The sequence below is a fragment of the Hibiscus syriacus genome, unplaced genomic scaffold, assembly GCF_006381635.1.
Source record: "Hibiscus syriacus cultivar Baekdansim isolate YM2019G1 unplaced genomic scaffold, ASM638163v2 tig00110383_pilon, whole genome shotgun sequence".
Lineage (NCBI taxonomy): Eukaryota > Viridiplantae > Streptophyta > Magnoliopsida > Malvales > Malvaceae > Hibiscus > Hibiscus syriacus.
Genome location: NW_024062714.1, coordinates 2627380 through 2699468, shown reverse-complemented (window position 1 = coordinate 2699468; position 72089 = coordinate 2627380). Strand labels below are relative to the sequence as shown.

The 72089-nt window shown below is 34.1% G+C and overlaps 2 protein-coding genes and 1 pseudogene across 2 annotated transcripts; 2 read left to right on the top strand and 1 right to left on the bottom strand.

Moving 5' to 3' along the window:
* Window positions 1-15089: 15089 nt before the first annotated feature.
* LOC120121870 (upstream activation factor subunit UAF30-like) lies at window positions 15090-29429 on the bottom strand. The gene is made up of 4 exons (XM_039141163.1): window positions 29088-29429; window positions 27480-27627; window positions 21412-21414; window positions 15090-15099 (listed from the first exon to the last, which is right to left on the bottom strand). The coding sequence occupies exons 1-2, from the start codon at window positions 29376-29378 to the stop codon at window positions 27508-27510; spliced, it is 411 nt and encodes a 136-aa protein (XP_038997094.1). The 5' UTR covers window positions 29379-29429; the 3' UTR covers window positions 15090-15099; window positions 21412-21414; window positions 27480-27507.
* LOC120121871 lies at window positions 21131-26490 on the top strand (annotated as a pseudogene).
* Window positions 29430-48505: 19076 nt separating the features above from the next.
* LOC120121928 lies at window positions 48506-49673 on the top strand. The gene is made up of 3 exons (XM_039141197.1): window positions 48506-48590; window positions 48711-49137; window positions 49508-49673. Exons 1-3 carry the CDS (start codon window positions 48506-48508, stop codon window positions 49671-49673), a joined length of 678 nt encoding a protein of 225 aa, XP_038997128.1.
* The last annotated feature ends 22416 nt before the right edge of the window (window positions 49674-72089 follow it).

Genomic DNA, 72089 nt, shown 5'->3' with positions numbered 1-72089 from the left:
TGACATTTTGAGTGAATATCTTATCATTTTCTACTGTTAATCTCAGTCTTTAATTTTTCTCATCCAATGGTCCTAAAAAAGTGTAAAACTAAAAGAGTTTTACACATAGTAATTGGATCATGCCCCATATAGAGAGAGAGAGAGAGGGAGAGACAGAGGGAAAGTAGGAAGATGAAAAGTTGGAGAAAAAAAAGTAAGGGATGAACTTTTTTTTTTTTCAATGAAGATACTTGGTTGGGAGGTTTAAAGATGAAAGTAAAATAGGTTTAATTCCTTTCTATTTATAGGCACAATGGGAGGAAAATGTAAAAGGGTAAACTATAAATTTCACAACTCAACTTTAATCATATTTTTATTTTGGTTATTGAACTTTAAAAAACTAATTTAATCATTGAATATTTGAATTGCTCTATTTTTGTTACTCGAACGTTAAATTAGGAAAGCAAGAGTGATGTGGTTGATTTTATGCTGACATAGACTGCATTTTTTTAATGTTAAGGCGAGAATTTGATGATGAAAATGCAGTGAAGTGGTGCTTAACCAGTTGTTATATCTTAATTAGTTTAATCACCAAACATAATGGAGTATTACTTGCTCTCGATTATGCTTTGTTTCCCCCATTTTTATTATTTTTTTCTTTGTAGTTGCAGTGTCAGTGTGCCTTACTCGTCCTTTGATTGGTTAAATCAGTAAAAGTGCAGTGTCCAAATAAAGACAAACAAATCTGTGATTTTTCAGAGTTTGGTGTTACTTCTTCTAACTACTATTGTTTTGTTGAAGTTTATGTTTTGCTTTAACTGCCACTACTTTTGTGCTGTAATCATTAGAAGTGTGAAAGGACTGAATATACGACCCTTCACCTCTCCGGTTCCAATCATTTTCTTCATTTTTCTTACTAATCTTTTACATTAAACAAATCTGTAAACCGCCATTTCAGGGATAAAATGGATGATTATTAATATTATTTGAGATCTCATATTTAAACATGATATTTGCAAGGATATGAATGTTTATTATTGTCGTAATATCCTAAAAAATAAGAAATTAATTTTAAGGGGTTCGTTTCGACTAAAATCATATTTTTCTTTTAGGTTTGCATTCCATAAAAACAAGTTCTGGAGTCGATTACGTGTGGGGAAGAATCAACACCCCACAAAACCCGAAAATCGGTATCTAATCGATTAATTATTGTTTTGCAATGGAATTAATGAATTCAAATTTAATTTAATTATTAATCCCCTTTTAGTCAAACAAATACAATGTTATTTAACCTATTAAAATTTTAGAGAGGAAATTAACAATTCGTGCATTTATCTGGAGAAAGTCAACCATCTAATATAAGGTAGAGTGACATCTCTCTCATTTCCAACTAAAGCGATGAATCACCAATCTTCTTTTCAAAAATTTTAAGTTAAATTGTTGACATTTTATCGCTTCAAACCAAAAGGAAACACCACCTAATGTGAGGTAAAGCAACGATTTCCCTTATTCGGAAGGAAATAAGAAATGTCATAATCATTATATTTGTTTATCTAAAGTTGTGCAACAAACAAAAGGCTTATTACTGGAAATTATCATGCCATTAAAATAGATAGGGATGTTCGAATATTTATAAGTACCGGAACTAAACCTCCAAATAGTGTCAAGAGACTCATTTTCGATAAATCTAAATCTGAGAACATTTCTCTTTCTACCCTCGTGATCAATTTTAAAAGTTATATTTTTATCGTTTCACTATAGGATACTCATTCATTTTAAATTACTGAATTAAATTATCTAAATGAATTAAGATAACTCTCTTCGATAATTTTAAATAAATGTGCATAGCCTTTTAATTATTTATAAAAAAATATCGAATGATATGAATGAGGCTACATACTATTAATTAAAAATGTCATGAAACCAATCAACATACTTCAATAAAAATTATTTAAAGAATCAAATCAAAAAATTAATTTAATCAAAAAGCTAGAGTCATAAGGAAAAGAATCAAAACTTAAGGCATACATAGAATAGACAAATAATTAAAAGCATGAAATGTGAATCTAAAATAAATAAATATTAAAAAAAATAAGGATATTTTAGAAGGAGATTGAAGAGAAACATTGCATTATATTGAACCAACAACTCTTTTACCTAAAGTCGCTTGGTTCGTGTAAAAATTAAGGATATTTTAGAAGGAGATTGAAGAGAGACATTGCATTATATTGAACCAACTAATTAACAAAAGGGTTTGATAAATTTGCTTGAAATAATCACAAGCTTAATAATATTTCATTAATACATCCACTTTCTCCTTTCATACCCATCAACAGCTTCCAAGCCCTTTACATGGAGGTTAAGCACAATTTTCTTAAACCCTAATGAAAATCAAGGCAAAAGTCTACGGAATTTAAATCCAATTAATTCATGGACTAGACTTTTAAAAGATTGAAATTTTATATTCATATTGTGGAAATGTTTATATGGTAAATGCGAGTAGGGATGTTACTGTGTGTTACTCTACAATTTGGAAGTCAATCTAAATCTTATATTACTGAGATGGAATAACTAATTGTCCCCCATAATCAAAAGAGTGATATAAACTTATGGTAACTATAAATTGTTCTTCTTTTTTTTAATTCGAGTGGAGAGTCACACCCAATTATAAAACAATATATATTATTAATGAACGTATAGGCCAAATAATGAATTTTACTAGTGAATAAATTTGGTAAGTTACCTATTTCTAGACTTTATCTACCATACGCTATACTATTTAATTCGAAATTAAAAAAGAAGTGGTAGTTTGAAGTTTTTAACGAGTGGGGGACAGACAGCCTAAAATAGTTATGAACATGACTTTTATGAACACAACATGGGAAATTAACTAAAGCAACATCAATGCTTAATGATTATTCTTAATTAATTAGTTAACGTTTAATACAAAAATAAGTGTATAAAGAATACCTCGAAAAATATTTTAGTGTCTAAATAATTTTTTTTGTTAAAAATAAGTGTCGTAACCGGTTTTCGCCCGGGCACGAATTTTTTTACTTGGTGGGAAAATAATGTGGATAAAAAATAATTTTGATTTAATAAATGTTTTGGGAGTCGCCATCGGCCTTTTGGGTTAGGTAAGTCGAATACCTAAAAATTATCTTTTAAAAGAATTTTTAAGAAAACATCAGTTAAAAGATGAACTGGTCTGCGTTTATAACCAAAAATTCATTCTTTTTATTAATAAAAAGGGATTCTTGGTCGGTTACGTTTGGGGAATGATTAACACCCCCACAACGCCCAAAATTGATACTTATTAATTATAAATTGTCTCTATTATTGGAAATTTAAAAATTCAAAAATATATTTAATTCATAATCATATTATTTCAAAGTTATAATTATATAAAAAATATATTTATATATAAAAATATAAAAAATATTTATTTATTTAGAAATATCAGAAAAGGACTTCTAGGTGCCTTAAGACAGCTCTTTTCTTTGATATTAAAAAATAAATAAATAATTAAAACATTTTTCTAAAAATAATATATAATTTAAAAAATAGGATATTTATTTATTTACAAATATTAGAAAATGGACATCCAGTTGTTTTAAGACTGCCCTTTCTTAATATTGAAAAATAAATAAATATTAAAACATGATTAAAATAATTTATATTAAAAATAAAATAATAATAATTAATATTTAAATTAAAATATAACTAAATAATGACTAAAATAAATAAAATAAACTATAATTTTAAAATATAAAAAGTAATAAAACTTGTAGTTAAAATAAATGAAGATATTAAAATTAATGACTAAATTAAAATATATTAAAATTAAATACCCTAATTTGTAATATTATGAAATATAATAACTAATAGTGTAATTTAACCTTAATTATTTATTCAGGGCTAAAATATAATTAATTAAAATTATAGGGGACTAAAATGAGTATTTACCCTAATATATATAAACACTAGAAATGACTAAAACATAATAAAATAATGTTGGAAGACAAAATTAAAATATCCAGAAAAACAATTCTGGTGACTAAATTGAAAAGGTTATAAACTGGGATGACTGCGCGTATGGTTTGGCCATGCACGAAATTACAGATATACCCCTCCCAAAACGGCGTCGTTTGGGAAGGGGTATAAATACCCTGAAATGGCCGGCCCTTCGGGCCATTATCTCATTTTCTTCTTTCTCTCTTCTCTATCTAACTGAGAGAGAATTATAAATGCTCTGACCTCTCTCTTCAATTCCTTCATCGGAGGGAATTGAAGTCCGGCCGGCAGTCGCGCTTCGGCGCCGACCACAACCGCCGGCCACCATTATCGGTGGTCGGAAAATTCTAAAATCTCTCAAAACATAGATCGAGACGACCTAAAACCGAATCTGACCCCCCTTTCCCACAAAGCATCTCCTATTTACATAGATCTACAAAAAAAATACCTTCGATATTTTGCTTCTACGGCGTGCTATGAACTCCGGTGGCGTCGCAGCTTCTTCGGTAAGGCTTCTCTCAATTTTTGTTTCGATCTTTTGATGGTTTGGTCGTTGTGTTCTCTGGCTTGCCTCTTCTCTCCTTTGTAGGGGACTCGGTCGATGGTTTTATAACCATCGCCGAAGCTTATCTTGGACCTTGTAAAAGAGTGGTAGTTTGGTGAGTCACCGGACTTTTGGTGACTCACCGAGGAATGGCGACGCGTGTGCGACTGGAGTAGCTCTTCTGGAAGCTTTCGACGGGACGTGGCAGCGGCGGAGCGACGTGGATATTGTGGAAGCTCTTCTGGAAGGTTTCTTGCTGGAGCGTCTAGGGACCGTTGGATCTTGCCAGATCCAATGGTTGATTATGAGGCGGCTAGGGCACAGAGATGATAGAAAACCCTAAATGAGTTTAAGGTTTATTACTGTTGGACTGATCTGGGTTGGTCTCTTGTAACTGGGTCGGTCCAGTTTTGGGTATGTAATAATAACTTAATTAATAATAATAATATAATAGTAAAAATAAAATAATATTAATAATAATATAATAATATTATTATTTATAATAAAAACAAATGTATATAAAAAATTAGTATCTTTAGCTGCCCCTCTTTGTTCATTCTTGTGTTAACAAGAATAGAGCAAAGACGAAAAGATAAAAAAAAATTTATACATTTGACTTCACTTGATTATGATAGCAATATTGAACAAGTTCTTCTCTGGGATTAGTTCTTCTCATTATGAACTCTTACACTGGGGATGATGATTTATCTCCTTCTGTGATATAATCTAGCAAAAAGTTGAACAACTTCTTCTCTTTCAGATGAGTTCTTCTCATTATGAACTCCTTCTAGAAATGCTGATCTTTAAAAGAAGTATTGTTGATTTGGCTTCATATGTGATGAATTAAGGCAAGACTGAACAAATTCTTCTCATTATGAACTTCTTCTTCATCTTCAGATGAGTTCTTCTCATTGTGAACACTTCTGGAAATGTTAATCCTCAAGTAAGGTTCTTCTTTCATTTAACTCCATAGGAGATGAATCAAGGCAAGGTTGAACAAGTTCTTCCTCTTCAGATGAGTTCTTCTCATTATGAACTTCTTCTGGAAATGTTGATGAGCTGATCTATCTCCTTCTGTGATAGAATCATACAAAAAGTTGAACAAGTTCTTCTCATTATGAACTTCTTCTTCCTCTTCAGATAAGTTCTTCTCATTATGAACCTTCTAAAAATATTGATGCTAATCTATCTCCTTCTGTGATAGAATCGAGCAAAAGGTTGAACAAATTATTCTCATTATGAACTTCTTCTTCCTCTTCAGATAAGTTCTTCTCATTATGAACTTTCTGGAAATGTTGAACCCTAGAATGATGAATTCGAGCAAAAAGTTGAACAAGCTCTTCTCATTATGAACTTCTTCTTCTTTCTTCAGATGGGTTCTTCTCATTATGAACTCCTTCTGGAAATGTTGATGTTGATCTATCTCCTTCTGTGATAGAATCGAGCAAAAGGTTGAACAAATTCTTCTCATTATGAACTTCTTCTTCATCTTCAGATGAGTTATTCTCATTATGAACTTTCTGGAAAATTTGATCCATTGAATGATGGATTTGAATTTTTGCTAATCTTTAAAATTCCTGTCAAATATTTAACACGGATAAAATGAATGAAAATGTTCCTGTTTTGCAAATGTCTAAATATTATGCATGAATGTTAAGTTCATCTCAGTTTTTTTTAATTGTGTAGAAATCCCATAAATATTTCTTCTTTGAAAAGAAAATCTATCATCTTTGAAGAGTGTAGATGTAGATATGCCTGAATTTTTGTATGATGTCACAAAACCACTTGAGAACAAAACTCAATGGGATAGGCTATTGAAAAGTCTGCACTCATGCAACATGTTGATACTGATAACTACTCATCTGATTATGAAGTGATTTTTCAGGATGATTTCACAGATATTGATAGTTCTTCTAATACCTAGGAAATCCTGAATTCTGATTCTGACGAGGAGAGTAAACTATTATACTTGACGAAAATGGGATACTCAGATGCTGAGTCTTCAATAGTCATAAAGAGATGGTGTCCGAGTTCATCAATTGCAGAGTTGACGGATTTTATATGTGCTGCTCAAATGGCTAAGGTTACTGATGCACTTCTTCCGATAAAAGATAGGAAGCCATTATGCAATGATCTCAATTACAAGAAAAGGCGAAACTCGGGCTATGATTTAGAAAAAGAAGAAGCAGAAGTAGCTTGAAAATAAACTTCTTAATGAATACGATAATGTAGTTCATCTTCCTAATCCAATGATTGGTTTTGGAGTTCCTACTGAACCAGATCAGATAACTCAAAGAACACTTCCAGAAGATGCTATTGGACCTCTTTATTTCTACTATGATAACGTGATATTTGCTCCAGTTGTATTTGGGCTGAAATGTCACGGTACTTATATAATGTAGAGCCAGATTTTGTAAATTCGAAGCATTTTTGTACTGCTGCATGGAAAAGGGCTATATTCATAATCTGCCAATTGAGAACAGATTTCCTCTTGTTCCGCTTCCAAATGACTCTATAATGAATATATCTTGTTTGCTTTTAAACAGTGATTGCAAATGTCGATACGACTTACTTTAGATTCCATGTACTTAAAAGTATTAACATGAAGTAATAGCCAGAAATATTTTGTTTGTTTTTTTTTAAGATTATATTAATCTATTTACAAGATGTTTATATGAAACAAATTGAATTTCAAAAATAAATTGAATTTCAAAAAGATAAACTTGGAATAAATGATAAATATATAAAGATATATTTAAAGTCATGACAATCATAGGAATGATAAAAAGTTAAATGACTCAACAAATTATTAGCACAAGTATTTCTAAATTAATCAACTTGATATAATTTAGAGCACTGAAGTAAGCTTTTGTCTGGAAGATCTCAAACGTTGTCAGAATGCTTGTAGATGTGAAGTTCCTCCCAAACTATTAAAATCTTAATAAGGTTTAAATGCCAGATGACTAATACCAACATGCATTTGAGCAGCCTTTTTTAGGTTTTCAACTCAAATCCTTCCTTTGGTTGCAAGACGCCCTTTGCGGGTTTTCATCCTGACCCTCCTTTTCTATATTTTTTTAACATTTTTTCTTTCTTTTTTCTTTTTTTTTTCTTTCTTTTTTCTTCTTTTTTTCCTTTTTTTTCTTCAAGCATAATATTTCTTAACAGAATCTGAATTTATTGGATTTCTCAGAACTTTTCCATCCATTTCTGCCAAGATCAACGCTCATCCGGAAAAGGCCTTTTTTACAACGTATGACCCTTCCTAATTAGGCATCCATTTCCCACGGAAATCTTTATGTATAGGCAAGATCTTTTTCAGCACTAGATCACCCTCTTGGAATTCTCTTGGTTTTACTTTCTTGTCATGAGACTTCATCATCCGTTTTTGATACATCTGTCCATTGCAAATAGCTTTCAATCTCTTCTCCTCAATAAGGTTCAATTGATCAAATCGAGATTGGATCCATTCAGATTCATCCAATTTTACTTCTCTCAAAATTCGAAGTGATGGAATCTCAACTTCAATCGGTAAGACTGCTTCCATCCCATAGACTAAAGAAAAAGGCGTTGCCCCAGTAGATGTTCGAACAGTAGTTCGGTATGCATATAAAGCAAAAGGTAACTTCTTGTGCCAATATTTGTAAGTTTCAGTGGTCTTTGTAATGATTCTCTTGATGTTCTTATTTGCCGCTTCAACTGCCCATTCATCTTTAGACGATATGCCACTAAGTTTGCATGTTTGATCTTAAACTGTGCACAAAGTTCGGTCATCATTTTGTTGTTCAGGTTCAGAGCATTATCTGTAATGATCCTTTCTGGTAGCCCATACCGGCAAATTATTTCTTTCTTTATGAATTTGCAGACTGTAGACCTCTTAATATTGGCATATGAAGTAGCTTCAACCCACTTGGTAAAATAATCAATTGCCACAAGGATAAAACAATGTCCATTCGATGCTTTTGGTGTGATAGCCCCAATGACGTCTATTCCCCACATAGAAAATGGTTAGGGTGTTGTCATTACATGTAAAGGAGATTGGGGTACATGAATCTTATATGCATATATCTAGCATTTATGATATATCCTTGCATAATCAATGCAATTTGTGTGCATGGTAGCCCAATAATATCCATATCTCATTATTTTTCTAGCCATGGAAAGACCATTTGCATGTGTTCCACATATCCCACTATGTACTTCCTCAATGATGCTTCTGGCTTTGCTATTATTTACACATCTTAATAGCATTTGATCATTGCTTCTTCTATACAAAATCTCACCATCAAGAAAGTATCCAGCAGCCATTCTTCTCAATGTTCTTTTATCAATCTCAGATGCATTTTGTGGATAACTTTGATATTTGATATATTGCATGATATCATAATACCATGGTTTGCGATCTTCCTCTTCTTCCACACTGTAACAATGTGCAGGAATTTCATATACTTGCATTTTGATCGGCATCATATCCACTTTCTTAGTTGCCTAAAACATAGCAGCTAATGTAGCCAAAGCATCTGCCATTTGATTTTCCTCTCGAGGGAGATAATTGAAGGTAACACTTTCAAATTCTTTTAGTAATTCGAGGGTAAAATTTTGGTATTCCAGTAATTTGGGATCTTTTATTTCTCATTCTCCTCGTAATTGATACACCACTAATGATAAATCTCCATATATTGTGAGAAATTTAATCTTCCTTTCTATGGCTGCCTTTAATCCCATGACACAAGCTTCATATTCTGCCATATTATTGGTGCAAAAGAACTCCAGTCTGCTTGTAAAAGGATAATAAATATTTTATGGAGAAATTAACACTGCCCCTATTCCTCGTCCCAAGGCGTTGGATGCTCCATCAAAGTAAAGCTTCCAAGATCCATCCTTTGTTTTGACTTCTTCATTCATGGATATGCACAACAAATCTTCATCTGGAAAATTAAAACTCAAAGGTTGATAATCATCTGATACACGACTGGCCAGAAAATCAACTATGACACTTCTTTTTATCGCTTTTTGGTTGACATATACAATATCAAACTCGGATAATAACATCTACCATCTAGTCATTCTGTTTGTCAAAGCTGGTGATTCCATTAAGAATTTCAAATGATCAAGTTTGGATATCAACCAAGTAGTATGATATAACATGTATTGTCTGAGTCTTCGAGTAGCCCACACCAAGGCACAACATAATTTTTGTATTGGTGGGTATCGAATTTCACAATCAGTAAATTTCTTGCTCAGATAATAAATGGCTTTTTCCTTTCTTCCAGATTCATCATGTTGTCCCAGTACACATCCCATCGAATTTTCAAAGACTATCAAGTAGAGAATTAACGGTCTATAAGGCATTGGTGATACTAAAATGGGGGCATTGGATAAATATTTCTTAATAATATCCAAAGTTTCTTGACATTCATCATTCCAGACTTCAGGATTGTTCTTTCGAAGCAACTTGAACACTGGATCATATTTATCAGTTAATTGAGAAATGAAACGAGATATATAATTTAATCTTCCCAAAAAGACTCGGACTTCTTTCTTAGTATTGGGTGGTGGAAGATCTTGAATTGCTTTTACTTTATCTGGATCAATCTCGATTCCTTTTTTGCTGACTACAAATCCCAAAAGCTTCCCGGAAGTTACCCCAAAAGTGCATTTAGCGAGGTTGAGCTTTAATTGATACTTTCTCAATCTCTGGAAAAGCTTTCTCAAATTTTGAATATGTTCTTTTTCGGTTCGGGACTTGGCAATCATGTCATCCACATATACTTCAATCTCTTTGTGCATCATGTCATGAAATAAAGTAACTATTGCTCTTTGATACGTTTCCCCTGCATTTTTTAATCCAAATGGCATTACTTTGTAACAGAAAGTGCCCATATGGTTACAAATGTTGTTTTTTCCATGTCCTCATGATTCATTTTTATCTGATTATATCCTGAAAAGCCATCCATGAATAAAAACCATGCATGTCCTGCAGTATTGTCCACCAATGTGTCTATGTGAGGTAATGGAAAGCTATCTTTCGGACTAGCTTTGTTGAGATCTCTGTAATCCACACACATTCAAACTTTCCCATTTTTCTTTGGTACTGGAACAATGTTGGCTACCCATTCTGGGTATTTGGCTGCCTATAGGAAACCTGCATTAATCTGCTTCATCACTTCCTCTTTGATCTGCAACAACATTTATGGCCTTATTCACCTGAGATTTTGTTGAACCGGTTTATATTCTGGACTGATTGGAAGTTTGTGCATCACTATATCTATATTCAACCCAGGCATATCTTGATAAGACCAGGCGAAGATATCTTTGAACTCTTGAAGGAGATTTATCAATTCTTGTTTTATCTGGATTGTCAGAGTAGTACCAATTTTCACCTTTTTCATTTCTTCATCTGTTCCCAGATTTATAGTCTTAATCTCTTCTTTGTGAGGTAAAATTTTTTTATCTTCTTTTTCTACCAGTCTTAATAATTCAGTAGGAACATCACATTCTAGTTCATCCTCACATTCATTGATTTCCTCCAGACATATGGGCTGCTCTAAATTTATCTCTTGATTAAATTTAGGAATAAACATGTTATTAACATTGTAACACCTGCAAATTTAAGTCGGACATATTTTCGAAAGGATATAGTAAATTTATGAAATAAATGAAAAATAATGAATGTAAAAATGTAAAGAATGTAAAGAATGATTGCCATTTGAGAATTTTAAAGAAAATTTATTATATTTGTATTAGGTGAACTTAACATAATTTCCTTTACAAGATAACAAAAAGTTTTAATATTCTTGGGCTAAACATAAAGATCAGTTCTGAATATTACTCTGTGTTAATACTAAAAACTATAGGGAGGTCTTCAGTAGTCCAATTGTTGAGTGTTTCACCAGGAAGACAAGGGCGAATTCCAGCCAAGTACTTGCCAGTCTTGTTGTCATTCGTGATCATGTTGATAACTAATCTTCCCATAGCTTCTTCAACCATGCTTTGATCTTTTGTCGAATTTTCTTCTTTGAGAGCATCAACAAGCTGTTGTTCTACATTAACCATTCCTCCGGATTTAAATGTGGACTTCAAAGGAGAGAAAATATATATGTTCCTAAGGAATTTCTTCTCCCTTCAATTTTGCCCTTCTATTTTCACCTCTTCTTTTCATCTCTTTGTTCCTTTGCTGAAAATTGGGCTTAAATCCCAGCCCAAAGCGATCTTTCTTCATCTTCATACTTACAAGAACTGAACTCCCTTGAAGATTCTTTCCCAAACCTTTTCCAATTTTAGCTCCAATGCCTAAATTCTGTCGTACAGTCATCTTGATGCAATCAGACAAATGTGGAATTTTGCTTCCCTCAGCAATAAAGGTTGCATTAACAAATTCCAAAGCTCGGAAAGAGCATTCGAAGGCATCATCATTGGTTTCAATATACGGAACATCACTTGTTACAGACGCAATGATTTCTTCCTCAGCTCCTACACATATTAGTTGACCATCAACAACGAATTTTAGTTTTTGATGTAATGAAGAAGGAACAGCTCATGTAGAATGAATCCACGGCCTCCCCAATAAACAATTATATGTAGGGTGGATGTCCATCACCACAAAGTCAATATTGTACACAACTAGTCCTATCAGCAGTGGTATTTCCATTTTTCCAAGCACCTCTTTTTGAGTGCCATCAAAAGCTCGTACTACATTTTGATAACTTTTCATGTGTGATTTATCAACCGGCATTCTTTGAAGTGTGACCAGAGGCATCAAGTTAAGGGCGGATCCATTGTCAATCAATACTCCTGGAAAAACATGACCATGACAATGTGTGGTAATATTCAAAGCTTTTACTGACCCCATTCCGCCTTCAGGTATTTCATCATCCGTGAACGTTATGTAATTGTCACCGGCTATATGTCCCATAATTCTGTCAAGCTTGTTGAGGGATATATCTTCAGGGATAAAGGTTTGATTAAGCATTTTCATCAAGGCATTTCTGTGTGCTTCTGAATTCATCAATAGATCAAGAATAGAAATCCTCGCCTGCTGTTTATGTAGCTGTTCAACCACACTATATTCGTTGTGCTTCAGAAACTTCAAAAATTCTTGTGCTTGTTTTTCTGTTACGGGCTCATTGACTGCTAGCGGGGATTTATCATCAAATACCTTTTGGGGTATCATCGTAGCTTTTCCTTTTGCTTTTACCTGTTCTGATGCATTTGATGTTTTGGGAGAGTAACATCTCCCACTTCTTGTAAAGAATCCAACTTCACTCACTGTTTCAGACGTCGAATCCTCACTCTGTATTTTCTCTTCTGCTTTTTCCAGAGAAACAGATCCTCTTACCATTAAAACATTGGTAGTATAATTCCAAGGTACCCTGCGGGTATCCTTATATGGAAAAGGTAAAGGAGTAGTGATAACCACTTTCGGCTTTGTTGGTGCAGGATTCATTGTAGATGATTTCACATTAATAATCATGGGATCACTTGTTCTCTGCTTAGGTTTAGAATCTTCTGATGAGCAAACATCATCTTCTCTTTTTCATGGTTCTTCTTCAAAGAACTCTATCTCTTTATTATTCATCAATTTTTGCACTAAATCCCTAAATTCAGGGCATAGTTAAATTTCGTGTCCCTTCTCTTGATGATATTCACAATAATTCTTGCATTCATTATGCTTTGGCCTGAATTCTTGTGGAATCATACCAGATAAGGAGAGTTGTTGAAATATCCAGCTAAAGGGGGATTTAATCTCAGAAACATCTCTTTTGTCTTTCCTTCTGCTTTCTTCCTGAATCATGTTCACATTTTTGTCTCCATGATTTGGCAGCGGATGATTTGATGTAGCTGGTGAATTGAATTCCAACTTTCCAGTGATGATCAAATTTTGGACCACCCTTTTGAATGCCAAACAGTTTTCAATAGAATGACCCGTGATTCCTTCATGGTAAACACAGTGCGCTTTTACATCATAGCATGGAGGGAATGGTGGTTGCATGGGAACCAACGGATAGGGCCGTATGACATCTACTTTTAACAGCGAATCATAGATCTCAGCATAGGGTACCGGTAAAGGTGTAAAAGATAACCTTTCACTTTCCCTTTGAGATCCTCTGGACTCTACTCGATTAGTGTTTGTTTCTTCTTTCTTAACCCTTGGTTGGGTTATTGTAACACTTTTCGAAGTATCCTTGTTGTAAGAGTTTGCATTGTTGACTTCGTTCTCTTTTTTCCGGTACATAGGTCTTTTAGAACTAGTCCCCTCGTTTGATTCAATTTTGCCACTTTTCAATACATTTTCAATGAGTTCTCCAGCAATGACCAAATCTGCAACATTTCTGGTTGCATTCCCCATTATATGACTTAAATAAGGAGACTTTAAAGTATGGACAAACATTATTGTGGCCTCTTTTTTTGATAGAGGTGGTTGAATTTGGGTTGTTGTATCACGCCATCTCTGAGCATAATGTCTGAATGTTTCGTTATTCTTTTTCTCCAAATTTTGGAGAGTCCATCTATCAGGGACCATATCTGTCACGTGGCGGTATTTCTCTAGGAATGCATTTTCCATATCTTTCCAGGATCTAATGTTGGCTTTGGTCAGTTGAGTATACCATTTTAAGGCTGGTCCTGTCAAGCTATCTTGAAAGTAGTGAATTAACAATTTCTCGTTTTTCACATGTCCTGCCATTCTGTGACAAAACATAGTAATGTGGGATGAAGGGCATGTGGTACCCTCATATCTCTCAAATTCAAGAACTTTGAATTTGATTGGGAGGATTAGGTCTGGAACCAAACTCAACTCACTAGCGTCAAACCCATAGAATGACTCAGTTATTTCTACGGATTTCATTCATTCTTCTAAGCTCCTGATATGTCTGGTCAATTCTTCATTTACTTTTTCTTTCTCATTCAGCTCATTCAAATCTGGGATTAGTTGCTCAATATTAAAATCCCCTATTTTCACATCTGATATAAGTGGATTTTTGCTTGAAGATGCAGGATCCACTTGTTGATTTTCATGTGGTTTGGCCTCTTGAAGTGCTGATGTGCGGGCATGAATTTGTATAGGTATAGTACCAAAGTGATAAATTGGTTCTGGTGGGAAACCTAGAGGATACATAGGTTCTTGGTCGAAATATACAGGATTTTCATGAATTTTTCCAATGATAGCCTACTTTTTGAGCATGTCTTCTATTTTCTGCATCATGTTGTCTTGTGAGTTTGCAATACTGGCTTCAATTTTCTCTAGCTTCATTCTCATATATGCTTGTTCTTTGTTATGTTGTTCCTCAATACGTTGTATTTTATCCTCCATAATTTTCTTAGTAGCTTGTCTAGTACCGTAGTGATGTTGTATTTCTCGTTTGGCCAGAATAACTGCAATTGAAAATTCTTTTGATATTATTTTTTCAAATTTTAATTATTGAATGTTATCTTAATAAAAATTATACATAAATAAAATAATGCAATGAATAATGAATGTATGAAAAATGCATGTATGCAAAAGGTATTGATCCCAAAAAGTTAACTGTCATAGAACAACTTCCATCGGCATACAAAAGTTTCTTTATAATAGTTCATAACTACAGATAAGGCGTAGCTTTCCTATTAAGCTCTATAATTTCTTTCATCAGTCATGACATCTTCTTTCCGAACATAGAAACTGGATCAACGTGGTGCTCAATTATTTTTACTTCAACAGCTAGCTCCCCAACATATCTGGCAACTTCGCTCATTTGTACCATGGCCTCGAATACCATATTGCTTCTTTCTTCACTTCTTTCTATATAGAAATCAGTTAATTTTTGCCATTGTTCATTAGTTCCCTCGAGAGTCTGCTCTAACTCAAAGATTCTGACTTGACAACTGTACAGAGTTTTTTCAAGATCTCTAATGCGTCTTTGCAGTAAAGCACTCTCCTCATTACTTTCTTTAAGATCACTAGGTCCTAGACGAACATTTTCTTGAAATAATGACTCTTCAAGTTGCAAAATGTAAGCATTAAACTCTGAGCTTTTGTTTCTAGATTGATCCAGACCTTCTTCAAGTTTTGTTCGTGCTTCTTGCGTTCTTTGACTAAGCTTCTGGATTTGAACATTCTTGTTTCTGCATCGTTGCATCCAAGTGCAAGCCACTTCTTGCTCTACCTCAAGTCTGGTGTTGAAATTCTTCCTTTTCCAGCTCCTATTTTTCTTTTTCAACATCAAACTCTTCAATATTTTGGCCCCTGGCTTCAAGTTCGGCAATCAGATTGTTCATTTCATATTCAAATCCCTTAAACATGGTATTCTTCTCACCTTCAAATTTATCAAGCATGTCGTTCTCCATCTCTTCTAATTCTTTAGCTCGATCCCTTTCTCTCTGTATTTCATTCATGATCTCATGGCTTTCAGCTTTGTGCTTTATAATTCGCTCCCTTCTATCGACCTCAAAATCCTCCATTTTTTGCTTTCGTTTCTCAAGGCTTTTGAGTAGACGTATATTCTTTCCTTTCAAATCTTCAACTCGACTTTTCTCGATGTTCAATTCTTTGGCCATCTGTACTGTTGATCGGCTCGGTCCTGATGCTTTCCGGGATTTGTATAGCTCATGGTAATTCTTCTTTAACGTTCTGAATTCACCATCAACTCTTTCTTTGTTTTCCCTTAGCATTGCACATTGTGCTGAATGAAAGTCAACGTCAACACCCAACATAGCTTTATCTCGTCTCATTTGCTCTAATTCTTTCGACCAATCTTCTCTTTCTCTTCAAACTCAGCTCTTAGGATTTCAATTTTTGATGGAACCACCTTAATGCGATCTTCCATAGAGATATCCTCATTTTGGTCTGGTAGAGGAATATTTTCATTTTTCCTGATAGATCTCCATTCCTCATAATCGGGAGTTAACATTTCTTTTGCTACTTTAGCTCGAATACAAAAAAGTTGTTTTCCAAGCTGTAAAGGCCTCCATGATATTTCTTTTATAATTTTAGCTGTGGAATGCGAACTCAGGCGAATGTAATCCAGCAGTGACAGGAACAAATTGACGACCTTCATACTGCCTTATGACTAGAAGTGGTGCATATCCAATTCCTCCCCACAATCCGAGCAACATCACCCAGTTGTAATCACCACATTTGTAAAAGAATTCCCTTTGTATTTGCCACGAGGCTCGCCAAACAATGTCATCGCTTTGCAGATTTCGAAAGGCATTAATCCACATATCTTTCGTAATTTCTTTCGGTCATTCTTGCTCCAAAAATTCTTTCAATGGTGAGTAGTCCGTATTAAAGCGCCGATATAAAACCTTTTCTGTCCTCCAAAAATGGCTACGGATCCAGACATATAACAATTGGGCACATCCTGAGAATCGTCCACCTCCTAGCTTTCTACAAGCGTTTAACGATCTGAAAGTCTCTGCTAGAATTGCAGAAGCGAATTAACCCTTTTTGGTAGCTTCTCAAACAAATCTACTACTGCAGCTTCAATATATCCCAATACTTTCGAGAAAATGACCATACCATACATACCCAGAGCAAAGAGATCGAATCGTACTTTATCATCTGGATGACTCTGAATAAGTTCTTTAATGTTGGTCCAAGCAATGCCTTCGCTTTCGCCCTTTTGTTTTGTACGGGATACCACCCATTCCTCTCGTACTCCGGCAATCTTTGCTAATTTAACTCGAAATGGTTGAGTTTTAATTGACTTTGAATAAATTCGATTCTCCAAAGCCCCTTCTATATGTAGCAAAGTTGTGTACTCTTCAATATTAGGAACCAAGTCCTCATTATTGAAAGTGAAGCAATTGTACCCTGGATTCCAGAATTGAATTAGGGCTCGAAGTAAGTCATCATAAACTTCGACATAGAGCAAATATGGGATGTCCCCGTAAGTCTGATAAAACTGCAACTTTTTGTTTGAGTCCTAACTCTCCCAAATGCTTCGCAAATCTTGCATATCATTTCTTTTTAGAGAAAATGGAGCATAACTGGCTAACTCAGATACATAGTCATCTTGCAGACTATCTCCCCCTTCTCTTTGTAAGTCCTCAGCCCACTGTCTTACTTCTGAGTTTAGAACTATTTGATTTGAACACTTTTTATCCATGGATGAAGGTTTTCCAATGAGACGATTAACACGAGGATCAATGCCTTTTATCCTGTATGATGTTATGCAAACAGAAGAAATAAATAACACACAAAAAGAAATGAATTAGTATACATAATAAAGGAAAAAATTAATTTAATAATAATGTCTACCTAAATATCTTTATTTAAACATGCTTTCTTCATACTTTAAATAATTTAAATTCACATGCAATTTATTTAGTAAGAAAATAAATAAATAAATAAATTAAAATGAAAAGTTAGAATTCATTTCTCCTGTGTGTACACCTATTTTGGACAAAATTTTGTCATGGCTTCAAATCGGAAGAGTTTCTAGGGTTTATTATATACAGGGTTTCAGATCTAAGAATAAAGGTACCCGAATTGTCCTTGTTAGTGCCCCCTTGGGCTGCTAACCCTCAATCCTAGTCCATCACAGACTAAACTGGATCGAGTTCAATTCGAGAGGATACACTTCTCTATGCCTGACACGGAGAATAAATTCTCACGAAGACGTAGAGCATATAAACCCCGAAAGTTACTTGCTAGGTCTGACACGGAGAATAAATTCTCACGAAGATGTCGCTTTCACTCCCACTTAAAAGGGACAAGCTTGATTAAAAAGCTTATGTTATGCAATGCATGTGTTGTGTGTGAGGAGAAATGTTCATACCTCTGACAAAAAAATAAATAATGAAATTTACTACTTGAAAAATAAAGCATTAATAATATAAATATTATGAAAATAATAAGTAATAAAAATTTTGAAAGAAAAGAATTAAAAATATGAATTTTTAATTGATAGAGACAATCTATAATTGATTTTAAAGTTTGACCGTCCCCAGTGGAGTCGTCAAGTTGTCGTAACCGGTTTTCGCCTGGGCACGAATTTTTTTACTTGGTGGGAAAATAATGTGGATAAAAAATAATTTTGATTTAATAAATGTTTTGGGAGTCGCCATCGGCCTTTTGGGTTAGGTAGGTCTAATACCTAAAAATTATCTTTTAAAAGAGTTTTTAAGAAAACATCAGCTAAAATATGAACTGATCTGCGTTTATAACCAAAAATTCATTCTTTTTATTAATCAAAAGGGATTAGTGGTCGGTTACGTTTGGGGAAGGATTAGCACCCCCACAACGCCCAAAATTGGTACTTATTAATTATAAATTGTCTCTATTATTGGAAATTTAAAAATTCAAAAATATATTTAATTCATAATCTATTATTTCAAAGTTATAATTATATAAAAAATATATTTATATATAAAATATAAAAAAAATATTTATTTATTTATTTAGAAATATCAGAAAAGGACTTCTAGGTGCCTTAAGACAACTCTTTTCTTTGATATTAAAAAATAAATAATAATTAAAACATTTTTCTAAAAATAATATATAATTTAAAAAATATGATATTTATTTATTTAAAAATATTAGAAAATGGACATCCAGTTATTTTAAGACTGCCCTTTCTTAATATTGAAAAATAAATAAATATTAAAACATGATTAAAATAATTTATATTAAAAATAAAATAATAATAATTAATATTTAAATTAAAATTAAAATATAACTAAATAATGACTAAAATAAATAAAAATAAAACTATAATGTTAAAATATAAAAAGTAATAAAACTTGTAGTTAAAATAAATGAAGATATTAAAATTAATGACTAAATTAAAATATATTAAAATTAAATACCCTAATTTGTAATATTATGAAATATAATAACTAATAGTGTAATTTAACCTTAATTATTTATTCAGGGCTAAAATATAATTAATTAAAATTATAGGGGACTAAAATGAGTATTTACCCTAATATATATAAACACTGGAAAGGACTAAAACATAATAAAATAATATTGGAAGACAAAATTAAAATATCCAGAAAAATAATTCTGGTGACTAAATTGAAAAGGTTACAAACTGGGATGACTGCGCGTATGGTTTGGCCATGCACGAAATTATAGATATACCCCTCCCAAAACGACGTCGTTTGGGAAGGGGTATAAATACCCTGAAATGGCCGGCCCTTCGGGCCATTATCTCATTTTCTTCTTTCTCTCTTCTCTCTCTAATTGAGAGAGAATTATAAATGCTCTGACCTCTCTCTTCAATTCCTTCATCGGAGGGAATTGAAGTTCGGCCGACAGCCACGCTCCAACGCCGACCACAACCGCCGACCACCGTTATCGGTGGTCGAAAAATTCTAAAATCTCTCAAAACATAGATCGGGACGACCTAAAATCGAATCTGACCCCCTTTTCCCACAAAGCATCTCCTATTTACATAGATCTACAAAAAATACCTTCGGTATTTTGCTTCTACGGCGGCCTATGAACTCCGGTGGTGTCGCAGCTTCTTCGGTAAGGCTTATCTCAATTTTTGTTTCGATCTTTTGATGGTTTGGTTGCTGTGTTCTCTGGCTTGCCTCTTCTCTCCTTTGTAGGGGACTCGGTCGATGGTTTTATAACCATCACCGGAGCTTATCTTGGACCGTGTAAAAGAGTGGTAGTTTGGTGAGTCACCGGACTTGTGGTGACTCACCGAGGAATGGCGACGCGTGTGCGGCTGGAGTAGCTCTTCTGGAAGCTTTCGACGGGACGTGGCAGCGGCGAAGCAACGTGAATATTGTGGAAGCAACAGCGGCGGCCACGTGTTCCCTAGGGTATCATAACCCTAGGATTTCTTGCTGGAGCGTCTAGGGACCGTTGGATCATGCCAGATCCAACGGTTGATGATGAGGCAGCTAGGGCACAGAGATGATAGAAAACCCTAAATGGGTTTAAGGTTTATTACTATTGGACCGGTCTGGGTTGGTCTCTTATAATTGGGCCGGTCCAGTTTTGGGTCTGTAATAATAACTTAATTAATAATAATAATAAATAATAATAATAATATAATAGTAAAAATAAAATAATATTAATAATAATATAATAATATTATTATTTATAATAAAAAAAATGTATATAAAAAAATTAGTATCTTCAATAAGTGTTTAAAGTTTTTTCCATTACATTTTTAGGTGTCTACCATTAAATAAATTCGTTAAGTGGCATATGTCAGTTAACAATTTTTTTAATAAAATATTATTTAAAAATATTTTTAAAAAAATAGATGTAACACGTGTTACTTGACGTTTTTTTAACAGTAAACACTGAAAAATATAAGAGAAAAAACTTTAAATATTTATCTTTAATAAAAAAATCTTTAGACAATAAAATTTAATTTTAGGTATAGTTTAATCACTATTAAGTGATTAGTTAATAATATCACAGTTCCCGGGGGTAAAAAAACAGAAGCTCAATCAGTCTCCAATGATGAAAAAAAGGTTTATTCTGACTAAAAGGAAAGGATTATCAAAAATTTTCAATATATGTCTATTAAAGATCAAACTTTAAAGAAATTTGTAATTATAAACTCATTGAAACTAAAAAAGAAAAGTAGTACTAATAATCAACTAACCTACCATATGAAAACCCAAATCCAAGTGCCCGGCTGAATCTGGTCCTTTTGCCTTCCTTTCTCTTTCTTCCAAGTTTTAATCTCCCCTCTGAGAACCCAGAGAATCTGTGTGGGTTTCACTGCCGTTGGAGTAAATCCTGAATCCTTCAGAGACCCTTTATGGGTTCTTTTCCATTACCTTCAAAATTGTATAAATTCATGTTTTTTTCCAAGTTCTCAGTTCCATTGACAAAGACGAATTTCTTTTAGAGGCAATGTAGAAGACAGAGTAGATTGCTTTTGCAGTGTAGATGATGGTGGCTGCATTTCCTCATCCACCTACTCCTTCGCAGTCCCCTGTTGAAGAACCAAATACCCATCAAGAAGAAACCTCAACCTCAACAATAAAAAGGCCTCCTTTCAAAGATAATGGCTTTAATGTCACGAGAAAACCCAGAGGTAGACAAGTTTCTTCGAGGTATATGTCTCCTTCTCCTTCCACTTCTTCTTCTTCTTGTTCAGCAGCAGCAGCAACAACAATGGCAGCCAAAACGAACGCAAGATTTGCTTCACCACTTATATCTCGTTCCACTAATGCGAGATACCCTTCTCCGCTTGTTTCTCGTTCAACAAATGCTACTTCCACTTCGACAGCGACTTCAACTATGTTGCCTTCGGTTCCTAAACGGTCTCAATCTGTGGACCGGAGGCGGTCCGGGGGTCAAGTGTCACATGGAAACAGTGGTGATGCCACGGAATTGTCAGCTACTTCCAAGATGTTGATTACTTCTACGAGAAGTTTGTCGGTTTCGTTTCAAGGTGAGGTCTTTTCACTTCCGATTAGCAGGACAGAGGCTCAAGTTGGTCCTTGTTTGATTAGGAAAGCAACGCCTGAAAGGCGTAGAGCCACTCAAGTGAGAGATCATGGGATAACTCAAAGCCAGTGGATCAGCTCCGGTGGCCTGGGAGAACCCGGCAACTGAATCCGGGTTTGGGTTCGAATCCGTTGTATACAAACTTAGATTCTAGTGGTGAAAGGAGAATGGTTGGATCTGGTGCAATGCTGGCCAAAACATTGCAACAATCAATTGTGCTTGATGACAGTATTAGGAGGGCTTCTTTAGATGGTGCTAGTAGGTTGAGTTTGGATTTGGGAAGTGCTGCAGAGTTGCTAGAAGAGCCTAACAAGCAAAATCCAGATTCTAATTCCATAAACGAGGCTTCTTGTGTCTCTTGTGATCTCACTGCTTCTGACACCGATAGTTTGTCTTCTGGAAGCACTAATTCTGGCAAGCATTACAACGGAGGAAGTGGGATTTCGAAAGGGAGGATCCGTCCCCGTAATATTGCAGTGTCTGCAAAGCTTTGGCACGAAACTAATTGTTGGTTGAGGCGGTTACACGATCCGGGTTCGCCTTTATCTACAAGCCCTGGCTCTAGAATTGGTGCTTCAGCTAAGTCCAGCCAGTCGAAAAGTTTTTCTAGTAGTGATGGTTCCGTGTTGTCTCCGCGGACAATGGCTTCTCCTATTAGAAGAGGTACAAGGCCTGCTTCTCCTAATAAGCTTTGGACATATTCAGCTTCTTCTCCATTGAGGGGGCTAAGTCCTGCTCGTGTGAGAAATGCTGTTGGCATTCAGATGATTGGTAGTACTTCCGTTAAGTCCCCTTCGATTCTTAGCTTTTCTGCTGATATTTGGAGAGGAAAGATGGGGGAGGATCAGATTGTTGATGCACACATGTTGAAGCTTCTTTATAATCGATATTTGCAATGGAGATTTGCAAATGCAAAGGCAGATGCTACTTTCATGGTGCAGAAACTGAGTGCAGAGGTATGTTAAATAGGTCCTCTCTGTCTCGATTGTTTTCAGTATGATCAATATACATGTCTACTTGATTTTTGTTTGTGATATTTGGCGAATCCTCCAATTTAGTTCATGCTAATAGTTTCCAGTCAAACTGAAAGCTGGCTTCTAATGCTATTTGCAACTTACATTTGGCTCGATTATAGTGAACATCATGTATTCTTGTCAAATATGGCATTATAAAACTTATGTATGTGCTATTTTGCTGAATTTATATACTAAGAAGGTTCCATTTTTTTTATGTGAGTGTTTTTTGTCTATTTTACGTTCTAAGAGATAAGATTTAGAGACGTAAGGATCTTGAGGCTATTTATTTTCTCGTTTTGAATGGTTAAATGCTAGAAATGATCAACGATTTGCTGCTAACTAAAAATATAGGTAGTACACGAGGCAGCTTTGGCTTAATACTTATCAACACAGAATGATGTAAAATCACTGAAAGATGTAATACCAAATGAATGTTCATGAGCCTCTTTTTCCCTCTACTACGATTGTATGAGAGTACTTATAAGTAGCTTTATTTGCTTAAACTTGAGTAGAATTTTGCTCAAACTTGTGTATCTTGCTTGTCATAACTATGAATTGTAAAGAGCTTTTCACGCTCTCTTTCTGCCGGCTGTTATAAAATTTGCACAATGGAAGGTTTAGTGGACTTAGTGGGAAAAGGTGGAGATTATTGATAGTCTACAGAATTATTAAACCATAGATTTGAGTCAGCATTTGTCATCAACTGCCCCTTGATACTCTTATTCTATTATCAACTTGAGAGAAGCAAATGATACCAACTATACATCAGTTGAAAGGGCCTACTAAAAAATTAGAATACTGGTAGAATTAGAAAGATTGCTTGGATTCTAATAACCTTTAATATGTAAGCACTTCTCCGGTAATTGAGAATTATTGTTAGGAAAGTTGGCCTACTGGGGTTTTCTGTATGATAAACAGGAATAGTTCAGTTTTGTTTATTGATAATAGTGATTTGAGTTAACATGATGAGGTGTAATAAGTCTGGTATGTAAATCTCTAATGTTCCTGCTTGTATACCAGAAAAATCTGTGGAGTGCATGGCTAACAACTTCAGAATTGCGGCATTCTGTTACCCTTAAGAGAACCAAGCTGCTTTTGCTGAGGCAAAAATTGAAATTGACTTCCATCCTGAACGGACAAGTAAGATTCAAAGCTTCACATTTTTAAAGTATCGAATCGAATCCCTGTTGACCTTTCCTTAGGCACAACCACCTCAGCTATCTTATTATGTTTTTACCTTCATATTATTGTGTTGTACTTGTAATTCATGTCTGTGGATATGCTTTCATACCTGAGAACAAAATTGCTTCGGTGTTAATTGACTTCCATATATATGAAAATGAAAAAGGCAACATTTTTAGGAATACTGTTTATTATAACGAGATTATCAAAAGCAGGACTTGGGTGTTGTAATGAGCAATTTATTAGTTTTTAGCAATGGTCCAAGGGAGCTTCCTGGCCTTTCCAGTCACGTCACACCGTGAGTAGTTACTGAATTTTAGTTCTAATTAAGACAACTAAAAGATTGAATAAAGGAAAGTTGGATTATTTTTTCTTGTATGTAGTAGTGAATGGTTCAGTTGTAAGATTATGTTGGAATTTCATTCACTTTTGTAATCAGAGGAGACATAGAATCAATCAAATAAGAAATTAAGGGAAGTCGGGAAGAGAAAAAAATTCTATTTTATTTTCAACCTCAGAAGGAAAATAGCTGTTTCCTTCAGTTTGGTGTTGTCCATTCTCAACTGAATGCGTCTCTTAGAACAGTTCTATTCCTTTTTGTTCTCAATATGCTATATGCTGGCTTCTGTAGCATGAGTTTTCTTTTCCTCATGACTAAAATTTCATTATAATTGGTGAGTGTAGATAGGTTTTTTAGAAGCATGGGGACTCCATGACAGAGACCTCTCTACTTCTTTGCTAGGAGCAACTGAAGCTTTAAAGGCCAGTGTTCTTCGCCTTCCGGTTGTTGGAAAAACAATAGTAAGTTTCTTCCTATCTCTGTTTTCCCAGCTTTTCAATATCCCATCTATTAACAATTCAGCTCATGACTATCAGTGTGGTTTAAAATATCACTTTTTTTTCTCTTCCCTTTCACCGTGTTTTCTCACAATAGACAGATATCCAAAATCTGAAGGATGCTGTCAGCTCTGCGGATGATGTGATGCAAGCAATGGCATCCTCAATATACTTGCTATCATCAAAGGTGAATTTCATTAACTAAATCTTGTAGGCATTGGTGTTACAAAAACAAATCATTAAATTCTTGAGCTATGTTCTTGTTGTTGCCTATTAGTTCATTCTTGATTTACTAGTTTTCTTTGATACTTATAGTTATCTGATTGTGCCAAATGTAATTTGTAAAGGCTTGACCACAGCTTTATAACAAAGCTTAAGATGTTTAGGCTTTGATTGATAGAGTTGATAAAAAAATGGAAAGGTTCAAAATTGGGAGCAAAAACATGTGAATATTTATGTGTACACACACTTTCCATACATTCTTGATAGAGAAAATGGAAAAGTGGATATGTAAATCTAATTGTTTTTTTGTTTGGTAGAGTTTAAAAGTTAGAGGAAAAAATGAAAATCATAATATTTTACCATTGTCTTTTTTTGTTTTTTAATAGTCAGGCGTGATTACAAGGTAGTATCTGTTTAGAACTTTCTTAACCTATTGACAAAGCACATACACCCTGCAGACGTAGTTGCTCGAATCCAAGACCTCTAGGGAGAACAACATGCTGATAAAAAATTATAAAATGATAGATAATCTCTTTTTTCTCCTCTTATAATCTGAATTTGGAATGATTTGTGCTTCCGGGTAAGGATAGAAGTTGGTTGTCTTTTGCGTTTTCATTAACTTGATGCTATTGAAAATGTGGTGTGACAAGAAAGTGGTTGAAGTCCTAATGAAGTCTTCATACCTCGAAAAGGGATGAAAGATAAGGAAATCATGTAGTTCGGTCAAGCCTGCTTATTTTATTTTACCCGAACTTGAATTTTTAGAGGCAAATCTACCCAGTTATCTAAATATCATTTGTCCTTTGCAGGTGGAGGAATTGAATTCATTAGTGGATGAACTTGGAACTGTGACTGGAAAGGAAAGGGTTTTGCTTGAACAATGTAAAGATTTGTTGTCAGCGTTAGCAGCCATTCAGGTTTGTATATTTTTTTGTTTTATGTTTCAAGCTATTCTCTGCATCATGTGATACAATAGCTCCTTGTTTAAGGAGGGTTCTTAAACTTCTTTTCCATAGGTTAAGGACCGTAGTTTGAGGACACATATAATACAACATCATGTACCGACAACACACGTGTAGAACTGATCCTATTTGACCAATCACCATAAACACTAACAGTACCCCCAAGCTCATGTTTTTCCGACTGGGGTGGTCGGTGGAGGCGGCACCAAACAAGACAATAGTGGATCGGATATATCTAGGTTTAGCATCTTTTATTGACAGTTTTGGAACCACTTGTCTTCTATTTATGGTCGTGCATGTAATATTTTGCATCTGAAAGGTTAGGGGAAGTTGGTTTTTCCTCTCAACTGATTTCTGTATACAAGAAATCTTTCAATGTTTTACTTTTCTAGCCATTTTAGGTAAAAGAAAGCAATGTATATGTAAATATGTTGTTCATGAGATAACCAATGTATTTCAATGCCGATATTAATTGATCATCTGAGTACGAACAGCTATGCTGGAATTTCTTTCAGCGTTTCATTGCAAGTAAGCTGACATAACAGTTACCAGGAACATGGTGAAGATTTCATGGTTAGGTAAATCATGCTCCCTTTAACTCGTATGCATGTTTTGAAGTTGCAGAGCGAGCACCAGACTCGGATGATAGCTGGCAAATGCTGTCGTGTATTAACAGATGCTCTATGCTTCGCTCCTTACACGAAGGGAATAAGATACATTAGCTTTTAATGTTACAGCAGACATGGATTTAGAAAATGATGTTATAGAAAACTCTGATCTGGGCATCTCTATTTTCTTATTTCAGGCGTCAAGATCAATTGGTGATGCTTACCCGAGTTTTAGAGATCCAATTCGGAAACCCTGTTCCTCTTAAAACACCTGTTATTACATCTGAACCCTCCATCAATATTCGAAACTTAATATTGGAACCTATTCCTGATCTTTGCATCGGTGACGGTATACGATTAAGCTGCAGTAAACATTGTTTTCCAGAACCCTTATGAAATTTGTAGTCTCATTTATATCCCTCAAAGCAAACTAAACCTATATATAGCACTTGGGTAATGGTTTTTGAAACTAGATCAATAAAAAGATAAAAGATTTAGAAGTGACCCGGACTTATATAAGCCATTTATATACAGCTTTTGTAGAATCAAAAGATCCGAGAATGATAACAATGCATACACTTTGAAGGCACTAGAAATATTGCATTAACCGTACGAAACAAAACTCTTAAGAAAGTACCTCTGAACGCAAGTAGCAGTGCTAAAAAACAGTATTAATCTAAGGCAAAAAAACATGGTTTTCTGAACCCTATTTTCTGAACCCTCTCTCTTGAATTCATCGGAGAAAGTGAGGACTAATCAACCCAGCAATTTCAAGAAATCCGATGCGATCTTTCCCTCCGAATATCTTCTTCAGCTTCTCATCACAATTTATAATCTTCTTGTTTTCAGGGTCCTAAAGAAATGTCACAAGGATCCAGGAAAGAACCAAGTCAATTACTTTATCGGTATGATTCAGAGCATGAGTACATATTCAATTTCTACAACCACAACACCGAGGACAAAGGAAAGTGAAGATCAAACCCTGATGACTACATTTCACAAGCTCTTTAATTGCATTAAAAACCAAAATTTCATGCATCACTCACAAAGTAGTCAGTTGAGATTAGCTCAATTACATATTCAAATGTCACACAAATATACGTACCCTAAACATCTCTCAATCAGAAAGATTTCTGAGACATCAGCTTCCCACAAACAATTCTTAGTAGTAGTAGTAGTCAGCAGCATTTCATAAATCCGAACAATATAAAAGAAATTGCATAACTTTAACTAGTCATTATGATGAATGTCACTAGGATGATCGCTCGATGGAGTCGAGTTAAGTCAAAAAATTTCGAGTTATTCGAGTTAACAGTCTTATATTACAACTCGAAGTTGACTTGAAATTTTTTCGAATTGAGTCGAATTTAAAAATTCGAGTCGAGCCGCATTTTCGAGTTTCTATTTAAATTTGATTGTAAAAATTTATAATATTATGATATTATTTTATTCCAATTTAAGTGGTTTTCTATAAATATATACAATACATATATATTTCTTCATATTTTCTTTTTCATATGTGATATACATATATTATACATAGTTGAGGGACTCGACGCAAACTTGAAAATCAATCTACTAATTACCAAAAAATTCGAGTTATTATTCGAGTTGTATTTTACAACACGATTTGAGCTTCAATTTTTTTGAGTCGAGTCAAGTTTATAAAATTACAAATCGAAGTTAATTCAAGTCAAGTTTTCTCGAGTTGAGTCAACTCGAAAAAATCGGTTTTTTGAGTCGAGCTTTTCTTACCCCTAAATGTCACAGGGGTAGGCAACAGGTCGAGGCATTAAATTCTAGGATTCAAAGCTTCCCTTTGATAAATATCCCAAACATAAAGCCTACTAACCAGAAATGATACTCTTAGACAAAGGAAACCAACTTAAGCTAAGTCATGACACAAAAAGCCCACATTGCACAGTAATCAAAGAAATTGCACATAGTTATCTTCGTTAAACTTCACTTGCATAAACTCATCTAGAAAAACCAAGTTTCAAATTCCTAAATGTTCAAGGCAGATAGATAAAACATTGAAATGCAAGCAAGAACCCAATAGAACTACCCTAATTTCAAACCAATATATGAATAAAACAGAATTCATAAACAGAAAAATTTTATTCAGGATATTGTAAACAAACATACTCAACAATTGGAAAATTATATATTCAAAGCAACTAGAAATAACAGAGACAATGGACCTTAAGATTATATATATTCACACTCACGACAATCAAACACAAAATCCATTTTAGGATATAATAAATGTTTTAAAGAGGAGGAGAAAAAGTGAAAATAATAAAGAAAATGGACCTGGAGATTGTGCTCTTTAATGTAAGCCCAAATCAGCTTAAGAGCTTGAGTTCGAGAAATTTCGGGAACTCCGACGACAGCCTGCATCTCAGGCGTAACACTACGCGGCTTCGTGATGCCGCGTGGCGTACGGGTTCCGGTGGCAGCCTTTGAAGCGGTGGCTAGAGTCACAGTTCGTACCATGCGCACATTAGTGGGAAGGGGGAGACGCGTAGAGGAGGGGGATTTGGGAGAGAAGGAGAGGGTTTGGGGCGAAACAAAAGTGGAAAGAAAAGCCGAAGAGGCAGCCATTGTTTTTTCCCTCTTTGATTGTTTGGACGAAGAAGGTGAAGGCAAGAGGGCTTTGCGTTATCCTCTTGTTTTTGAATTTTAAGGGTTTGTACATATTTATAGCAAGGACAAAAGTTTTTCGGTGTTAATTTATTCAGAAATACCTATGTTTAATCAAAATTATGATGAGCCCAAACTCCATGTAAATGGCCGGCATCATTGTTCATATAACTCCCCCCCTTCCAACCCAACCCAACACACAAAAAATTATCCCGCTAACTTGAAAATAGATGATACTAATAACGTAATTATATTGAGGCTTAAACGTTAAAAAGGTGTCTAATGTATGTCTTTTTTTAGTTTGATGTCTTTTAATTTGGTGTTTAATATTTTATTTCGTAATTCACTTTAGGTTAGGTTGTAACATACTGTTAATTTATGCGTTAAATATCACTTCACATTTGTTTAATATTAAAAAAATAATTTTTTTAATTAAAATAATAATTAATTAATCAATGAAAATTGAAAAAATTAAAAACATGTTGCCTCCACCCACCTCCTCCTCTGACTCCCTTCTTCTTCCACCACCATCTCTATCTTCCTCTTCACTCTCTTCTCCCTACTTCCCTTGTTACATCAAAACGAATTTCTAATAACCAAACAAGAAAAACAAACTCTCTCCGTTTGTTTCTTTTACTTTGAATCTTTGAACAAAAGTGGATTTTCGTTGCCTTACAAGGAAAGAGCTCTAGTTTCTTTGCAAGGGAAACAAAATCTCCATGGTTGAAGCTCTCAAAGTGCTTAAGCTGGTAAGCATTTTTCGCTCTTTTGGATTTGCATCACTATTCTTTGTTTCAAGCTTTGAAATACTTGTTTATTTTAAGCCTATCTTGCTCTCTTCTTCTTCTTCTTCTTCTTCTTCTTCTTCTTCTTCTTCTTCTTCTTCTTCTTCTTCTTCTTCTTTTCTTAATTTGTGTATTGGAATATCATATCTGGAATTGTGAATTTTTATTTGATTGATGTTATAAAATATCTTATGTCAATCAATTTCGTGGGTCTTAAGTTTCTGCAACTTCCAATGAGTCCTTTTTTTTTCTAATGAAATTTTAAACATTTTTTGGAGTCCATGCGATTATGCATAGATAATTGAAAGTTGAACAAAGTGACAATAAAGAACAAGTATCCTCTTCCGAGGATTGATGATTTGTTTGATCAATTGAAAGGTGCAACAATGTTCTCTAAGATTAATCTTCGATCTGGGTACCATCAATTGAAGATTAAATAGGTAGATATTCATAAGACAACTTTTTGGACTCGGTATGGACTTTATGAGTTTGTGATGATGCCATTCAGTTTGCTAATACTCCTGCAGCATATATGGATTTGATGAACTGAGTATTTCAGCCATATTTGGATCAAGTTTTGGTGGTTTTTATTGATGATATTTTCGGTGTACTCAAAAACAAAAGAGGAGCATGATGATCATCTTCACATTATTCTTCAGACTCTTCGAGAGAAAAAGTTGTACGTCAAGTTGTTAAAGTGTGAATTCTGGTTGATAGAAGTTGTTTTTCTTGACCATGTTGTCTCGGCAGAAAGCATAAGAAAAAACCCCAAGAAAATTTAGGCCATAATCGAATGGAAACCCCAAAGAAAGTCTCAAAAGTTAAGAGTTTCTTAGGTCTTGTCGGTTACTATTGAAAGTTCGTGAAGAACTTTTCGATGATAGCGTCACCGCTAACCCAGTTTTTAAGGAAAGATGTGTCTTTTGTTTGGACAGAGAATTGCAAGAGAGTTTTGAAATGCTAAAAAATATCTTAACAGAGGCACCCATACTAGTACAACCAGAATCTAGTAAAGATTATATGGATTTTAGTGATGCATCTCATAATGGTTTGGGATGTGTGCTTATGCAAGATTCTAAAGTTATGGCCTATGCTTCAAGACAATTAAAGAATCATTAGAGAAATTATCTAACACATGACCTTGAATTGGCAGCGGCCATGTTCACTCTTAAGATTTGGCGTCATTATCTTTATGGAGAGCGGTGCTACATTTAACAGATCACAAAAGTCTAAAGTACTTGTTGACGCAAAAAGAGTTGAACTTGAGACAGAGAATATGGATAGAACTCTTAAAGGATTATGATTTGATCATCGACTATCATCCAGGAAAGGTTTATGTGGTAGTTGATGCACTTAGCCTAAAGATTTTTGTAGCCTTGTGAGCTTTGGATACGCGTTTATCCCTAAAGAAAGATGGCGCCTTCACTGCAGAAATAAAGTTAAAGCCGACGTTCTTGGATAAAATAAAAGAACTACAAGAGAAAGATGAAAAGTGTTTAGCAAGATTTAGGCAAACAAAAAAAGGCGAGACTAAGGATTTTGAGGTTAGGTCTGATGGATGTTGTACTATCGAGGGAGACTTTGCATCCCCGACGAAAAAAATGCTTAAAATTAGATACAATACACGGACTTAAAACCCATTGGAAGCAAACGAAGACTTGGAACTGAATCATGGGGGAGTGGAACACAGACTTGAGAGATTTTTTGGAGGAGAAGATATGGAAAATGGAGGCAAGAGGATGGATGAGGCGGAAGTAAGGGTGGTGGCGGAAGAAGAAGGGAGCCAGAGGAGACGATGGGTGGTGAGGATGAGGATACATGATTTTAAGGTGGGGGTAGAAGCAACAGGTTTTTAACTTTTAATTTTTTTAATTTCCATTAATTAATTTTTTATTATTTTAATTAGAGAATTCATTTTTTAATATTAAACAAATGTCATGTGGTATTTAATAACCGAAATTAATGATCCATCACGACGGTCGTAATGACAATGGGTCGGGTCGGGTCAGGTTTTTGGGCCACCAGACCCAACCCGAGAAGAAAGGGTTCTCCACCCGTGACCCGACCCGACCCGACAAAATTAATGTTTCACCCGACCCGACCCGACCCGAATATATGACTTAGAAACCCGACCCGACCCGAAATAAAAAAAAATTTAATTCAATGAAAACAGTGACTTAATTGAAAAAAATTATATATGGAGGGATATTATTGTAATTATCCCTAAATATATAAGATAAAATTATATATATTTTTTGGGTCGAGTCGGGTCGGATTTTTTTACCCTAAACCCGACCCGACCCGAACAGTGCATTTAAAAAAGACCCGACCCGAACCCGAAATTTTTTTAAAAAAATCCGACCCGATCGGGTCGGGTCGGGTCGGAACCCATCAGATTCGGGTTGAGTTGCCATCCCTATCACGACCTAACCCAAACTGAGATACGGAACAAAACTGTAGGCACCAAACTGAAACGAAAAAAATATTATACACTAAACTAAAAAAAAAGCATATGTTGAGCACCTTTTTGACGTTTAAGCCCTATATTTATCACATGCATATAATAAATTTAAGAATAAAGTGTGTATATATTATTGAGTATTTTTAGGCTTAAATATAAAAAGGTGTACACCGTATGCTATTTTTTTAGTTCAGTACCGAACGTTTATTTCGTTCCAGTTTGGTACCTAATGTTTCATTCCGTAACTCAAATTGAGTCATGCCGTGACAGACCACTAAGTTTGATTGTTAACCCATTAAAAATACCACGTGGTATTTTTTTAATATTAAAAAGTGAATTTTGTAATTAAAATAATAACAAAAACTAATTCCAAATGAAAAATTAAAAAATTAAATCCTTTTAATTTAACTTTTTACCCTTTAACCCTAAATCATTTTCCCTCTCTTCCCCATCACTCTCTTCTCAATCCTTCTCCACCATTTTTCTTAAATTGAATTCAAGAACTGATTCCCTGTGAAGCTTCAGTTCAGCTTCTTTCAAGAACTTCAACCTCGGCGAAGATGATGGACTTAACCTGTCGAAATCTTCATCACTCCGTGATTAAAACAAAAGGTTGAATCAGAATTGATGAGCGAAACAATCATCGATTGGAGTTAGCAGGGGAGTTAAAACGGTGGAGAAGCAAAAGGGGTTAAATATGGGGTTTTAAGACACTCCAAATCCTCCATTGTTTCTTCAACAATTGTGAAGAGAAACTCAGGTTGCTGCTCATCATTTCCATTCCTATGGTCCCCATCCAAAGGCTTCAACTTTATATCTTTGTTTGGTTGCTTATGATGATGGTATTGTTGTTCTTCTGCAAATCTAATCTCTTGAGGAGTGTTAGGCTATAGCAAGACTTACTATGCTCTTGCTAGCATTATAGTATAACCATCAAACAGTTATCATTGGGCGCCAAAGTTAGTTAGTTTGTTATAATTGGTTAAGCTTGATAGTCTTGCATTGTTCACTATTAAAGTGATGTATCAGAAAGTGTACAAACCACGTATTCAATATATCCCTTTCATATACAGTCTCATATTCAGTTTCTTAATATGGTATATTTCGCCATTGGTCTTGGGGTTTCTTGAAAAACTCTTGCTGCGCGATTCTTGCTTGGTGTTTCAATGGAGTCGTCCATAAGTACGAGCTCTCTCATTTCATATACAGTCTCATATTCAGTTTCTTAATAGGTATATTTCGCCATTGGTCTTGGGGTTTCTTGAAAAACTCTTGCGCGATTCTTGCTTGGTGTTTCAATGGAGTCGTCCATAAGTACGAGCTTCTCTCATAAGAAAATCAGCGTTGTTCTTGATGAGATGAACTACCTTCTGTGGAAGCAGCAGATTCTGCTCACCGTAAGGAGTCACCGTCTTGAGCGCTTGTTGACCGGAGCTCTACAATTACCACCGGAGACGATTCTTGATGATACCGGTGCGATTCGTCAACGATGCATTGAGGATTTTATGCGCAGAGATGCGCTTGCTTCGTGGCTCCTGTCACCATTAGCTCTCATCTTCTTCCTCATTTTGTTGGTGCCGAATCTGCAGCTGCAGTATGGAGTGTTGTGCAACAACTATTTGCGAGCAGATCCACGACGGCTGCTATGAGTTTACACTGCAAGTTACAGTCGCTTAGGAAGGGAAATGATAACATGCGAGTGTATCTCACTCGTGTAAAAGAGGTATGTGATGCACTTGCCTCGTGTGTAGTGCAGTTTCGCATGTTGGACATGTTGCCAGCATCTTGAAAGGATTGCCCAGGGAGTATCAAACCGTTTATGGCAGTTATCACTACGATGAAGGAACATTGTCCTTGGACAGCCTTTACACCGTCCTTCTAGATGCGGAAGCACAGTTGGCCGGGTTCGATGAGCAGTTTGATTATGCTCCTATGACAGCCAATGTTGCTGAAAGAGTAGAAGGTCATGACTCCTCTGATAGACGGCGTGATTCTAAATCTTCACGCTCATCGTTTACAACAGGCGGACGAGGCCGAGGACGAACTAAGATTCAATGCCAGCTATGTGAAAATTCGGTCATTTGGTTGATCGATTTGGCTCGTTATGATGAGTTTATGTGTGTTACATCTGAGTCGCAAACTCATAAAGGGCAGTCTGCCATGCACACTACTCTGCTACTGAAACTTCAAACCTGGGATGTGAACGCTGTAAAGGCCATTATCAGACAGCAGGTAATTTGCAAGCTAATACGGCCTCCAGATCCAGTGATCATTGGGTGGTGGATTCTGGAGCTACGCATCATATCACACCAGATGCTGCGAATGTCTCGAATCCTGCTGAGTTTAGAGGTCCAAGTAAACTTACTGTTGGCAATGGAGTCTCTGTTGATATTCATAATGTTGGTACAATTTTTCTGCTTCTTCAAGAACTTTAGTCTTGACAGAATTATTGCATGTGCCTCAATAACCAAGAATTTGCTTTCGGTCTAAAGCTTTCTAGGGATAACAAGGTTTATCTTGAATTTCATGCTGAGAAGTGCTTTGTTCGTGATGAATTCTCTAAGGCGCTTCTGCAAGGTGAAGAGAAAGGACTTTATACTTTTTCGCTTAGTGATCTGACTTCACAAGGCTGTGGTGCTGCAGTTCATCTTGCAACTACAGATGTGACTCAGTCTGTGCTTTGGCATCAACGGGGGGACATCCACTAGTTTTTCTTTAAGTAAATTGCAAAAGAACTTGATGTAATACTGGATATTGATGTTAATAAACATGTGTGGCTTGCTTTATGGGCAAAGTCATAAACTCCCTTTTTCTGCATCAAATACGGAGTATACTGCACCCTTTGAACTTGTATTTTCAGACTTGTGGGGACCTCCTCACATTGCTTCCAAGGCTTTCGCTATTATGTAACCTTTGTGGATGCGTTTACCCCCGATTTACTTGGCTTTACCTACTGAAAGATAAAGCGCAAGCTGTTGATGCGTTTCACCTGTTCAAAAATTGGTAGCAATCAATTCGACAGTACAATCAAAGCTTTTCAGTCAGATTGGGGGTGGTGAGTACCGAGTGTTTTCTGCGTTGCTTGCCAGATCAGGGATAGTGCATCGACTGACCTGCCCTCACACGTCTGAGCAGAACGGAGTCGTTGAGCGTAAACATCGCCATATTGTTGAGTTAGGACTTGTTCTGCTAGCTCAAGCATCCATACCTATGCAGTACTGGTCATGCATTTGTGACTGCTGTTCATTTGATCAATCGTCTTCCCACGGTGGTGCTTGGAGGAATGACTCCATACGAGAAGTTGTACCAGAAGAAACCAGAGTATGCTTCACTGAAGGTCTTTGGATGCCAGTGTTTCCCGCACCTAAGACCCTTTCAGAATCACAAGTTGTGCTTTCGGTCTCAGCCTTGTACATACCTTGGGCTTAGTCCTCAGCACAAGGGCTATCAATGTCTGGCAGGAAATGGCAGAGTTTATATCTCTAGACATGTTGTTTTTAATGAAAAAGCTTTTCCTTTTTCAGATAAATCTACAGCTTGCTCCCCACATGCAAAAGTTGATCGTTCACGTGATATTCCAGTTGTTGCAGATGTGAGGAAGTGGATTAGTGATGTTACACCAACCGTTATACAAGACAATGCGCAAAATGTGGTGGGACAAGAAGATGTGTCTAGTCTCATACATGCTGTTATCGAGGCCACTCCACATTCCACTTCGACCGACTACCGAGATAATGCACATGATATTACGCATGGGACCAATGTGCACGTTAATCGTGGAGTCACACCGGTTGGAATAATTTCTGCTCACGATACTGCACATGGGGACAGTGCACGTGATGACAACCATGGAGCAATTCCATTTGGAATATTACACGCTCATGATGCGCATAATAATGCACATGGGTCCAATGGCCATTATAATAATCAAGGTGCCCTGCCGCTTGGAACAATTCACGCCCACAATGATATGCATGAGGATGGGACCACGGGTGATGACGCGCATGGTGGTGTGCATAACCCAAGGAATGAAATTGTTGAAGCTTCACGTGATAATGCTTTGGATGGCTCCACGCGTGAAATGATGTAGTTGGGGCCATAGGTGCACATAATCCAAGCAATGAAATTGTTGAAAGTGCGCATGATAGTGCGCATGATAGTGCGCCTGAAAGTGGAGCCCGTGATAGTGCCATTGGGACTCATAGTCAAAGCAATAAGGTTATTGAAGCCATGCATTATAATAATATACTAGGAGTCATACCACTTGGACTTGGAACAGTCACACCGTTTGAATTGGAAGCAATGTCCACTTCACAAGGCGACAATGATGTTGGGGTCGCACCGCTCGGCGTGATGAACACTACTGGGGCCGCACATGATGACTCCACATTGCATCCGTTGGAGAACAATGACAATTATAATATTGTTGGGGCCACAAATTCTGGTGCAAACAATTTTAATAATGGGAGTACTAGTCAGGTTGTTGAAGAATTAGAATTGCTCAATAATGCACCGACTGCATCTACTACTCTATCAACTAGAGGAAATCATCACCCAATGAAGACACGCAGCAAATGTGGAGTCTTTAAGCCTAAAGCGTACTCCACTCATTTCAACAATGATACTCCTTCCACAATTCAAGAGGCGCTGCAATCACCTAATTGGAAGGAGGCAGTTCAAGATGAGGTAGATGCGCTTCAAAGGAACGGCACGTGGAGATTGGTGAAATTACCAGAAGGGCGTACTCCGATTGGGTGTAAGTGGCTGTTTAAATTGAAACGAAATCCAGATGGCTCCATACATCGCTATAAGGCTCGACTGGTTGCAAAAGGTTACTCGCAAGTTCCAGGGTATGATTTCCTTGATACGTTCAGCCCAGTTGTTAAGTTTTCTTCGCTTAATGCTGTGTTGACACTAGCGGTTTCAAATGACTGGGAGTTGAGGCACGTTGACATTAATAATGCGTTCCTTAATGGAGACCTCTCTGAAGATGTGTTCATGCAACAACCGCCAGGGTTTGTGCAACTTGCTGAAGATGGATCTGTCCTCGTCTGCAAGCTTCAGAAGGCGTTATATGGATTGCGTCAGGCACCTAGGAACTGGCATGCCAAGCTCCGAGATAGCCTTGTGCAGATTGGATTTACAGTATCTCGAGCTGATTCGTCTCTTTTTGTAGGTAAACGAGGCGCTGGTGACATATATGTATTGGTCTATGTTGATGACATAGTCATCACTGGACACTCATCTTGTGAGATTCAAGAAGTGGTGAGGCTGCTTAGTGAAAAATTTTCTCTCAAATATCTTGGTGCGCTTCATTTTTTCTTGGGGATTGAAGTGCATCGCTCTCGTGGCTCTCTGTTTTTTAAATCAGAAAAAAATTTTGTTGGAACTACTTGAGAAAACTGGTATAGCAGGTGCAGCTGCATGTTCCACACCGATGATACTAGCATCAAAATTGTCAAAAGATGCTGGGGAGCTTCTGTCAAATGAAAGTGAGTATCGCAGCATAGTTGGCTCCTTGCTCTATTTGTGCCATACACGTCCTGATTTAGCCTACAGTGTTGGCAAGGTGGCACAATTCATGCATGCACCACGTGAACCACATTGGCTTGCAGTCAAGCGTATACTTCGCTCAAAGAAACAGAAAACGTGTCCCGTTCTACTATGGAGGCGAATACAATGTCTTGCTGATGCTGTTGCTAAAGTTACATGGACAAGTTCTTTGCTGGCAGACCTAGGGATTCACAACGGAGGGAGCCGGTGATTTGTGTGACACACCGGAGCAGTGGCTATGAGTGCTAATCCTGTGTACCATGCACAGTCAAGCATATAGACCTGGACATTCACTTTGTCCGAGAGAAGTGGCTGCAGGCTTCTAAAAATCAACTACATACCAGCTGCACATCAGACAGCAGATGGTTTTACTAAGCCCCTCTCAAATCTCGTTTGAAGAGTTTCGCGCAGTATATGTGTAATGCCAGGAGTGTAGTTTTGCTCGAAAAAATGAGAGAGTAGGGAGAATGTTAGGCTATAGCAAGACTTACTATGCTCTTGCTAGCATTATAGTATAACCATCAAACAGTTATCATTGGGCGCCAAAGTTAGTTAGTTTGTTATAATTGGTTAAGCTTATCTTGCATTGTTCACTATAAAAGTGATGTATCAGAAAGTGTACAAACCACGTATTCAATATATCCCTTTCATATACAGTCTCATATTCAGTTTCTTAATAAGGAGTGAAAGCAGAGTTAGAAACGAAAACTTTATGGAATTTTCATAATTTTTATATATAAAATAACTATTATATTTATCAAATTACTATAATTATTTTATAAATTTAATGATCATTTATAATATTTTGTTAAAATTTAATGATTAATTCAAAATAAATTGATAAGATTTCATAATCATTTTATAAATTCGATAAAATCATTATTATTTTATTTTTAAAAATTTAATATCATCATTTGATCATAATTCAATAGTCTTGCAATGTACTGCCATTGAAATGATAAAGTTAACCTTAAAATATGATTTAATAAAAATTTGATTTTTATTTAAATTCAATTCAGTTGAGGTATGATTCATTTGTGGCGACAATTTAGTGAGGATATAATTTATTATATTTATTATATATATATATAATATATATATATATCTATAATATATATATATATAGATATATATATATATATATATATATAATATATATATATATATATATATATATATATCATACAAAGAGACAAGATTCGTTCGCATTGTAATTTTTTTTAGTTTTATACATTTTTAGGATCATTGGATGTGTAACCCCCAACCCGTATCCGACCCGAATACGAGTCCGAGGTGTCACATTGACTTTTCAAAACCTTTACAATTATAAATATAAAAGAAATTATGAAATATTTAAACCTTTATTAACATAAAGTTAACAATTTACATAAGTAAGTTCAAACATTATAAAAATGATCAGAGCATCCGTACTTTACGACTGTGTTTACATGCCAACATATCTATTACATAAACAAAACATACTGTGCAAAGTACTTCTGATTTGATCTTCGAGTGGAGATATGTTGCTATGCATATCCTAAGTCTGATCCTCTTGTTTCTCTGAACCTGCGTATAAAACACTTACACGCTAAGTCATAGACTTAGTGAGGCATAAAACCACATAATAATGCATTTCCTATAAGATTGAACATGCAATGTAATTATTCAAACAACATCATAACTATCATATCATTATTCCATCAAATCATATGTGAATTATTGTAAATAATAATAAAATGATAGCATATAATAATGTAAACACTTTTTATATCTTTTATAGGCCCATGTACATTACTGAGAACTTATGGTATGCAGGTACAATGAGGTTGTGCACATATGATGTCACCACAGCTCGTATAAGGATCCACTGAGTGGCATGTGAAATATGTCCCGAAGGACCCATGCATATGTCCCGAAGGACCTATATAACCCTCGACTCTTGGCATGCCAACTATACATATATCTCTCATATCACATAACATGGGCATTATTGTTATACTTTATATACTCATGTACTCATGTCATTTCTCTTTTAACCACATATGTCTTTTCTTCTATCACATATCACATATACATATAACCATAATTCTCATATCATATAATATATGCCATTTGAGTATGTTCTCATGAATCATATAGCATATATTAAATCATATCAACATATATATAACTTATGCATGTGACTTAGTTATAATAACATATGCATGTTCATAACTATTGGACTATGAAAATTAACATAGGAAATAGACTTATCACAAGTCTTATTTCCATTGAACTACATCTATAATATGCACTCACCTAAGCCTCGCTTAATACCAAATCCACTTCTATGATTTTTCTCTCTTTGGATCGATCCTAACTCTGTGGTCGCTCCGGAACTTGCTTGTTCTCGATATCTACACAATCATACATATTATATACATATCAGTATCCCACATATAATAATTCGGTCCCTAATTTCTTAGACCAAAAGAAAGGCTTAATTCCATTTTCTACTTGAAGTAGTATCGGTACCCCCTGTAGGGTATTGATACTTCCCTAGTTGTAGTATCGATACCAAGCCTGGTATCGATACCCATTTTGCATTCGAAATTCTTATTTCAAAAATTGGTACCGATACTGACCTTATGGTATCGGTACCCTTGGTATCGATACTACCCTCCAGGTATCGATACCCGATGAATGTCTTTGTCAAATTCAGACTTATGGTATCAACATTGTTCAACCAGTATCGATACCCCTATACCAATTTTCACTCTTTTACTCTTGAAGTATCGGTACTGGATGAAGCAGTACGGATACTCAAAGCCTAGATTTCACTTTTGAACCTGAAAATTCACTCTTATCAGCTCAAACACTTCATGTATTAATCTCTTTCATACTCTTAACTCAAATGCACATTCTTAAATCAATTTATATTCTTTCAACACATCTTTATCCTCAAAATCCCATCCTCTATATGGAAATCAATAATCATACCAAATTTTCAACATGTTCTAATTTCAATTTTATTACTTCATATTTCTTAATTCACCTGATGACAAGTCAAATTTAGTTTCAAATTCCACTTATCAACTCTTTGCTAATATTTCATTTAAAGACTCCTTATCTTTAATCCCTCCTAATTCCATCATCTTATAGTTTTAAAATAACTTAAGCTTTCCTTAAGCTTAAGTATCACAAGGATCATAAACCAAACTTAAATTCAATGAATAATCAGCTAACAAGAAAAATCACCTTTCTAATGGCTTTCACGTATGAAGAAGGAAGAAGAAAAAAAAGCTCTATGGATATTTCGTTTCCCTTTTCTTTCCATCTCCACGTGTATATATCTCTCCCATATCTAATTTTTAATTCAATAATTAGTCAAATAACCGTTTTTCCCTTCTATTCATCATTCTTTGTTATATCTTCCTGCACAAAATTTTTCATATAAGTCTATGAACTTTTCAATTTATCTACTTTATCCAATCAATTATGAAGTTTTACAATTTGGTCACTAACTCGGTATTGAGGATGTTACAAATCTCTCCCTTAAGAAAATTCATCCTCGAATTTTCACTGCATAAATAGATGGGGGTACTAATTCCTCATATCCTCTTCACGCTCCCACGTTGCTTCCTCTACCTTGTGATTCCTCCATAGTACCTTAACCAATGGAATTGTCTTCTTCCTTAATTGTTTCACCTCGTAAGCTAATATTTGGATCGGTTCTTCCTCATAAGTCAAGTCAGGCTGAACTTCTATCTCTTTTGCTGTCACAATATGGGAGGGTCGGATCTATATCTCCGAAGCATTAAAACATAAAAAACATCATGAATCTTTTCAATTTCACGTGGAAAAGCTAATTAGTATGCCACTAGTCCCACTTTCTTAACGATCTCATAGGGTCCAATAAATCAAGGACTAAGCTTTCCTTTTCGTCCAAACCTTAACACCTTCTTTCATGGAGACACCTTTAAGAATACTTTATCTCTGACTTGAAACTCAATTTCTTTCCTCTTCAGATCAGTATATGATTTTTGTCTATCAGCTATCGCTTTCAGATTATTTTGAATCACTTGAACTTTCTCTTCCACTTCCTGAATCAATTCAGGACCAAGAACTTCTTGATCCTTAAGCTCATACCAGTTCAAGGGCGTACGACATTTCCTCCCATATAGAGCCTCAAATGGAGCCATTTTGATACTTGACTGGTAGTTATTGTTGTAAGCAAATTCGGCAAGTATTTTTCCCACTATCCCTTAAACTCTATTACGTAGGCTCTCAACATATCTTCCATAATTTGGATAGTCTGCTCAGATTGTCCATCGGTCTAAGGATGAAACGCTGTGCTAAAGTTCAATCGAGTTCCCAACTCTCCATGCAAAGTCTTCTAAAACCTCAATGTAAATCTAGGATCTCTATCAGAAATAATTGAAATCGGTACACTATGCAATCTGATAATCTCCTTGGTGTACAATTCAGCATACTTGTCCATGGAGAAATCAGTTCTTACTGGAAGGAAATGAGTTGATTTAGTCAATCTATCCACTATCACCCAGATTGAATCTCTTTTGTTTGGAGTCAAAGGCAACCCCGTCACAAAATCCATAGTCACATTCTCCCAATTCCATTGAGGAATAGACATTGGTTGTGACAATCATGATGGAACCTGATGCTCATCTTTGACTTGTTGACAAGTCAAGCACTTGGACACAAATTCCATAATATTTATTTTCATTCTCGGCCACTAATATCAACTTTTGAGATCCATATACATCTTGTTTCCACCCGGGTGCATCATCAATGGACTACAGTGAGCTTCTGTTAATAGTTCATTCTTCACCTCATCATCATCCGGAATCACTAATCTTCCTCGGTAATCCAGATTCCCATCACCTTTAATTTCATAATCATTAAGCTCTCCATTCTTTACTTGATGTAACCTTTTCAAACACTTTTCATCTTTGGTTTGCAATTCCTTAATTCTATCTAGCCATGTTGGCTTAATGTTCAATTCTGCACATATTGCACCATCTCCTTCTAATGACAACTGGCATCTAAAGCTCGAAATGATGTAAACGTCTTCCGACTTAAGGCATCCGCCACCACATTTACTTTTCTAAGGTGGAAATTGATTACCAGATCATAATCTTTTAAAAAATCCACCCATCTCCTCTTCCCTAAATTCAATTCTTTCTGAGTCATCAAATACTTCAAGCTCTTATGATCTGTATATAAATAGCAACGTTCACCATATAAGTAGTGATGTAAAATTTTAAGAGCAAACACTACTGCAGCCAACTCTAGATCGTGCGTTGGGTAATTATTCTCATGCAATTTCAATTGTCTCGATGCATAAGCCACCACCTTGCCCTCTTGTATCAACACAAATCCCAAGCCATTATTTGACACGTCGCTATAAACGACGTAGTTTTTGCCAGACTCAGGTTGAACCAATACTGGAGCTTCTGTCAAAATCTTTTTAAACATTTCAAAACTTTCTTGACATTCAAGAGTCCAAGAAAATGCCACACCTTTCCTCATTAACTTGGTTAAAGGTAAAGCTATCATCGAAAAGTTCTTAACGAACCTTCGATAATAACCTGCAAGTCCTAGAAAACTTTGAACTTCATATACATTCTTTAGAACCTCCCATTCTAGAATGGCTTTTATTTTCTGAGGATCAACCTGAATTCCTTCTACAGAAATCACATATCAAAGGAATGTCACTTTATTCAACTAGAACTCGCATTTAGATAATTTGGCATATAACTTTTTTTCTCTTAGAATCTGCAAAAATATCCTCAAGTGAACATTATGTTCTTCATTCATTTTCTAATACACCAATATGTCATCAATGAAAACAACTATGAATTGATCCAAATAAGCTTGAAATATTCTATTCATTAAGTCTATAAAGATAATTGGGGCATTCGTAACTCCAAAAGGCATAACAATGAACTCGTAGTGACCATACCTCGTTATAAATACCATCTTTGGAATGTCTTTCTCCTGAATCTTCAATTGATGATATCCATATCGCAAATCAATCTTAGAGAAAACTGAAGCTCTTTTCAACTGATCAAACAAATCATCAATTCTAGGGAGAGAATACTTATTCTTGATAGGTATCTTGTTGAGTTTCCTATAGTCAATGCAGAGACGCATCGACCCATCATTATTTCGAACAAACAACACTGGAGCTCCCAAGGCGATACACTTGGTCTAATGAATCCTTTATCCAACAATTCCTATAACTAAATCTTTAAATCCTGTAATTCTTTTGGAGTCATTCTATATGGTGCCATTGTAATGGGCATAGTTCTAGGCATTATCTCAATCTGAAATTCCACTTGTCGATCTAGAGGTAACCCCGGTAACTCTGCAGGAAAAGCATAAGGAAATTCTCTGACTATAGGGATTTCTTCTAACATTTTTTCCTTGGTTCTAACATCCAGTACATTAGCCACGAAACCCTAGCATCCTTGTAGTAATAACTTCCTTGGTGAAAACACTGAAATAACGTTTGCCAATGGATTTCATCTTTCACTAAACACTATTACTTTCAATCCTTATGAACTAGTTAATGTTACTCTCTTCAGTCTACAATCTACATTTGAATGATAGCGAAATAATCAGTCCATTCCTAGTATCACCTCAAATTCGTCAAAGGGTAATTCCATCAGATTAGTAGGGAATTCAATTCTCTGAATCCGTATGGGACATCCTCGACATACTCTATTTACTCGAGCATTGTGCCCTAAAGGATTTATCACTATCACATCATTACTAGTAGTTTCTAATTGAATTCCCAATTCTCTCACCAATTTACTACTAATATATGAATATGTAGACCCCGGATCAATCAATATCATAATACATTTATCATACAGTAGAAAGGTACATGCAATTATCTCTGGATCATCACAATCTTCATTAGTCTTAATGTTATACACTCGAGAAGTGGAGTTTACTTCCTGTTGAGTAGAGGACTTTGGCTGAATTTTTTCTCTACCTCTACCTCGTCCTCTTTGAGACATCAAAGCAGATCGCTCTGACTTTGCAGACTCTCCAGCCCTCAATAGACAATCCCTTATATAATGTCATGTTTCCCCACATTGGAAACAAGCTCCGAATTTTACTCTACATAACTCACTGTGGTATCTTTCACAAGTCTGACATTATCTCTATTGTGCTCTTCCATCACCAGACCCTACTGATTGAGTCTGTCTTGCTCTCATCTAATTTTATCCTCTAGCGGAGGAGGCCACCGACTCTGACCTCGCCTGAGACTGAAAACCATAATATCTACTTCTCTTGGGTAGTGCAAAACTTGATGAAGCCCTAGTTCTTTTAGACTGTTGGGCTCTTTACTCCCCAAACCGTTCATTCTAAGCTCTCTCTAGATCTTTAGCACGATTTACTACCTCTTGAAACGAGGACAAATTCAACATGATCAACATCTCCTTTAACCTTGGGCGCAACCCTCAACAAACCACTCCTATGCACCTTTCTCTATAGGAACCAACTCAGCCACAAAATGACTTAACTTGTTGAATTCGCACTCGTATTCATACACAGTGTGTAATATCCTAAAGATAGGGTTAGTGACTAAAATGAGAATTTTTAAAATATGGGGATCAATATAGGAAAAATCAAAAAGTTCAAGGACTTAAATATGAATATTTCAGTATTGGATTAAATGTAAATTATGGAAAGTTTAAAGGGGTATTATGGTCTTTTTTATTTAAAAGATATTTATCTCTTTATTAAGAGATAAACAAATTGGGGAAAAGATTTATCTGGAAGCTTTTCTTGTTTTCTTCTTCTTCTTCCCGTTGGTTTACTTCACAAAGGTAAGTTAATTTCAGGTGTTTAATTATTGGATTTAGAAGTTGATTTTGATTATTTGGGTGTTATATAAGCTTAAGAAAAGCTTATATAAGCTTAAGAAAAGCTTATATAAGCTTAAGGAAAACTTAAGAAAAGCTTATATAAGCTTAAGGAAAACTTATATAAGCTTAAATCATTAAGTAGAGAGAATTTGAAAGGAAAATTCATTAAGGGTTAAGAAATGAATTCTTGATATAAAGAGGTTTTTGAAGTTTTATTGATGATTTTGACTTGTCATTAGAAGGATTAAGAATATTGAAGCATTAGAAATGAATTTAGAACACACAGAAAATTTGATGAAATTCTTTGATTCAAGAATTATGGTTAGTTTTGAAAGTTTATGAAGTGTTATAATGTTCTAAGAGGGTTTACATATATATAGATAAGTTATAAGGAATAAGTAAAAGTTAATAAGTAGAATTTGGGGGCAAAGGGTTAAATTTTTTGGTTTAAAAATGGAAATCTGGGTAAGGGGTATCAGTACCTGTTAAGTGGGTATCGATACTACAAGGCCATTTAAAAAGATTTGTTACAAGGAGTATCGATACCTCTATAAATAGTATCGATACCATATGGTAGAGGTATCGATACCTATATGGAGGGTATCGATACCCGGGGAACTTTGAAGTTAATTTTGGTATCAGTACCTGGATACAGTATCGATACCCTAGCTTAGAGGTATTGGTACCCTAAGGGTGGTACCGATACTACTTTAGTTTGAAAAGTTAGACTTGGAGTTTTATTGGTTTGAACTAATAGGAATCGTATCAAGTAATTTGAATCTTGACATTCATTAAATTTCGTGATCGTGTAGATATCGATCGGAAGCAAAGTTCAGATAGTCTATTAGAGTAAGATTAGAGAGAGAGAACGAGAGCTTGATATTGGTAAAAAACCAAGGTGAGTACATGATATGAAGTGTAGTTATGTTAGGGAATTATGACTTGCTAGAAGTCTAATTCTGAAATTAGATTATATGAGTAACCAGATGTAAGCATGTAGTTATATATGATGTTTAGAGATATATGAGCCCATGTATATGTCTAGATGTAAGTGCATCTCTATGCTTGTGATATATGTGAATACATGTATGTGTGTTAATTATGTGAATATGTGTAAATTGATATAAGATATATGAATACAAGAAAATATGAACATGTGACATAAGTTATGAGCTAAAGAGATAAATGATATGAGATAGGACATATGTGGTTACATGAGACATGATATGAAAAAGAGTATAAGTATATGTGATAAGATATGTGAAAGTGAATCATATGAAAATGTGATATGTGTAAGTGAACCATGTGCTTATATAAATATGCGAAATGACATAATTAAAATGCCCATGTTATGTGTTATGAGAGCTAGGGGTATAGTTGGCATGCCAAGAGTCGAGGGTTCTACGTGGTCCTTCGGGACATATATGTAATTTTGTGGGACATATATGTAATTTTGTGGAACATATATGTGGTACTTCGGTACACTTATTTGGTCTATTGTATTATGTATATGGTTCTTAAGGAGTGGTCTTCGGGACATAATGGCCATTCGGGGACAAATTTTCAATGCCCCTAGTGAGAATTATACGAGCTGTGGTGACAGCATATGTGCACAACCTCTATGTACTCACATACATTACGTTCTCAGAAGTATACATGGGCTTTAAAGTATTGATATAAATAAGCTTGACTTGATACTATGTGTGTTTTATTATGAAAGGAGCTATTTGTGTTATGATATGTATAGAAATGATAAGTACAGGTTTACATGCTAAAAAGGAATTAGTGAGAATAATATAATTAATGTTTAACATGTAAATGATGATCTATGTATGTATATGAACATTGTGTTCCATGATATGTACATGCATTTGTTAAGTAACATAGTTTCATTATTTATTTATATGTCTCACTAAGTCTATGACTTAGCGTGTTAGTGTTTCACATGTAGGATCCAAGAAGTGCTAAGAGAATATAGGCAGTGGAGACAGCATAACTTCAACGAAGATCAAATAAGAAAATGTACAGTAGCTTTCCCTTTTATATTATATAGTGTTGGCATGTATATCAAGGATTGAATTTGTTTAAGCTCTGAATAATTGTGTAAACGTTTTCAATTGATATATGTAAATTATTTAGTATATTTGCAACTTCTTAAATTTTTATCTATTTTATAAAAGAAAATGAGTCAAAAAGTTGATGTGATATCTCAGACTCGTATTCGGGTTGAATATGGGTTGGGGGTGTTACATTTAATGTTATCAGAGCTAAGATTTAACCGATTCTAGGATTAAATCGGGGTCAAAAGTATTTTAAAAATGTATACATGCTAACAAAAAATGAAAGTTTCTGATCTAATAGAGTTAAGAGTAAGTTGTCTTCTAATAGAGTTATACGGTTATGTCTTAGATGTCGGATCGTGAGAGTTCTCGAAATGAAAGGAGAAGTAATAGACCTGGAGGTAGTAGTAATTCACCTGCCCTGGCCAGGCAAGGTTAAGAGTGAACACCTCCAGAAGTACCAGTACGAGATCAAGGGTTGTTATTCGGGACGTTAAACACTATTTTTTTGCATTTTCAACCTTCTTCTCCCTCAACTCCTTGAATGAATATAGCTAAGGAATTGAAAGGTTTAGGAGCGCCTGAGTTCAAGGGTAAAGCTGAGAAAGATCTTGTTGTCGCGGATCTTTGGTTGACTAATGTTAAGATAATGTCAGAGGGACTGAACTGCTCTAAAGTAGAGAAATTGGATGGAATAGTTTCGTTATTGCGGGGTCAAGCAAGAATATGGTGGAAAAATGTCACCATGAGATTAAGAAGTGATCAAGTGACCTGGATATTTTTCTTAGAAGAATTCAAGCGTAAGTACATTGGTGATCAGTTTATTAGACAGATAAAGCAAGAATTTCTAAATTTGAGACAAGAGGATTATACAGTGTTTGAATATGAATGTGAATTTAATAAGTTAAGTCGTTTTACTGTTGAGCTTATTCCGACTCAAAAAGATACATGTGATTGGTTCGTAGAAGACTTGCGCCCTAGGTTAAAAGAGTTGTTGCTAGCTCTGAATTTGTCCTCGTTTCAAGAAGTAGTCAATCGAGCTAAAGCTCTAAAAAGAGCTCAGAATGAGAGATTCAAAGAGTGGAAGGTTCAGAAGTCTAAGAGAATTGGTACTTCGTCAAGTTCATCACCATCAAAGAAAAGTATAGATTTGGATTCTCTAACTCAGGATATGTTGGAATCAGCTACTTCTACAACTAAAAGGTCAAATATAAGTCAATCCAGGCAATGTTCATATTGTGAAATAAATCATACAGAAGTCTGTAGAGTTATTTGAAAAGCCTGTTTTAAATGTGGTGATGTTGAACATTTTATATGAGACTGTCATTTTCTGATTGATGAGACTGTACAGAGAGAAATCTGTTATGGTATCTCAGAGAAATAAATGTAGAGGTCATGGAAGGAATTATTATGAATCATCCACTGAACAGGATATGCATCCAAGTGCACGCGTTTATAATTTGGGTGAAAATGAAGATTTTGAGGATCCAGAGATTATGGAAGGTAAATTTCAATAATGTTGTTAAGTAGTTTGATTTTAATAAATTTGGAATCAACATAGTATATGCTAGTGATAATTATATGGATAATCGAAAAATAATTTAGAAGTGATAGCTAATGAACTGGTAGAGATTGATTAGTAGAGTATGGCTTTCAAGTGAATAAATTGTGTTGAGCTTTTATATAGTATGAGTATAAGGTTAATAGTAAGAGTAAATCAAGATTTATTGAGGATTATAAATGATTGCTTCATTTCACTGTAAAGTGAAAATTTAAGGACGAATTTTCTTAAAGGGGGAGATTTGTAACATCCCAAAGATAGGGTTAGTGATTAAAATGAGAATTTTTAAAATTTAGGGATCAATATAGGAAAAATTGAAAAGTTAAAGGACTTAAATATGAATATTTCAATATTGGATTAAATGGTAAATATGGAAAGTTTGAAGGGGTATTATGGTCTTTTTATTTAAAAGATATTTATCTCTTTATTAAGAGATAAGCATGTGGGGGAAAAGATTTATTTGGAAGCTTATCTTGTTTTCTTCTTTTTCTTCCCGTTGGTTTACTTCACAAAGGTAAGTTAATTTTAGATGTTTAATTCTTGGATTTATAAGTTGGTTTTGATTATTTGGGTGTTATATAAGCTTAAGGAAAGTTTATATAAGCTTAAATCATTAAGTAGAGAGAATTTGAAAGGAAATTTCATTAAGGGTTAAGAAATGAATTCTTTATATAAAGAGGTTTTTCAAGTTTTATTGATGAATTTGACTTGTCATTAGAAGGATTAAGAAGATTGAAGCATTATAAATGAATTTAGAACACATGGAAAATTTGATGAAATTCTTTTATTCTGAAAGATTATGAAGTGTTATAATATTATAAGAGGGTTTACATATGTATAGATAAGTTCTAAGGTATAAGGAAGAGTTAATAAGTAGAATTTGGGGAAAAAGGTTAAATTTTCGGGTTTAAAAATGGAAATTTGGGCAAGGGGTATCGGTACCTGTTGAATGGGTATCGATACTACAAGGCCATTTAAAAGGATTTGTTGCAAGGGGTATCAAAATCTGTATGAACAGTATCGATACCATATGGTAGAGGTATCGATACCTATGTGGAGGGTATCAATACCCGCAGAACTTCAAAGTTAATTTTGTTAACGGTACCTGGATAGGGTATCGGTACCCTAGCTTAGAGGTATCGGTACCCTAAGGGTGGTACTGATACTACTTAAGTTTGAAAAGTTGGAATTGGAGTTTTATTTGGTTTGAACTAATAGGAATCGTATCAAGTAATTCAAATCTCGACATTCATTAAATTTCGTGATCGTATAGATATCGATCGGAAGCAAAGTTCAGATAGGCTGTCAAAGTAAGATTAGAGAGAGAACGAGAGCTTGATATTGGAAAGAAACCAAGGTGAGTACATGATATGAAGTGTAGTTATGTTAGAGAATTATGACTTGCTAGAAGTATAATTCTGATATTATATTATAATAGTAACCAGATGTAAGCACGTAGTGATATGATGTTTAGAGATATATGAGTCCATGCATATGATGTAAGTGCATCTATATGCTTGTGATATATGTGAATCCATGTATGTGTGTTAATTATGTGAATATGTGTAAAATGATATAAGTTATATGAATACAAGAAAACGTGAACATGTTACATAAGTTATGAGGTAAAGAGATAAATGATATGAGATAGGACATATGTGGTTACATGAGACATGATATGAAAAAGTGTATAAGTATATGTAATAAGATATGTGAAAGTGAATCATATGAAAATGTGTTATTTGTAAGTGAACCATGTGCTTATATGAATATGTGAAATGACATAATTAAAATGCCCATGTTATATGTTATGAGAGCTAGGGGTATAGTTGGCATGCCAAGAGTCAAGGATTCTACGTGGTCATTCGGGACATATATGTAATTTTGTGGAACATATATATGGTACTTTGGTACACGTATTTGGTCCATTGATTATGTATATGGTTCTTAAGGAGTGGTCCTTCGGAACATAATGGTCCTTCGGGACAAATTTTCAGTGCCCCTAGTGGGGATTATACGAGCTGTGGTGATAGCATATGTGCACAACCTCTATGTAGTCACATACCTTACGTTCTCAAAAGTATACATTGGCTTTAAAGTGATGATATAAATAAGCTTGGCTTGATACTATGTGTGCTTTATTGTGAAATGAGTTATTTGTGTTATTATATGTATAGAAATGATAAGTACAAGTTTACATGCTAAAAAGGAATTAGTGAGAATAATGTAATTAATGTTTAACATGTAAATGATGATTTATGTGTGTATATGAACATTTTTAGTTCCATGATATGTACATGCATTTGTTAAGTAGTTATAGTTTCATTATTTATTTACATGTCTCACTAAGTCTATGACTTAGCGCGTGAGTGTTTCATACGTAGGATCCAAGAACTGCTAAGAGAAGATAGGCAGTGGAGACAACATAACTTCAATGAAGATCAAATCAGAAAATGTACAGTAGCTTTCCTTTTTATATTATATAGTGTTGGCATGTATATCAATGATTGAATTTGTATAAGCTCTGAATAATTTTGTAAATGTTTTAAATTGATATATAAAAATTATTTAGTATGTTTGCAACTTCTTAAATTTTTATCTATTTTATATAAGAAAATGATTCGAAAAGTTGATGTGACATCTCATACTCGTATTTGGGTTGAATACGGGTTAGGGTGTTACATTTAATGGTAATAGAGCTAAGTTTAACCGATTTTAGGATTAAACCGGGGTCAAAAGTATTTTAAAAATGTATACATACCAACAAAAAATGAAAGTTTCTGATCTGATAGAGTTAAGAGTATGTTGTCTTCTAATAGAGTTATACGGTTATGTCTTAGATGTCTGATCGTGAGAGTTCTCAAAATGAAAGGAGAAGTGATAGACCTTGAGGTAGTAGTAATTCACTTGCCCTGGCCAGGTAGGGTGAAGAGCGAACACCTCTAGAAGTACCAGTACGAGATCAAGGGTTGTTCTTCGGGACGTTAAACGCTATTTTGTCACGTTTTCAATGTTTTGGTCCCTCAACTCCTCGAATGAATATAGCTAAGGAATTGAAAGGTTTAGGAGCGCCCGAGCTCAAGGGTAAAGCTGAGAAAGATCCTGTTGCCACAGATTTTTGGTTGAATGATGTTAATATAATGTTAGAGGGACTCAATTGCTATGAAGTGGAGAAATTTGATGGAATAGTTTCGTTGTTGCGGGGTCAAGCTAGGATATGGTGGACAAATGTCACCATGAGATTAAGAAGTGATCAAGTGACCTGGTTATTTTTCTTAGAAGAATTCAAGCGTAAGTACATTGGTGATCAGTTTATTAGACAGATGAAGCAAGAATTTCTAAATTTGAGACAAGGGGATTATACAGTGTATGATTATGAATGTGAATTTAATAAGTTAAGTCGTTTTGTTGTTGAACTTATTCTGACTGAAAAGGATACATGTGATTGGTTCGTAGAAGGCTTGCGTCCTAGGTTAAAAGAGTTGTGCTAGCTATGAATTTGTCCTCATTTCAAGAAGTAGTCAATCGAGCTAAAGCTTTAGAAAGAGCTCAGAATGAGAGATTCAAAGAGCAAAAGGTTCAGAAATCTAAGAGAATTGGTACTTCATCGAGTCCATCACCATCAAAGAAAATTAGAGATTTGGATTCTCCAACTCAGGATATGTTTAAATCAGCTACTTCTATAACTAAAAGGTCAAATATAAGTCAATCCAAGAAATGTTCATATTATGGAAAGAATCATACAGAAGTCTGTAGAGTGATTTCAAGAGTCTGCTTTAAATATGGTGATGTTGAACATTTTATCCGAGGCTGTCTTTTTCTGACTGATGAGACTGTACAGAGAGAGAAATATGTTATAGTATCTCAGAGAAATAGAGGTAGAGGTCGTGGAAGGAATCAGTATGAATCATCCACTCAACAGGATATGCATCCAACTACACGCGTTTATAATTTATGTGCAAATGAAGATTTCGAGGATCCAGAGTTTATGGAAGGTAAATTTCAATAATATGGTTAAGTAGTTTGATTTTAATAAATTTGGAATCAATATAGTATCTTCTAGTGATAATTAGAAGGAGAATCGGAAAAAAATTTGGAAGTTATAAGTAATGAACTGGTAGAGATTGATTAGCAGAGTATGGTTTTCAAGTGAATAAATTGTGTTGAGCTTGTATATAGTATGAGTATAAGGTTAATAGTAAGAGTAAATCAAGATTTGTTGAGGATTATGATTGATTGCTTCATTTCACTGTAAAGTGAAAATTTGAGGATGAATTTTCTTAAAGGGGAGAGATTTGTAACATCTCAAAGATAGGGCTAGTGACTAAAATGAGAATTTTTAAAATTTGGGGATCAATGTAGGAAAAATGGAAAAGTTTAAGGACTTAAATAGGAATATTTCAGTATTGGATTAAATGGTAATTATGGAAAGTTTGAAGGGGAATTATGGTCTTTTGATATTTATCTCTTTATTAAGAGATAAACATGTGGGGGAAAAGATTTATCAGGAAGTTTATATTGTTTTCTTCTTCTTCTTCTTCCCGTTGGTTTACTTCACAAAGGTAAGTTAATTTTAGCTGTTTAATTCTTGGATTTATAAGTTGGTCTTGATTATTTAAGTGTTATATAAGCTTAAGGAAAACTTATATAAGCTTAAATCATCAAGTAGAGAGAATCTGAAAGAAAATTTTATTAAGGGTTAAAAAATAAATTCTTGATATAAAGAGGTTTTTGAAGTTTTATTGATGAATTTGACTTGTCATTAGAAGGATTAAGAAGATTGAAGTATTAGAAATGAATTTAGAATACATGGAAATTTTGATGAAATTCTTTGATTCAAGAATTATGGTTAGTTATAAAAGATGATGAAGTGTTATAATCTTCTAAGAGGGTTTACATATATATATAGATAAGTTCTAAGGCATAAGGAAAAGTTAATAAGTAGAATTTGGGGGCAAAGGGTTAAATTTTCGGGTTTAAAACTGGAAATATGGGCAAGGGGTATCGGTACATGTTGAGTGGGTACCGATACTACAAGGTCATTTAAAAGGATTTGTTGCAAGGGGTATCGATACCTGTATGAACAATATCGATACCACATGGTAGAGGTATCGATAACTATATGGAGGGTATCGGTACCCGGGGAGCTTTGAAGTTAATTTTGGTATCGGTAACTGGATAGGGTATCGGTACCCTAGCTTAGGTATCAGTACCCTAAGGGTGGTACCGATACTACTTAAGTTTGAAAAGTTGAAATTAGAGTTTTACTTGGTTTGCACTAATAGGAATCGTATCAAGTAATTTGAATCTCTACATTCATTAAATTTTGTATTTGTGTAAATATAAATCAGAAGCAAAGTTCAGATAGGCTGTCAAAGTAAGATTAGAGAGAGAGAACGAGAGCTTGATATTGGCAAGAAACCAAGGTGAGTACATGATATGAAGTGTAGTTATGTTAGGGAATTATGACTTGCGAGAAGTCTAATTATGATATTAGATTATATGAGAAACCAGATGTAAGTATGTAGTGATATGATGTTTAGAGATATATGAGTCCATGTATATGTCTAGATGTAAGTGCATCTCTATGCTTGTGATATATGTGAATACATCTATGTGTGTTAATTATGTGAATATGTGTAAAATGATATAAGCTATATGAATACAAAAAAATGTTAACATGTGACATAAGTTATGAGCTAAAGAGATAAATGATATGAGATAGGACATATGTGGTTACATGAGACATGATATGAAAAATAGTATAAGTATATGTGATAAGATATGTGAAAGTTGATCATATGAAAATGTGCTATGTGTAAGTGAACCATGTGCTTATATGAATATATGAAATGACATAATTAAAATGTCCATGTTATGTGTTATGAGAGCTAGGGGTATAGTTGGCATGCCAATAGTTGAGGGTTGTACGTGGTCCTTCGGGACATATATGTAATTTTGTGGAACATATATGTGGTACTTTGGTATACTTATTTGGTCTATTGTATTATGTATATGGTTCTTAAAGAGTGGTCTTTCGGGATATAGTGGTCCTTCGGGATAAATTTTCAGTGCCCTTAGTGGGAATTATACGAGCTTTGGTGACAGCATATGTGCACAACCTCTATGTACTCACATACCTTACGTTCTTAAAAGTATACATGGTTTTAAAGTGATGATATAAATAAGCTTGGCTTGATACTATGTGTGCTTTATTGTGAAATGAGCTATTTGTGTTATGATATGTATAGAAATAATAAGTACAGGTTTACATGATAAAAAGGAATTAGTGAGAATAATATAATTAATGTTTAACATGTAAATGATGATTTATGTGTGTATATGAATATTGTGTTTCATGATATGTACATGCATTTGTTAAGTAGTTATAGTTTCATTATTTATTTACATGTCTCACTAAGTATACGACTTAGCGTGTGATTGTTTCATACGTAAGATCCAAGAAGTGCTAAGAGAATATAGGTAGTGGAGACAGCATAACTTCAACGAAGATCAAATCAGAAAATGTACAGTAGGTTTTCCTTTTTATATTATACAGTGTTGGCATATATATCAAGGATTTAATTTGTTTAAGCTTTGAATAGTTTTGTAAACATTTCAAATTGATATATGTAAATTATTTAGTATGTTTGCAACTTCTCAAATTTCTATCTATTTTGTATAAGAAAATGATTCAAAAAGTTGATATGACATCTCAGACTCGTATTCAGGTTGAATACGGGTTGGGGTATTACACAGTGTGATTCATTTGCTTCAAGTTCAAGAACTCTTGTTTCATCTGCTTAATGAATTGTTCTCCTATATACGTGTACTTAAACTCTTCAAGAAAGAAGGACTATGTCACTTTATCACTAGTTATCCTTATAGTGACATTCGTCCACCAGATTTTTCGCTTGCCTACAAAGCAATGAGACCACTCCGTCTAATATTTCCACATTAGAACAGTGGAGTCCATCTAACATAATCTTCACATCATTGAACCAAAGGTTCGCATCAACAGGACCTTCCTCGGCTTTACCTTTGAACTCAGGAGCTCATAATCCTTTTAACTCCTTAGCTATATTCATCCTCTGAGTTGAGGAAGCAAGAGGTTGGAAACGCATCAGGATAGCGTCCAACGTCCTAAAGAAAACATCTTGGTCTTGCACATGCACTCCAGAAGGTGTCTGTCCTTCACCTTGCCTGGCCAGGACAGGTGAATTACTACTCTCAGCTGGCCTATCATCTCCCGCTTCACCTCGGGAGCTATCGTGTCCAGACATCTAATAAGATATAACCAAATAACTCTATTAACATAACAACATACTTGTTACTCATATTTAAAGACACTTTAGACTCTGGTTTATGCCTAGAATCGGCTAAACCATAGCTCTTATACCATTAAATGTAACACCTCCAACCCGAATACGAGTTCGAGGTGTCACATTAACTTTTCAAAACCTTTCCAATTATAATATAAAAGAAATTATGAAATATTTAAACCTTTATTAGCATAAAGTTAACAATTTACATAAGTAAGTTCAAACATTATAAAAATGATCCGAGTATACGTACTTTACGACTGTGTTTACATGCCAACATATCTATTACATAAACAAAACATATTGTGCAAAGTACTTCTGATCTGATCTTCGAGTAGAGATATGTGCTCTGTAGATCCTAAGTCTGATCCTCTTGTTTCTCCAAACCTACGTGTAAAACACTTTCACGCTAAGTCATAGACTTAGTGAGGCATAAAATCATATAATAATGCATTTCCTATAAGAATGAACATGCAATGTAATTATTCAAACAACATCATAAATATCATATCATTGTTCCATCAAATCATATGTGAATTATTGTAAATAATAATAACATGATAGCATATAATAATGTAAACACTTTTTATATCTTTTATAAGCCCATATACATTATTGAGAAATTAAGTTATGCGAGTACAATGAGGTTGTGCACATATGCTGTCACCACAGCTCGTATAAGGATCCATTGAGTGGCATGTGAAATATGTCCCGAAGGACCTATGCATATGTCCCGAAGGACCTATGTAACCCTCAACTCTTGGCATGACAACTATACATATAGTTCTCATATCACAGAACATGGGAATTATTGTTATACTTTATATACTCATGTACTCATGTCATTTCTCTTTTAACCACATATGTCTTTCCTTCTATCACATATCACATGTACATATAACCATAATTCTCATATCATATAATATATGACATTTAAGTATGTTCTCATGAATCATATAGCATATATTAAATCATATCAACATATATATAACTTATGCATGTGATTATAGTGATCATAACATATGCATGTTCATAACTATTGGACTATCAAAATTAACATAGGAAATAAACTTATCACAAGTCTTATTTCCATTTAACTACATCTATAATATGCACTCACTTTAGCCTCACTTAATATCAAATCCACTTCTATGATTTTTCTCTCTTTGGATCGATCCTAACTCTGTGGTCGCTCCGGAACTTGCTTGTGCTCGATATCTACACAATCATACATATTATATACATATCAGTATTCCATATATCATAATTCGATCCTTAATTTCTCAGACCAAAAGAAAGGCTTAATTCCATTTTCTACTTGAAGTAGTATCGATACCCCCTGTAGGGTATCGATACTTCCCTAGTTGTAGTATTGATACCAAGCCTGGTATCGATACCCATTTAGCATTCAAAATCCTTATTTAAAAATTTGGTATCGAAACTAACCTTATGGTATCGGTACCCTTGGTATCGATACTACCCTCTAGGTATCAATACCCCATGAATTTCTTTGTCAAATTTAGACTTATGGTATCGATACTATTCAACCAGTATTGATACCCCTATATCAATTATCACTCTTTTGCTCCTGAAGTATCGATACTGGATGAAGCAGTACCGATACTCAAAGCCCAGATTTCCCTTTTGAACCCGAAAATTCACTCTTATCAGATCAAACACTTCATGTCTTAATCCATTTCATACTCTTAACTCAAATACACATACTTAAACCAATTTCTATTCATTCAACACATTATCATCCTCAAAATCCCATCCTCTATATGGAAATCAAGAATCATACCAAATTTTCAACATGTTCTAATTTCAATTCTATTACTTCATATTTCTTAATTCAACTGATGACAAGTCAAATTTAGTTTCAAAGTTCACTTATTAAATCTTTGCTAAGATTTCATTTAAAGACTCATTATCTTTAATACATCCTAGTTCCTTCATCTTATAGTTTTAAGATAACTTAAGCTTTCCTTAAGCTTAAGTATCACCTAAGGATCATAAACTAAACTTAAATTCAATGAATAATCAGCTAACAAGAAAACTCACTTTTCCAATGGCTTTCACGAATGAAGAAAGAAGAAGAAGAAAAGCTCTCTAGATATTTCCTTTCCCTTTTCTTTCCATCTCCACGTGTATATATCTCTCCCATATCTCTTTTTTAATTCAATAGTTGGTCAAATGACCGTTTTCCCTTTCATTTATCATTCTTTGCTATATAGTCCTACGCAAAAATTTTCATATAACTCCCTAAACTTTTCAATTTATCTACTTTAGTCAATCAATTCTGAAGTTTTACAAATTGATCACTAACCTGGTATTGAGGATGTTATAGGATGAATGAACACAGACAATTGAGATTAATAGTATAAATGAGAATATAATTCACAAAAGATAAAAAAAATTATCTCATTTGTTTATTTAATTTCATTCATTCAATGTTCCTAAAAAATGCAAAATAAATCTATTACTCAAGTAATAAGTGGATCACAATCCCTATATATAACTTAAAAGTTTTATACTTTTATGGGTTGTTGGATTAACTGAATTTAATTAATGCAATGAAAAAATTTAAATTAAGGAGAATCCATTTTTTCTCATAAAAATCTATCATTTTCTATTGTTAATATCAACCATCCATTTTCACTCATATAACGATTAAAAAATTGATTAAGTATACAAAAGGTGCCTAACCTATGCCTGTTTTCCAATTTAATGCCTAACGTTTATTTCATTTCAGTTTGGTGCCTAACGTTTCATTCTATTAGTTAAAATGGGTCAAGTCGTGACAGACCATTATGGTTGTTAAGTGACATATGTCACAACCTGGTAATTTTAAAATTTTTATTTAAAATTAAAGATTAAAATTATTTTTAAAAAAAAACACAAATTTTGAAATAAACCCAAAACCTTGAAAACATTTATTTAAACCCCTAAACTCAAATTGGTCATCGCCTTTTTCCGTCAACAAAGATCCACCCAACCTCCTCACCCCTCAACAACCAAAACCCCCATGAAATCGTGACCGATCGACCGTCGAAATCGTGTGGGATCACGATTTTCATCATAGGGTTAGCAGGGTATAAAACGTTGATTCATCATCGATTGATTGTCGATCGGTCATAAATTTATGGGGTTGTGGTCTCTGAAGGGAGGAGAGGTCGGGTGGAGCTTCGTTGACGGTAAAAGGCGATGGTCGGGGTGTGTTTAGGGGTTCAAATGAAGGTTTTCAATGTTTTAGGTTTATTTCAAAATTTGTGTTTTCTTTTTAAAAATATATATAATTTTATTTTTTTAAATTTTAAATAAAAATTTTAAAATTACCTGGTTATGACATGTGTCACTTAACGGGGGAAATTAACATCGTTGGTGGCCTGAGCACCTAAATGAGTAACAGAATGAAACGTTAGGCACTAAACTGGAAAAACAAGCATAACTTGGGCACCTTTTGTATATTTAAGCCATAAAAAACATGTAAACCTTTTAAATTTTATATTGCATCATTGGATATGTAACATCATAATTCAACCCAATTTGAATTAGAAAGAATCGAGTGTCACACGAGATTATTAAAGTGACTAATCATTTTTAAATCATTTATCTAAACCAAAATGCATATCCATAATGTCCAAAATAAACAAATATAAGTTAAGTTTATAAAATATGGAGCTCTAAATATTACAAATCAAGTAATCGTAATAAGTTTAACAAAATAGAATTACGACTAAAATATGACGTAAAGTCAATGGATATACATGTCATTTACAGTAAATCAAGAAATACTTTTAACAAAAAGATGTTGGAACTCTGACTCAGTGATGTGCTCCTCGAATCTCAACCTAAGAATCTACAAATAAAAACACAGCTCAATGTCACACAAAAAATTCTATTATACAACATGTATTTATATCATAAGAATACTGACATGTATAGTTTAGGTTCGCATAGCCTCAGAAGTTCTCATCTCTCTAGCCTACTATCATTGATACTTTGGATGATACATGAGTCGCTCTAGCATAAAGAACGTACATCTAATGACCTCATAAATGTCATATACTCCGAGTGAGACTTGAGTTGCCATAGCCTCATGAACGTACATTAGGCTAGCATATTCTTCTCGAGTAGTTAGATGAGTCTAGGTGACAAAGAATTAGAATAAAAATTTGACTAGCATTATCAAGTTTCATAGTACAACTCTTGGGAAATCCAGATAACTCTCCAAACAATCATAGATGATCATCCAACATAAGTAACTCGGGTGTCATTGTCATTTTTTGAGTATCAAACATAAACATAAATTTTATGGAATCTCACATAATAATCTTTCTTATGTTTATCAACACATTTTATCCAAGTTCTCACTTTAAAATTTATTAATTGATCTTCAACACTATTTGATGCCCCCTTACTCTCCAGTCTCATTTGATATCTCAAATTCCACTAACCAATTTCCATTGATGGTATCGATATCAAGCCATAGGTATTGATACTCGCCTTGAGTATCGATGCCAAAATTATGTTCGAAGTCCAATCAAATATTCATGGTATCAATATCTCTATGCAAGCATCTATACTCACTTGAAGGGTATCAATACTCCCTTGAATATTGATATAAAATCGAGCCTCAGTATTTGAATAAAATACCTTGATATCGATACTACACCCTTGATATCGATACCAAAGGAACAATATTGATACCATGTGAATAGGATATCGATACTCCCCTCACAAAAACTTAGATTTTTATCTTATGATAAACAATATCAATATCAATTCATCTAGTATTTGTACTTAAATTGAGAAATGTCATGTTTTGTCCAAACATCACATCCTAACTTGCTCTAAACACTTATTTTAAGGCTTAATATCAATATGAGTTATTATACACCATTTTCATATATTTCTAACAATTATATCTTTCATAACAATCTATAAGCACCAAAACCAATTAACATACTTCCAATCACATACATGCACAACAAAATAAATTAGCTCACAAGCAACCAAAGCCTCTCCTACTCACCTTATAACCAATTTCTCCTTATCCCTTCTTTTGGAGTTTTCATCCAACTCTTTTACTAAACAAGGCCACAAAAATATTTTTATATTAAAACAATGATTATAATTTGCTTAACTACAACTATACTACATGAAATTTGGATGAGATCACTAAAGGAAATCCCATAGCTTAAATTTTCTCAAAACACCAAGTGTACTCAAAAGCACATTAGAAGAGATGGTGAGCTCAATTTGAAACTCATGATCCATAAATCATGAACTTCACATTGGATTTTTTATTGGATGATGAAAAGAGAAAATGTGAGCCTTTGACATTTACCAATGTTTGGGAAAATAAGAAGAAAATGAGCAATAAAGACAATAGAGATATGAAGAAATAACAGATGCAATAAAAAGAAAGGGGTATCTCCTGTAAATAGTTATATTTGAATGTGCAAAGAAAATTTTAATCCCTTAATTTTAGACATGATTTCTCTATTGAAAATTTTTATATTTTCCTTCTTTTATCCAAGATCAAAAATCTTTTTTTATTGTAACGCATTTCACCCACAGACTGATGGTCAATCTGAGCGTGTGATACATATTTTAGAGGACATTCTTAGTTGTTGCATTATAGGCCCTAACAGTAGTTGGGAAGATCGTCTTCCATTGGTAGAGTTTTCCTACAAAAATAACTATCAGTCTAGTACCTAGATGGCTCCTTACAAAGCTTTGTATGGATGAAAGTGTAGGACCCTGTTATGTTGAAAAAAGTTTAATGAAAGGAAATTGGTTGGTCTCAATTTGATCAAAGAAGTCTAAAAAAGGTTCGATTTATTTAGGGTCATTTGAGGGAAGTTTTTGATCGGTAGAGTTCGTATGTAAACTTAAAACGTAAAGATATAGAGTTCACGGTGGGTGACAAGGTTTTCTAATGGTATCACCTTAGAGGAGAGTACTTCGGTTCAAACGCAAAGTAAAGTTAACTCTGTGTTTCATTGGACCTTATGAGATTCTTGAAAGGGTTGGACTCGGAGCCTATCAGTTCTTCTTGCCGCCAGAGATGGAGTGTATCCATAATGTATTCCATGTATTGATGCTTAGGAGATATTGTTCTGACCTTTTGCACATCATTGCATTAGAACAAATTGAGGTAAGCCAAGACATATCCTACGACAAAGAACTGATAAGAATTTTAGATCAGGAAACTAAAGAATTGAGGAACAAGAAAATTCCATTAGTGAAGATCCTAAGGAAGAACCATGGTACCAAAGAAGTGACTTAGGAGACAAGAAAGATATGTTACTCCAGTATCCACATATGTTTTACTTAGATAAATTTTAGGGATGAAATTTCTTTTCAGAATGAGAGAGTTGTAACCCCCCAAATTATGGGTTAGTAGTTTCAGGCTAACCCGAAAGAGATTTAGATAAACCCAATAATTTTGTAGTAAGCCTTAGTCCAAGTGTGAGTTAAATTGAGGTTAAGTTTAGCCTAATTTAAGATAAAAATGGTATTTTTGAATTGAATATTAATGAGGAATGATTAGGATTGTAATTAACCCTAAATAGTTTTAAAGGGTGAGGTCAACCGATGAAGAACAAGGAAAAAGTTGTTGGTGTTTTCTATTTTCACCACACTCTTGTCTTCTCCATTTCATATCTTCTTCTTCTTTCCTTGGTGGGTTAAGCAAATGAGACGTATTGGTTGGCCACATTTTCTAATTCGAAATTGATGAGTTGAAGAAGGTAATCAACATCTTTTGATCTTCTTTCGAAGCTCTTTTTCTCAAGGTGTGGCCATTGCGACCAAGTGAGGGTTTTAGAAGGGTTTTGAATCCTAGAGCTTTTAGGGGGCTCTAATCCATTTATAACCCTTAGAAATAACGTTCTTATGCCTTTTAATCCTTTAGATGAGTTGGTAATTCATTTTTTTATTGTTGTTAGTGAGAGAAGTGGGTGAAGGCTCCAAAAACAAAGGAAAAGAAAAACTAGTGCTTGGGTGACTTGGGGTTGATTTTCCAACTACTATTAGTAAGGTAACACACTTCTAATACTTTTATAACGCTTGTAGATCAAAATGTGTATTGTGGTTACTTGTATGTGTTCATGAGGAATGTTGGGTGACTTTGGTTTCTTGGAATGATTGAGGGTATTCAATGTTGTTCATGCATAAAGAAATGATCTTTTATTATCACTTGAACTTACATAAGCTTTAAACAATATTTAAGGACCTTAGGAGGGTCTTGGAAGTGATTTGGAGAGTTTTACTCGTGAGGAATAGGGTATTTTGGGTTCAAGGTATCAATATTGTTCATACAGTAGCGATATTGCTCAATTCATAGGAAAAAAATCAAGAGTTTTTGTGAGGTAGTATTGGTACCCTGTTCTTGGGGTATGATACTATTCATAGGGTACATATACTCGAGAATTAGTATCGATACCAGAAGATCATTCTAAATTTCCTGTAAGCTAAATTGGTATCGATACTAAAGCAATATTGATACCATAGGTTGTGGTACCGATACTCTAAATAAGGGTATCGATACTGAGGGTTGGTTCAAAAATTCTAGTATACCAAAATGGTACCAATACTTTAAGGGAAATAGTACCAATACCATAGGTTGAGTATTGGTACCATTGTGCAAACAAGGGCCATAAGTCTTACTTTGATCAATAGACTACGAGAGGGTTAAGATTGATGGGAACTTCTAAATAAAAGCTTGCAATAGAGAACAAGAATAATTGTGTGATAACATAAGTTCATTATGAGGTAAAATTTCATAAAACTTATGTCTTTTTTAATACTCATAAAACAATGAGAACACCCGAGTCACTTATATATGATGGTCGTCTAATAGATTAAAGGATTATATGGATATATCCAGTCTAGTGCAAGTGCACTTAAAATGTTAGTTGAACGTTGTACTGATACTACTTGACCAGACACGTTCTAAGCACTCTATAGGAGTAAACTAGTCGGGTAACGACCTCACCTAGGGTACATGTGAGATGTTGATGCTATGTGACCCAGATCTTACCCATGGTATCCACAGTAAGAAAATAGGGGTGTGAGTTCCGTGATGCTTTTTACCTTAAACTACACCATGGTATTTGGTTACGTAATGTGTTTAATGTATCTTCCTATTCATGACTATACTTGCAGCATGTGCATATGTTGAATGCATATAGTATAGTAGTGTTATTTGTGTAATACTGAGCTTATGAGCTCAGTGTTTGGAATGTGTTTTCGTGCACAGGTTCTTATGTGTTGGTTCGATGAGCTCATCATCAGACAATATATTTCCCAACTTGGTCAAATTCCAGAGTACGTCTCAAGTATTTTAGTGGGCATGTACTGTCATAAACCCTTATGTATTTTTGAGTCATAAACTCTATTTTATAACTTATGTATTTTGAGATGTACCGATGGAAACTCCCCACATTTCGTAAACTTAATATGTTTGGACCTATTTTATGTTTTAATCATAGTTTAAACTTCATGGTTATGATGAATGTTTTAAAAAATGGTTAGTCATTTTGGTAGTTCCGTGTGACATTCTAATCTTTTGAATTTCGGATCGGATCGGATTAAGGTGTTACAATTATACAATAATTAATTTATTAAAATAAATTCTAAGTTAACACTTGAATGTTAATTTAAGATTTGAGTCGTTATAACATTTGCCTTGTATTTATATTTACATTTACACGCACACATAGTTAGGATCCACTTACACAATATAAAACTCTTTAGTTTTACACAGATTTATGGTCATTGGATAAGTGAAAAATAGATGGCTAAGATTGACTCTTATTTTTTCAGTAAATATCTTCACATTTTGTACTTTTAATCTCAATCATTTGTTTTCAATCATTTAACAACCATAACTCTATGTAAAACTAAAAAAAATTACATTGTGTAATATATATATATATATATGAAGATTCTAAAATAATACATTAATTATGCTTTTATTTATGTGGGTTACTTTATGTAAAGCAAAAATCATTTCCTCTATTATAAGAGGGCGCGAGTAACTCGTGAGATGATGGAACTCGATTCGATCAAAACTCAATCAATACTCGATTCGAGTTGACTCAACTCGAGACCTTAACGAGTTAAGTCGAGTAAAGTCCAACTCGACTTGATAAGTTCACAAGAAGTTCATTAATTTTTTATATTTTTTAGAAGTTATCTTAAAAAATTATTCCAATAAAAAGAAAAAGTCTAAATAATAATTACTACTTTGCTAATAGATAAAAAAGTTAATTAATAATTACTACTAGTTCACTAATATATTAATTTTCTAATAAATAAAAAAATTAAATTATTAAGTAATAATTATTAATGTGAACTTAAATATTCTACCCAAACATTTTGGTAAGTTTCACGAACAATGAGCCGAGTCTAGCAATATTTTTTAACGAGAATGAATCGAGTAAAATTTTAATAAGTAATGAGTTGAGTCGAGCAATAAATTTTTTTAGGAGAAAAAAATTTTAACGAGCAACAAATTAAGTCGAACAACAAATTTTTTTAACAAACCGAGTCGAATATTGCTAATTGGTGATCGACTCTTGAGAAACATCCTTATACAAGTCACTTCAATTATTAGATTTGATGAACATATGTTTAATTTTACATAAATGTTATAATTATTTAAGAAAAATAAAATTAATTACATAAATGACACATATTTTTGGCACATGTGTCTTGTAGGGGAAAGGTACGCCTTGTAACCGTAGCTTTGTTCAACATTTGCCATTTAACATGGATCCTTATATATTAAGGACCATAAAAATTTAAAATCGTGAATTTGAATAATAAAGATTGGTTTTAAATTTTATATTTGTAACAAGTTATGAGCAAAATTAAAGATAAAAATTATTAACGAAAATATATACGAGACCATCCCGTCTAGTTAACATGTCATTTTGTCAATTAAGCCTTACATTTTAATAAAATATAGTATTAATTTTCCAAAAAAATAAAATAAAATATAGGAGCAGTATTATATTAAGGGTAAACTACACATTTCGTACCTAACTATTAGTTTTAGTCTGTTTTAGTATCTAGACTTTTAATTTTTTTAAATCATACCTAAAATTTAATTTTTGTTTTATTTTAGTACCCTGTCATTAAAAACTTCACGTGTTTAATACCCATAATATAAGTTTTGATCCGTTTTAATACCTAAATTTTAATTTTTTTTCTCAAAATTTAACGTTAATTTTTTAATAGGGGTACTAAAATGAAACAATAACTAAAATATGGGTATGTTTTTGAAAATTTTAAAAGATTAGATACTAAACGGATCAAAACTTATAGATTAGGTACTAAACGAGTAATTTACCCTTATATTAACAAAGCGGGAATGCACCAATAGCCCTAGCCATCCTCTTCTACCGGAAGCAAAGCAAAGCAAGGCAGCCCTAAAAAAAATTCACTGTTCCAAAGCTGTGAAGCAGTGCAATGTCTCGTCGAGAGGGTCGAGATTCGGACACTAGACAACACCGTTCTGGGTTCGACCTTGAACCCAGATACTCCTTTCGTTTCCCAATCTTTGATTTCAAACCGAATGTGGCGATGAATTGTATTACATTATCTGAACATATCTCAATTGGGTTTTCAATATTGTTGAATATTTAGTATGGGAATCGTAAATAAAGGATGATCATTTTGTTGTTGTTTTTTTTTTCATGTTTTTCAGTCCTAAGAGGTCTAGGAGGGGTGGGAAACCTCAGACCGAAAGAGTTGTCTCAAACGCTGATGTCGGAGGCAGGCACGACCACGACGAGAAACAGCGCCGTCGGTTGCAAGATGCCCTGCCCCTTGAAGCGGCCCCGACCGTCTCTGATCCTTCTAAGGTTGAAAGTGTGGCTGTGAATAATGCATCTGATGTGGAAAACAAAGGGCATCATGAACGAACCAAACATTCTTCTGATCCAACTGATGCGACCGCTCCCGATCATATTTTCAGGTTTTTATAATCCATTATGATGTCATTTCATCTTCATCAATTCCTTTTATTGCTTGGTACAATTTCTGGGTCTAATCTTTTCCCCAGCCGATTGCCTGCAATGTAGCAACCATGGATTTAAATTGCATTTGCGGTAGCGTTTTTGGTTAAGTTGCGTTTATCACAATTGCCGCAACAGCGGGTGCTATTGTGGTCATTTTCGGGTAGCACGGCTGTGCAATAACGGTTTCGGATGGCTCCTTTACCGCTATATAGTGGCTGCAATTCCGACAGCCACCGTTGTTTAAATCCCTGGTATCAACCGAGCCAATAACAATTGTTTTTTGTATTAAGATTGTGAACAAGCTGAAGATTTTCTTGCAATGTATACTTGTTGAATGACATTCTTTGCTTTAGCAGTTTTGGGTGTAATTCTCTTAGTGAAATGTTAATGAGGTAAAAAGAAAATCACTTTCCATCATTGTGTGTGGCTTTGGTTCATACTTAGGATCTTATGAAATGCTTGCCTTGCAGATTTATTGAGGTTCAGAAATGGTCTATGTGTATGAATGATCAATTCTTTGCATAACCTCGTATGGAAAACCGACCGGGGTTGTGAGCCTATAGAATTTTGCTTTTGTGGATCACGAGTCCATCCTGCAACTGAATAATGAATATTACCTCCGATTAACAACCTGTTTTTTTTCTGGAGTTTAATGGTTTGTTTATTATTCAGACTGCATAGACCTTTTCTTCTGGGTTGATGTAGCAGAATTCTTGTTCGGCCTCACTATGTATGGTCCGTGTACATAACAATCTTAGGCTTGCTTGTGCATGTTTTATAACAGCACGATAAACATGGTAGTGCCGCACAAGCTGGTCGAAGTTATGGTCGGAGAGCAGCTTCTGGTTAGTTTTTCTTCTTTCATCGGGCTTTGTATTCTACCACCTCCTTCTTCACTTTATGTGACCATTTTGCCATGTCATGTCAGCCCTGACATTCAGGTTATAGATTAACTTGTCAAAAGAGTTGTTCTGGGATTATAATGTTTATTGTAGAAAGAGTTTCTGGGGAAGTTTTAACAGCATTCTTTTCTTTGTAAGAAAAGACTTGGGTATCGTTCTCTTGAAAAACATCGGTCAATGATTATATTTTCTTTCCAGCAAGTGGAGAGCGTGGATGGAGAGATTCCAAGGATCATAATGAAAGGGAAACTAAAACATACTAAACGAGGCAAAGAGAGGAGAAATCAAAAGCCAAAGGGGATGAGAAAGATTATTGGCGCCATGACAGATTCTTTGAAATGGAGACTGATCCACCCTCACAGCCACCACCTACCAGGAAACGACCTGCATTTAGCGAGAAGAAGATTTTTTGACTTTTTTTTTATATGGAATTATAGAATTTGAACAATTTGGCTTTCGTTGGAGGCTTTTATATGCCAGTTTGATAAAAAAAAATCAATTAGTGCATTCAAAACTAGGGGTGAATAAAACTCGACTCGAGTTGAAAATTTGAATTTTTTTTTTAATTTTGAGTTATTCAAGTTCTTCGAGTTAACTTAAATTATCAATTCGATTTTCGAGTTCAAGTTAAGTTGAAATTTTAGAATTTTGAGTTACTCAAAAAACAAAAAATTTAATTATATTTTGATAGTTTTACGATTTAGTCTCTGATTTCATTATTTTTTAAATTCACCCTTCATGTTTAAGTTTATTTTTAACCAAATTTGAGTCACGTGTTCCTAAACCATTGTAGAATTCATAATTACTTTCAATTTCCCTTTTCGATAAAAAGTTTTTTATTTTTCAATTTAGTCCCTCAATATTTTATAATTTTGTTATTTCTTCAATTCATTCTTTATTTTAAGTCCCTTTTTTTTATCAAATTTGAATCACATGCTCATATATCACTATAAAATACCTATATAAAGTCAATTCTTTTTTTTTTTGCTAAAAATGTACTCTCTTTTTTATTTAAACCCTTAACATTGTATTTTTCTCAATTTGGTCCTTTGACTGCAATTGTTTGTAAATTCTTTCTTCCCATCAATTTTATAATATTGTTGATATATTTTATAATTTTAGATTGTATTTGATATATTAAATAACATTATAATGTAAAAAAATATGAAATATATATCTTATATGGTTAGAGAAAGTCGAAAATTGAAACCAACCCTTACCATAATATTATAAATAATTATAATAAAATTAACAAAGAAACTCGAATAACTCGACTAGACTCGAAAAAATTTCAAGTTAAGTTTGAGTTGTAAAATACGACTCATCAACTCGAATAACTCAAAAGTAATTATAAGGGTAAACTACACCAATGGTCACTAATGTTTGAGTAAATTTTTGTTTTCTCCACTAAAGTTTCAAAAGTAACAAATTGGTCACTAACGTTATCGTTTTTTAACAAAATGGTCACTCCAATGTTATCTCCGCCAAATTGACGATACGTTAATAAAAAGGTTAATATTCAATTTTACCCTTAAAATACTGTCAAAACATCAAATAAGTCATTGAATAATGATTTTATATCAAATTTACCCAAAAACTTTTTAATTTGAAAATAGAAGACTATATCCACCCTTATCTGACAAAAACAATAACATATAGCTAAGATCAAGAATTATGAGCAAAAACGAAACAAGTTTATGACAGTTTTTCACCAGCAATTGAGTTCGCCATAGTTATAGTTGTTATACCTAGAATCGAATTGGATATTACATACAAAACTACTCCAAATGCGGTTGCGCACAAACAATAATACAAAAATAAAGAAAGATCAAAGCAATGTCAAGAGTTTAAACACTCAATAGTATTTGGTTCCCTTATGTCTAACTATTTACAACAAAATCTCTTAGTTTTACTGAAATTAAAGAAACTCAGAAAACAAATACACCACAAATCAACATATAAGAATCAATTGTAATATTTAAGCATGGTAAATGTCGAAACGTCTTTAAGGCCGAGAGGTGGATCTCCTTTTAAAGTTTCGCTTCGATGTGATATTGAATCTTGGTTCGAGGGAGTCACCACAAACCTTTTTAAGGTGTGACTGGAACACCAAAAAAAAAACTTGTTAGTTTAACAAAACTAAAATCAGAAAGGTTTGTCTATTTACAAGAGAAATGAATTCGGGAGTCAATTACCCTTATAGAAGAAATAGCATCCCACAACACCCTTTCAATACCTAGTCAATTATGTTTGTGTCTTAAGAAATGAATTCAAACTTTTAATTTAATTAATGACCATGCCATTAATCACCCAAAAAATAAAAAAAAATATTAGTAAAAGTAATATGAAAACGAAACAAAATAAATAATAAATAAAAGCAAAGAAAAAATAAAAATATTCAATTCAAAAAATAATTAAAAATATAGATGTTGATTAAAAGAAGCCAATAAAAATCAAATTGACAAAAACTAAATAAAATTAGTGTTGAAGAAACTTGAAAGAAAACCAAAATGAAAAATATTAGTAGAAATAAAACATGAATTGGATATTTGAATAAATGATAAAATAAAAAAGGATTAAAAGAAAATAAACATAAAATAAAATGACCAAATTAAAAGAAACAAAATGTAGAAAGGAACAATTTACAATTCCATTGGAACTACAAGAGTTCCAGTCATGATTTAAAGAAAGAATTAAGAGGATAGAATGTTAGCTTAAACGATAAATAACATAACATAAAATAATAAGTACTAAGAATAAATTAATACCAAAACAAAATAAATATTAAGGATAAAATGATTAATAGATCAAATAAATTAACAAAATTGAATAAATTAAATTAAAGTAAATAAAAATATAGTCTAAAGAAACCTAAAAAATAAACAAAGAAAACAAAAAAAAGATATTAATAAAAATAAAATAATATTCTAAAGATGTAAATACAAATAAAATAAACCAGGAACAAAATAAAATAAATGTAATTTGTAAGTCATGAATAAAATAAGTCATGGACTAAAATAATACAAATCATAAATAAGTGTCAAAATTAAGATAAAAATACAAAATAATGACTGAATTGAATAACATATCAAAACTAGGGGGACCACGGGTA

Bases quoted from the DNA above. Each gene is read 5' to 3' on its own strand.
- LOC120121870 (XM_039141163.1), bottom strand. From the start codon at position 29,378: ATGGCTGCCTCTTCGGCTTTTCTTTCCACTTTTGTTTCGCCCCAAACC. The intron at 27,628-29,087 runs GTCCATTTTCTT...ACATTTCTTTAG, and splicing joins TTAAAGAGCACAATCTCCAG to GACCCTGAAAACAAGAAGAT.
- LOC120121928 (XM_039141197.1), top strand. From the start codon at position 48,506: ATGTCGGATCGTGAGAGTTCTCGAAATGAAAGGAGAAGTAATAGACCT. The intron at 48,591-48,710 runs GTTAAGAGTGAA...GAATGAATATAG, and splicing joins ACCTGCCCTGGCCAGGCAAG to CTAAGGAATTGAAAGGTTTA. The intron at 49,138-49,507 runs GTTAAAAGAGTT...GAGACTGTACAG, and splicing joins GTAGAAGACTTGCGCCCTAG to AGAGAAATCTGTTATGGTAT.